The 55,895-nt window shown below is 42.6% G+C and overlaps 2 protein-coding genes across 2 annotated transcripts in view; both read left to right on the forward strand.

The window, feature by feature from the left end:
* Positions 1 to 19,174: 19,174 nt before the first annotated feature.
* Positions 19,175 to 34,671, forward strand: LOC106607907 (5-hydroxytryptamine receptor 1E). The gene is made up of 2 exons (XM_014205387.2): positions 19,175 to 19,658; positions 33,367 to 34,671. The coding sequence occupies exon 2, from the start codon at positions 33,453 to 33,455 to the stop codon at positions 34,572 to 34,574; it is 1,122 nt and encodes a 373-aa protein (XP_014060862.1). The 5' UTR covers positions 19,175 to 19,658; positions 33,367 to 33,452; the 3' UTR covers positions 34,575 to 34,671.
* Positions 34,672 to 45,727: 11,056 nt separating this feature from the next.
* Positions 45,728 to 55,895, forward strand: part of znf292b (zinc finger protein 292b) — a 24,380-nt gene continuing 14,212 nt past the window's right edge. Inside the window, exon 1 of the mRNA XM_014204946.2 lies at positions 45,728 to 45,933. Within this exon, the coding sequence (XP_014060421.1) occupies positions 45,775 to 45,933 (159 nt within the window). The 5' untranslated portion in view covers positions 45,728 to 45,774. The remainder of the gene's footprint in view (positions 45,934 to 55,895) is intronic.

The raw sequence follows: 55,895 nt of genomic DNA on the forward strand, positions 1-55,895 counted from the left end.
CAAGGGCCCACAGGGATTCAAATCTCTACTGCTGAAAAATATTTTATTAATAGAATATAACGTGTATACAGAATGTACTCAATATTGTCCATTTAAAATCTTATTTTTTCACAGGCCAAAGATGTGTGAATAATGTTTTCCACCATCGCTCCAAAAAACCTACACCACTGTGATAAAGAACTTTTCAAATTGTCAGTGTGTTATCATTCTATCAGTTTTCCAATGCATGAAAGAGAGCGACACCCGGTAAGAGGTGGATCCATAGAGTTGCTAGTAAAAGGTGGATGGAAAAACTGCCCTAGGTCCCCGGTCAGAGGGAGATGGATCAGTAGAAGACAAAGGTAAAGAATACAGGTTTATTGCCAGCCTAAACACACACCAGCATAACAGGAGGAGAGGAGTGATGTGTGAAGATAACATCTGATGTGAAGTGTGATGTGAGGTATTTTAGGCAGTGACGCAAACACACTAAAGGAGACCAGAGTAAATGTGTCCAGAGGTGGTAGTCCTTGGATGGAGAAGTCCAGAGGTGAAAGGGAGCAGCACAGAGACACAAGAGCATCCGCTCTCTCTGTGCAGCTGGAGGAGACTGAGGTCAGAGCAGCCTGAATTGGTCCAAACCAGGTAATTGGTTTGGATAATCACCAGATGTCAACCAATCAGAGATCAGTTGACCAAGGTCAGGGAGGTGAGGGAGTTCAACAGCCAGACACCTTGGCACCGGAATGAGGAGGGGTGTCATAGCGGGCAGCAGAAACCTCTTAGTTTTGAAGGAGCCACAGGGAGATTTTCCACAGCCGCCCCAAAATGTATAGAGTACATTTTTTATTAAACAAAAACTTGCTGTGGCAATTAGCTGTCTGTCTTGTGTGTCACCGCCCCATCGGGTCCGGTGTTTGTAAGGCACCTCGAAGTCGAGAATTTCCTGCCGCCCCATGTCTCTGCCCCTTCAGCAGCATAACTGGGGATATGCAGGTGGGCACACAGAGGAAGGGCTGAGCTGAAGATCTGTTGTCCAAACCAGGAGATGAGCCCACTGCAAGGTCGGGGAGGTTCCCCGACGGGATCAGTCCAGTCCCCAATGGTGGAGGCCAGGAGGGCCACATTGGCAGGAAGCTGCATCAACTCAGGAAGCAGCATGGTTCCAGGGAGCAGCATTGAGTACCCAGGGACAGTGAGCGGCGTGGCACCTCTGGACAGGAACCACATGAGCTGGCTTGGAACCCAGAACTGGACACTGGACAGGGACTGGTAAGGGCCCCTGGACCAGGGAACCGAAACATACAGCGGACTCGGATAGGGAACCTGTAGGGAAAGAAGAAAAACTAAGGAGCCCCACCACCTCTGCTGGCTTGACATCAGCAGTAGGACGTAAAGCCCCAACAGATACAGGATGAACATCTGAGGGTCGCATGGCTGGCTACTGCGCTGCTTGAGGTAACACCAGCTGGGGTGCAGGATGGAGGAAGACTTGATGCTGATCAGTCTCCGGCTCCAATGTCGGTCACTGGGCAAGGTTGAGCTCTGGCAGTTGATGGTCAGGCTGCACCACTGGCGTCTTCTTGGCTGACTGGATCACTGGGAACTGCAAGGCTCTGTTTAGTTCTGATGGCTGCATGGCTGGCTTGAGCACTGGCAACTGAAGTTGTGGAGGCTGTGATGGTGAGACCGGCTGCAGCATCAGGGATGGCAGCTGGGGCATTGATGGCAACGGCTGGATGGGATCCAACACTGGCGGCAGCTGGGCTAGCTGTAGCACTGGAGTACTTGGCTGGATGGAGCTCAGGAGCCGTGCTCTTTGTTGGCGAGGAGCTGGCTTGAATCCAGATGGCCGCTGAAATGGCTGCAGTCCTGATAGTGGCATGGCTGACTGGAAAGCCGGCTGAAGCTCTGGTGACCACGGGACAGGCTGTAGTCCTGGTGACGGTGGAACTGGATGAAGTTCCGGTGGCCACTGTGCATGCTGGGGTATAAGGGGCTCCTGGACCAGCTACACTGACACCCAAGCCCTGGGAGGATGCTGCACTGACTGGAATGAAGGATACTGAGGTGCAGGCCAAGCTGGGGGATGACACCAGTAACCAGGCTGTGAGGGTGGAGCGAGTGAGTGCTGAACAGGAGGGTCCTCCAGTCATCTGTCTCTCTCTGGGTGCTCCGTAGTGTCTATCAACGATGCCAACCGCAACCTGGAAGCAGTGGCAGAGTCTCTCGCAAGGGACACTATGTGGGTGATGGACTTCTCCAGGACGTCGAACCTATCTTGCCGGAACTGTCACTCCCTAATTTGTTTCACCTGTCCTTGTGATTGTCTCCACCCCCCTCCAGGTGTCGCCCATCTTCCCCATTATCCCCTGGGTACTTATACCTGTGTTTTCTGTCTGTCTGTTTCCAGTTCGTCTTGTTTGTTCAAGCCTACCAGCGTTTAGTCTCAGCTCCTGGTTTTCCCTAGTCTCTCTTTTTCCTCATCCTCCTGGTTTTGACCTTTGCCTGTCCTGACCCCGTACCTGCCCGCCTAACCACTGCCTGTCTCGGACCCTGAGCCTGCCTGCCATCTTGTACCTTGGCTTCTGCTCTGGATTATTGACCCCTGCCCGCCTTGACCTGTCGTTTGCCTGCCCCTGTGGTTACAATAAACTTTATTACTTCACACAGTCTGCACTTGGGTCTTACCTTGATTCCTGATAGGAACTGGACTCTGACCTCTTCTCGCTGGTGTGTGTATGGCGAGCAAGGCATGGCATGCACCCCCCACCTGGCTCGAGATTGGTCGGGGGGTACTGTGAACTGTAGCCTGCTCCTATGGTTACAGTATGTTCCCGGGACAGCCGTTCCCATCCGGCTCGAAGGACCATGAAAGAGAGCGCCACCCGGTAAGAGGTAGTAAAATGTGGTTTGAACAACTGCCCTAGGTCCCCGATTAGATGGAGATGGATCAATAGGAGACAGGGGTAAAGAACACAGGTTTGTTGCCAGCCTAAACACACACCAGCATTACAGGAGAATAGGAGTGATGTGTGAAGATAACATGTGATGTGTGGTATTTTAGGCAGTGACGCCAACCCACTAAAGGAGTCTAGAGTAAATGTGTCCAGGGGTGGTAGTCCTTGGATGGAGAAGTCCAGAGGTGAAAGAGTCCACACATCACAGATAGAAGCGCATCTGCCCTCTGTGCAGCTGGAGGAGACAGGTCAAAACAGCCTAAACTGGTCCAAACCAGGTAATTGCTTGCAGCTGATCACCAGATGGCAACCAATCAGAGGTCATTTGACCAAGGTCAGCGAGGTGAGGGAGTTCAACAGCCAGACACCTTGGCACCGGAATAAGGAAGGGGTGTCATAGTGGGCAGTAGAAAGCTCTTAGTTTTGGGGGAGCCACAGGGAGTTTTTCACACGTGTCATTCAATCAATCGGCCTTGCTGTACATGTACAGTGGTTATAAAGTACTTAAAGTCATGAGGAAACCTGAGTGGGACTTGCATCCACGACATGATATCTGTCAGTTCAACCAGTGACGGATTTAGATATAGGTGACATGGGCAGCCGCACAGGGCGGCATCTTGCCGAGAGCGGCACCCAAACACAAAAAAAATCGTAATGGTGACATTTGCGCGATCGGCTTTCTATTGCTCACTTGCACGTCACGTCAATGCAGGGGCGAAAATCTGATATCAACTTTGGAGGGGACAATTACATTAAATTTTCTCAAGAGCAATTCCTGAGGGGGACACCAAAAGTAGTGCTGTAACACATAGCCTACGTTTAATATGGTAAATGTTGTGGCAAAGAAGGGGGTCGAGTGATAAATGGCAGATATGTGAGGGCAGAACTAATAAACGGGCTCTGCCCGATCACTAAAATGGCCACCCCGATCAGAACTACAGATCAGAACTACAGATCACAATTCCCAGAAGCAAGGGGAACCCTCAGAAGGTGGAGCCGACCCACAGATAAAAGGTCAAGAAAAACCAGGAAGAGAGAGAGAGGGCGGGAAGGATCTATGAACCATAGAGAAAGAGACAATCTACATTGGCTGGATTTACCGTGTACGAGCTGGACTGTTTTGGACTTTGGTACTGTCATGTTCGAAAGAACTTTCATTCTGGGCTGACTTTGGTGACAGTTTCCCACTTAATTTGTGACAAACGCTCCTAACTTTGAAGAGGTTTGCCACAATGTATATTGAGGAACCAAAGAAATAAGGTGTTTGCTGTACTCCTAACTACCGGTACCCAAAACTACACAACTAATCACAACAGCAATACCATTGCCTTTAACAAATCTTAGTTCAGACACCAGTTTAAGTTGAGAGTGGGGGTATCCATGGCATTTTCCAATTATGTTCCTATTTTACAAGTAAAAAAAATTGAGAACCTTTCATAATGTTGCCAAACAAAGACTCAACAAACTTACCTGAGACTCCCTGTCTCTGCCAGTCTGTCCCTGCATATCTGTCCCCAACTCTGCTGTCTGTGTGCCATCTGTTGCCTGCTCTGCCTAATGACATCATTGTGAAACATTTCCATTAGAATTTAATTTCTTTCTTATGAACATTTTATCAACTAGTCTTTGAAATATTAGGCTACTAGGGTTCTTACTTTGCGTTTTGGTGTACTGAAAAATACTCTGTCTTTTTTCTGCCATTTTTCTACCTGGTTGGCTACACACACACAGTATGTAGGTTATTTACAGTAGGAGATGGGCTTCTATCATCTTATCTTCTATCATTCTATATGGGCTTCGATCTAAAAGGTAGCTAGCAAATGTGAAACGGATTGCAGTGACAAGAGTTGACAGCTGAATGAGTTCACCAACATATGCTGCAACCTTTTGTAATTTTAATCGTTTGTTTCATATTGGCTGGCTTCCAACAATAGCAGAATTTGCAAAGCTAGCGAGCACCAATTCAGTGGTGTTTGCTATAATCTTTGCTACCCGGGTTAAAAAAGGTGAAATAAAATATATAAATAAAAGTTCCCTTGCGACAATTTAGCTTTTGCAACGAGACCATTAAATATATTTAAAACAATGGTAGAAGAGTGTAGTTCTGTTCAGTTTATCGCTAACCTTATCACAGGGACTTTGAAGCACTAACTTACATGCATGCTGATCTTGGAATAAATTGACGATAGCAAAGATTCCATCTTTGACGACGCCACAAATGTAATAGGTACTAGCTAGCTTAATAATTAATATTTGCGCGCTAGCTCTGCATATTCAGCTAGTATGTGTGCGCGATTGACTGGATTAACCTCACGTCAGTTACGTGCCTTTCAGACAGTAGATACGACCTCTCTGTTACCTAGCAAGCTAAGGAACTGGCAGTGGATCAAACCATTGTGAGGCAAAGGGTGGGGGGGTTGAAATCTTTTGAAACTTAAAAACGCGCTATTAAGTGTCTATAATCAGCACAATTGCTTTCATTGTGTATTATTAATATTATTTAAATTACATAGTTATGTTTCAGTGATATATTGGGGGGGACAAATCATATTTTTTCCCAGGATGGGGGGGTCGTGTCCCCCCGTCCCCCCCGGGATTTCCGCCCTGCGTCAATGATATCATGTCACCGTGTGGGACTGTGGGTCAATTAACCTTGTTGGAGTGGGCGCCCTGATTCTAGTTTGTGAGCTAGGCATGCTACTGCCTTGGAAGGTCTCCCACTCAGAAGTACTAGATGGGGAGGGGGGCAGAGGTAGGTTGACCTCAGGTCTCCCCACCGGAAGCCCGAGGTAGGGTGAGCGGGGGAATCTATCAAATAGCTCACCTAACTTTGTACAGCACTAATGCAATTAGTAAAATCAGTTACAGTACGAAATGCTACTAAATAAACCACAATTCATTCATAATACTGAATATATATATATATATATAAGTTTCACAGACATATTGTTGCATTTTTTTCTGGTTTGTGCAAAATCGTTAAGAAAAATATCAAACCAGCTCACACTCTCAAACACGTAGATCCCCTGAACGCAGCTCACTTTCCAGCCCACTTTCCAGCTCACACTCTCAAACACATAGATCCCCTGAACGCAGCTCACTTTCCAGCCCACTTTCCAGCTCACACTCTCAAACACATAGATCCTCTGAACGCAGCTCACTTTCCAGCTCACACTCTCAAACACATAGATCCCCTGAACGCAGCTCACTTTCCAGATCCCAATCACCTGAATTCTGATCACCTGTTCACACACCTGTACAGTGGGGGGGGGGAAGTATTTGATCCCCTGCTGATTTTGTACGTTTTCCCACTGACAAAGAAATTATCAGTCTATAATTGTAATGGTAGGTTTATTTTAACAGCGAGAGACAGAATAACAACAAAAATATCCAGAAAAACGCATGTCAAAAATGTTATAAATTGATTTGCATTTAATGAGGGAAATAAGTATTTGACCCCCTCTCAATCAGAAACATTTCTGGCTCCTAGGTGTCTTTTATACAGGTAATGAGCTGAGATTAGGAGCACACTCTTAAAGGGAGTGCTCCTAACCGCAGCTTGTTACTTGTATAAAAGACACCTGTCCACAGAAGCAATCAATCAATCAGATTCCAAACTCTCCACCATGGCCAAGACCAATGAGCTCTCCAAGGATGTCAGGGACAAGATTGTAGACCTACACAAGGCTGGAATGGGCTACAAGACCATCGCCAAGCAGCTTGGTGAGAAGGTGACCACATTTGGTGCGATTATTCGCAAATGGAAGAAACACAAAAGAACTGTCAATATCCATCGGTCTGGGGCTCCATGCAAGATCTCACCTCATGGAGTTGCAATGATCATGAGAACGGTAAGGAATCAGCCCAGAACTACACGGGAGGATCTTGTCAATGATCTCAAGGCAGCTGGGACCATAGTCACCAAGAAAACAATTGGTAACACACTACGCCGTGAAGGACTGAAATGCTGCAGCGCCCGCAAGGTCCCCCTGCTCAAGAATACATATACATGCCCGTCTGAAGTTTGCCAATGAACATCTAAATGATTCAGAGGACAACTGGTGAAAGTGTTGTGGTCAGATGAGACCAAAATGGAGCTCTTTGGCATCAACTCAACTCGCCGTGTTTGGAGGAGGAGGAATGCTGCCTATGACCCCAAGAACACCATCTCCACCATCAAACATGGAGGTGGAAACATTATGCTTTGGGGGTGTTTTTCTGCTAAGGGGACAGGACAACTTCACCGCATCAAAGGGACGATGGACGGGGCCATGTACCGTCAAATCTTGGGTGAGAACCTCAGCCAGGGCATTGAAAATGGTCATGGATGGGTATTCCAGCATGACAATGACCCAAAACACACGGCCAAGGCAACAAAGGAGTGGCTCAAGAAGAAGCACATTAAGGTCCCGGAGTGGCCTAGCCAGTCTCCAGACCTTAATCCCATAGAAAATCTGTGGAGGGAGCTGAAGGTTCGAGTTGCCAAACGTCAGCTTTGAAACCTTAATGACTTGGAGAAGATCTGCAAAGAGGAGTGGGACAAAATCCCTCCTGAGATGTGTGCAAACCTGGTGGCCAACTATAAGAAACGTCTGACCTCTGTGATTGCCAACAAGGGTTTTGCCACCAAGTACTAAGTCATGTTTTGCAGAGGGGTCAAATACTTATTTCCCTCATTAAAATGCTAATAATTTTATAACATTTTTGACATGCGTTTTTCTGGATTTTTTGTTGTTGTTATTCTGTCTCTCACTGTTCAAATAAACCTACCATTTAAAATTATAGACTGATCATTTCTTTGTAAGTGGGGAAACGTACAAAATCAGCAGGGGATCAAATACTTTTTCCCCCCACTGTATGTAATTTACACACACTATTTATTCAGTTCTTTGCACCCCATCATTGTAAGCTATTGTTTGTTTTGATACACATTCTAGGCGGAGTGCTGTTTATTTCTGTATTAGTCCTCCCGTGTATCGTAGTTTTTGGCCATCCTCACTAACGATGCCTTTTTACATATTCCCTACCTGTACTTTTGCCTATCAGATTTCCTGTCATAAACCTCTTGCCTGATCTTCTGGACTACATTATTAGCCTTTTCCCTGCCTGTACTGTTACCTTTTTGGAGCCCCTGTGTATGACCTTCTGCCTGCCCTTGGACCCAGCTACCTGCCTCCTCCTGTGGTCCTTTACTAATAAACACCTGCTGCGCCCTGCGCTTGAAACCAGCACTCTGTCTCCCATCGTACTCATTACACAAGGTGAATTGGTTTAGTCTTGACTCTTGGTTGACAGTGTTGGGGGATGGGTAATGTACTGATGCTCGAGTACCAAATCAACACATTTGTTTCTATTTGTCTTAGTTACTACTTTTTTATATTTGAGTCTTATTTTTGTATATATTCATATAGTTTTAAATGTTATGATTACTTATTTGTGTTCCAAATGAATAAAATTACAGTTGGTGCAGAATGGTGCTAAAGGGGAGGGGGGTTTGTCCAGGGAGCCATACAAGCTAGAACTGCCACTGAGTTTAACACCTGACCAGGTCGCTGGTGTTGTATTAAATACATATGTATTATTAGACTTTTAGCACAGACAGTCTATCAGAAATTAATGGGGTAGCTTACAGAATTATACTGAACAAAAATATAAAAGCAACATGCAACAATGTCAATGATTTTACTGACTGAAAGTTCATATAAGTAAATCAATCATTTGAAATAAATTCATAAGGCCTTAATCTATGTACTCTATTTCACATGACTGGACAGGGGCGCAGCCATGGATGGGCTTGGGAGGGCATAGGCCCAGCCAATTAGAATGAGTTTTTCCCCACAAAAGGGCTGTGTGACAGACAGAAATAATCTCCAGTTTCACCAGATGTCCGGGTGGCTGATCTCAGATGATCCCGCAGGTAAAGAAGCCGGATGTGGAGATCCTGGCCTGGCGTAGTTACACGTGGCCTGCGGTTGTGAGGCCGGTTGGACGTACAGTGCCTTGCAAAAGTATTCATCCCCTTGGCGTTTTTCCTATTTTGTAACATTACAACCTGTAATTTAAATGGATTTTTATTTGGATTTCATGTAATGGACATACACAAAATAGTCCAAATTGGTGAAGTGAAATGAAAAAAATAACTTGTTTCATAAAATAAAAACGGAAAAGTGGTGTGTGCATACGTATTCACCCCCTTTGCTATGAAGCCCCTAAATAAGATCTGGTGCAACCAATTACCTTCAGAAGTCACATAATTAAAGTCCACCAATTTAAGTGTCACATGATCTTATATATATATATATATATATATATATATATATATATATATATATATATATATATATATACACACACCAGTTCTGAAAGGCCCCATAGTTTGCAACACCATTAAGCAAGTGGCACCATGAAGACCAAGGAGCTCTCCAAACAGGTCAGGGACAAAGTTGTGGAGAAGTACAGATCAGGGTTGGGTTATCAAAAAATCTTAAACTTTGAACATCCCACGGAGCACCATTAAATCCATTATTAAAAAATGGAAAGAATATGGCACCACAACAAACCTGCCAAGAGAGGCCCGCCCCATTAAAACTCACAGACCAGTCGAGGGCATTAATCAGAGAGGCAACAAAGAGACCAAAGATAACCCTGAAGGAGCTGCAAAGCTCCACAGCGGAGATTGGAGTATCTGTCCATAGGACCACTTTAAGCCGTACACTCCACAGAGCTGGGCTTTACGGAAGAGTGGCCAGAAAAAAATACATTACTTAAAGAAAAAAATAAGGAAACACGTTTGGTGTTCGCCAAAAGGCATGTGGGAGACTCCCCAAACATATGGAAGAAGGTACTCTGGTCAGATGAGACTAAAATGTAGCTTTTTGGCCATGAAGGAAAACGCTATGTCTGGCGCAAACCCAACACCTCTCATCACCCCGAGGACCATCCTGGTCAGAATTGAAGAAATGATGGATGGCACTAAATACAGGGAAATCCTTGAGGGAAACCTGTTTCAGTCTTCCAGATATTTGAGACTGGGACGGAGGTTCATCTTCCAGCAGGACAATGACGCTAAGCATACTGCTAAAGCAACACTCGAGTGGTTAATGGGGAAACATTTAAATGTCTTGGAATGGCCTACTCAAAGCAGACCTCAATCCAATTGAGAATCTGGTATGACTTAAAGATTGCTGTACACCAGTGGAACCCATCCAATTTGAAGGAGCTGGAGCAGTTTGGCCTTGAAGAATGTGAAAAAATCCCAGTGGCTAGGTGTGCCAAGTTTATAGAGACTTGCAGCTATAATTCCAGCAAAAGGTGACTCTACAAAGTAGGGGGGGGAGTAGTTTTGCACGTTCAAATTCTGTTTTGTCTTATTTCTTGTTAATTTCAGCAAAAATATTTTGCATCTTCAAAGTGGTAGTCATGTTGTGTAAATCAAATGACACAACCCCCCCCCCCCCCAAAATCTATTTTAATTCCAGGTTATAAGGCAACTATCATGACACTAGGCGAGACCCAAATGCAGACACAGGGGGCAGATGGTTGGAGTTCAAGATGTTTAATAAATCCAAAGGGAATAGGCAACAGAATGGTCGAGGACAGGCAAAAGGTCATAACCAGATCAGAGTCCAGGAGGTACAGAGTGGCAGGCAGGCTCGAGGTCAGGGAAAGCAGAACGGTCAGGCAGGCAGGTGCAGAGTCCAGAACAAGCAAGGGTCAAAACCAGGAGGACTAGAAAAAGGAGAAAAGGCAAAGCAGGAAACCTGGAAAAACCGCTGGTAGGCTTGGACATACAAGACGAACTGGCACAGAGAGACAGGAAACACAGGGATAAATACACTGGACCAGAGAGACAGGAATAAATACACTGGGGAAAACAAGCAACACCTGGAGGGGGTGGAGACAATAACGAGGACAGGTGAAACAGATCAGGGTGTGACAGCAACAAAATAGGAAAAATGCCAAGGGGGGTGAATACTTCCGCAAAACACTGTACTGCCATCAATTCCCTGGCAACAGCTCTGGTGGACAGTCCTGCAGTCAGCATGCCAATTACACGCTCCCTCAAAACTTGAGACATCTGTGGCAGTATGTTGTGTGGCCTTTTATTGTCCCCAGCACACCTGTGTAATAATCATGCTGTTTAATCAGCTTCTTGATATGCCACACCTGTCATGTGGATGGATTGTCTTGGCAAAGGATAAATGCTCATTAACGGGGATGTAAACATATGTGTGCAGAAAATGTTAGAGAAATAAGCTTTTTGTGCATATGGAGAACTTCTGGGATCTTTTATTTCAGCTCATGAAACCAACACTTTACATGTTGCGTTTATATTTTTGTTCAGTGTATATATATATATATATATACACTACTCATTAAAGGGTTTTTATTTTTACTATTTTCTGCATTGTAGAATAATAGTGAAGCCATAAAAACTATGAATAACACATATGGAATCATGTAGTAACCAAAAACGTGTTAACCTCTCTAGGGTCGGCGGGATGAAATCGTCCCACCTACGTAACAGCCAGTGGAATCCTGTGGCGCGTTATTCAAATACCTTAGAAATGCTATTACTTCAATTTCTCAAACATATGACTATTTTACACCATTTTAAAGACAAGACTCTCGTTAATCTAACCACACTGTCCGATTTCAAAAAGGCTTTACAACAAAAGCAAAACATTAGATTATGTCAGCAGAGTACCCAGCCAGAAATAATCAGACACCCATTTTTCAAGCTAGCATATAATGTCACATAAATCCAAACCACAGCTAAATGCAGCACTAACCTTTGATCTTCATCAGATGACACACCTAGGACATTATGTTATACAATACATGCATGTTTTGTTCAATCAAGTTCATATTTATATAAAAAACCAGCTTCAGAACTAGCAAACTTCCGGTGAATTTACTAAATATTTACTAAATTACTCACGATAAACGTTCACAAAAAGCATAACAATTATTTTAAGAATTATAGATACAAAACTCCTCTATGCACTCTATGTCCGATTTTAAAATAGCTTTTCGGTGAAAGCACATTTTGCAATATTCTCAGTAGATAGCCCGGCATCACAGGGCTAGCTATTTAGACACCCAGCAAGTTTAGCACTCACCAAAGTCAGATTTACTATAAGAAAAATGTTATTACCTTTGGTGTTCTTCGTCAGAATGCACTCCCAGGACTTCTACTTCAATAACAAATGTTGGTTTGGTTCAAAATAATCCATAGTTATATCCAAATAGCGGCGTTTTGTTCGTGCGTTCAAGACACTATCCGAATGGTAAAGAAGGGTGACGAGCACGACGCATTTCGTGACAAAAAAAATCTAAATATTCCATTACCGTACTTCGAAGCATGTCAACCGCTGTTTAAAATCAATTTTTATGCAATTTTTCTCGTAAAAAAGCGATAATATTCCGACCGGGAATCTGCGTTTAGGTAAAAAGACGAAAGAAAATAAAGCATGGGGTCGACTCGTGCACGCGCCTAAGCCCATTGTCCTCTGATCGGCCACTTGCCAAAAACGCTAATGTGTTTCAGCCTGGGGCTGGAATTACATCATTCAGCTTTTTCCCACCTTCTGAGAGCCTATGGGAGCCGTGGGAAGTGTCACGTTACAGCAAAGATCCTCAGTCTTCAATAAACAGAGTCAAGAAGCTCAAGGAATGGTCAGACAGGCCACTTCCTGTAAGGAATCTTCTCAGGTTTTTGCCTGCCATATGAGTTCTGTTATACTCACAGACACCATTCAAACAGTTTTAGAAACTTTAGGGTGTTTTCTATCTAAAGCCAATAATTATATGCATATTCTAGTTTCTGGGCAGTAGTAATAACCAGATTAAATCGGGTACGTTTTTTATCCGGCCGTGTAAATACTGCCCCCTACCCCCAACAGGTTAAACAAATAAAAAATATATTTTATATTTGAGATTCTTCAATTAGCCACCCTTTGCCTTGATGACAGTTTTGCACACTCTTGGCATTCTCTCAACCAGCTTCACCTGGAATGCTTTTCCAACAGTCTCAACCTCTCCCTGTCCGAGTCTGTAATACCAACATGTTTTAAGCAGATCACCATGGTCCCTGTGCCCAAGAACACTAAGGTAACCTGCCTAAATGACTACCGACCCGTAACACTCACGTCTGTAGCCATGAAGTGCTTTGAAAGGCTGGTCATGGCTCACATCAACACCATCATCCGAGAAACCCTTGACCCACTCCAATTTGCATACCGCCCCAACAGATCCACAGATGATGCAATCTCTATTGCACTTCACACTGCCCTTTCCCACCTGGACAAAGGGAACACCTATGTGAGAATGCTATTCATTGACTACAGCTCAGTGTTCAATGCTGAGTGCCCTCAAAGCTCATCAATAAGCTGAGGACCCTGGGACTAAACACCTCCCTCTGGAACTGTATCCTGGACTTCCTGACGGGCCGCCCCCAGGTGGTAAGTGTAGGTAACAACACATCTGCCACGCTGATCCTCAACACAGGGGCCCCTCAGGGGTGCGTGCTCAGTCCCCTCCTGTACTCCCTGTTCACTCATGACTGCACGACTCCAACACCATCATTAAATTTGCAGAAGACACAACAGTGGTAGGCCTAGGCCTGATCACCGACAACGAAGAGACAGCATATAGGGAGGAGATCAGAGACCTGGCCGTGTGGTGCCAGAACAACAACCTCTCTCTCAACGTGATCAAGACAAAGGAGATGATTGTAGACTACAGGAAGAAGAGGACTGAGCACGCCCCCATTCTCATTGACGGGACTGCAGTGAAACAGGTTGAGAGCTTCAAGTTCCTTGGTGTCCACATCACCAACAAACGAATATGGTCCAAGACAGTCTTGAAGAGGGCACGACAAAACCTATTCCCCCTCAGAAGACTGAAAAGATTTGGCATGGGTTCTCAGATCCTCAAAAGGTTCTACAGCTGCACCATCGAGAGCATCCTGACTGGCTGCATCACTTCCTGGTATGGCAACTGCTTGGCCTCCGACTGCAAGGCACTACAGAGGGTAGTGCGAACGGCCCAGTACATCACCAGGGCTTCCTGCCATCCAGGACCTCTATACCAGGTGGTGTCAGAGGAAGGCCCTAAAAACTGAGTTGACCCCAATGCTTAGTATTCTCCCACACTGAGGTATTGAATTGGTTGAGATAAAATACACTCATTTTGATATACCAGACCCAAGGTCCTCTGATTACTGCTTTCTGCTCCTTTATGTCAAAGATACAGTACCATTCATCATGCCTGCTCTCTGCATATGCTTCAGGCTGTGTGTTATCTCCCTCCACAGCAAGTGTTCATTCATACAGACTTGGCACAATTTCATTACGTTATCAACACTCCGCCAAGGCCCTTTTCATCGGCACACCTGTTCATTACATTGTACCCTAAGCCCACTGTCATGTTCACAAAAGATCACAGGGGGGCAATTTCAGCACATTCAGCACAGCACTCCATTTGTAGCAAAGCGACAGGCACTGAGGGTGTGTGTGTGTGTGTGTGTGTGTGTGTCTGGGCTTGTTTTGGGCAGCATAGGTCCCATGTGAGGTCCAGAAGTGTCAGACAGGCAGCGAAAAACACAAGCTGCTCCAATCGATAATGTTTTTTGTCCATTTGAAAGCAAAATAGAAATGGACAGAGCAGCTGATACCTGACCAACATGTTCAGCTTTCTTGGAGAGTGAGATTTAGGCACGTTAAGTAAAGCTTTGAGCCAGAGCGGCCCACAGAGCAGGAGCCTAACGATATATTTAGTTTCTGTGTGAGGCATCTTGATGTACAAGTACACCCCCTGGACAGGAGGGTGTATGTCAAATTACCTCACATAGTCTCACAACACTAGTGTGGTAGGGTAATTAGATAGCAAGTACTAATTCGAAATTTCTCAGTAGGAAGTTATCAATTGAGCCAACATCTCTGACTGTGCAAGCACTCCTGATAAAGTATAGGCCGTACACCCTATGGCAAGAGCACATTCCCCTCTCTCAGCCTTAACCAAACAGGCTTTCTGAATTCACACGCTGAACAGCTGTTACTTTAAACATACATGTAAACACATATAATTATTCATATTCTACTGAAGAGCTTCAGCAGAGGGTGTGCTTTGAGTGGCTCCAAAGTAGCAATTTGTTGTTGTTGTTGTTGTTATTATTAGTAGTTGCTTTATCGTTTACCCTTTCATGTCTGTGAAGGTATATTTTTGGTTGCAAAAATGCCTATTTATATCAGTCCCCTCACCCCCATTACAGTTATTGCACATAAAACCATTGGTAGTCAATTATTCATCTCCTCATTATAACTAATAAAAAATACATCATCCAGGATTCAATTACATCTACAATTTCAGGGTAATCTAATCATTTTGATTGCAGACTTTCTATATTGATTGTGTGCCCTTATCAAATATCATAACACATTTCTATGCAACAAGTTTATATTCTTAGGTCTACAGTACATACGGAAACAGAAGTACTGTCTGAAAACAAAGCAGATTGTAAGACATGAATATCTCCAATAACTACAAAGAAACTTGCCGTAACCTGTCACATTACAAAAGTAAACAGAGATCAATGACAATGTTGTAGTTCGTGCTCGCCTGGTCCCAGATCTGTTTGTAATTTTGCCAACTCCATTGCTCATTGTCAAACCAAACCTTTGACATGACAATGAGTGACAAGGAGTTGGCATGATAGCACAAACAGACGACTGGCACTGGCTACCTCCATATTGCATCATATAACCTACCCTTTAGCTGTAACCTAGGCCATTCATTGTTATTTATTTTATTTAACCTTTATTTAACTAGGCAGGTCAGTTGAGAACAAATTCTTATTTACAATGACGGCCTACCAAAAGGCAAAAGTCCTCCTGCGGGGACTGGGGATTAAAATAATATATATATATATATATATATATATATATGACAAAACACACATCACGACAAGAGAGACAACACAACACTACATAATGAGAGACCTAAGACAACAACATAGCAAGGCAGCAACACATGACAACACAGCATGGTAGCAACACGACATGACAACAACATGGTAGAAAAACAACATGGTAGCAGCACTAAACATGGTACAAACATTATTGGGCACAGAAAACAGCACAAAGGGCAAGAAGGTAGAGACAACAATGCATCACGCAAAGCAGCCACAACTGTCAATAAGAGTGTTCATGATTGAGTCTTTGAATGAAGAGATTGAGATAAAACTGTCCAGTTTGAGTGTTTGTTGTAGCTCGTTCCAGTCGCTAGCTGCAGCGAACTGAAAAGACGAGCGACCCAGGGATGTGTATGCTTTAGGGACCTTTAACAGAATGTGACTGGCAGAATAGATGTTGTATGTGGAGGATGAGACCTGCAGTAGATATCTCAGATAGGGGGGAGTGAGGCCTAAGATGGTTTTATAAATAAGCATCAACCAGTTGGTCTTGCTATGGGTATACAGAGATGACCAGTTTACAGAGGAGTATAGAGTGCAGTGATGTGTCCTATAAGGAGCATTGGTGGTAAATCGGATGGCCAAACAGTAAAGAACATTTTGCCACTCAAGAGCATCCTTACCTGCTGATCTATAAATTATGTCTCCATAATCTAGCATGTGTAGGATGATCATCTGAATCAGGGTTAGTTTGGCAGCTGGGGTGGAAGAGGAGTGATTACGATAGAGGAAACCAAGTCTAGATTTAACTTTAGCCTGCAGCTTTGATATGTGCTGAGAGAAGGACAGTGTAGTGCCTAGCCATACTCCCAAGAACTTGTATGAGGTGACAACCTCAAGCTCTAAACCCTCAGAAGTAGTAATCACACCTGTGGGGAGAGGGGCATTCTTCTTACCAAACCACATGACCTTTGTTTTGGAGGTGTTCAGAACAAGGTTAAGGGTAGAGAAAGCTTGTTGGACACTAAAAAAGCTTTGTTGTAGAACATTTAACACAAAATCCGTGGAGGGGCCAGCTGAGTATAAGACTGTATCATCTGCATATAAATGGATGAGAGAGCTTCCTAATGCCTGAGCTATGTTGTTAATGTCAATTGAGAAGAGCATGGGGTCTAGGATTGAGCCTTGGGGTACTCCCTTGGTGACAGGCAGTGGCTGAGACAGCAGTTTTTTTTAAAACTTTATACACTGCACTGCACTCTTTGAGAGAGATATTTAGCAAGCCAGGCCAAGACCCCCTCAGAGACACCAATACTCCTTAGCCGGCCCACAAGAATGTAATGGTCTACCATATCAAAAGCTTTGACCAAGTCAATAAAAATAGCAGCACAACATTGCTTAGAATCAATGGCAATGGTGACATCATTGAGGACCTTTAAGGTTGCAGTGACACATCCATAACCTGAGCAGAAATCAGATTGCATACCAGAGAGAATACTATAGACATCAAGAAAGCCAGTCAGTTGCCAAGAGTGTGCAAGGCTGTCATCAAGGCAAAGGGTGGCTACTTTGAAGAATCTTAAATATAAAATATATTTTGTTTTGTTTAACACTTTTTTGGCTACTACATGATTTCACATGTGTTATTTCATAGTTTTGATGTCTTCACTATTATTCTACAATGTAGAAAATAGTCAAAATAAAGAAAAACCCTTGAATGAGTAGGTGTGTCCAAACTTTGGACTGGTACTGTAAATCTGAGACACTCCATTTAGTATGATATGTTATATTTCATATGGTATGTATTAATTTGTGGATGTCCATCACCCATTTCGTAACAAATGCTACAAATTACAATTCGTATGATATGTTACGAATTTTCAAAACGCATGATATGTTATGAATTCTAGCTAGGTGGCTAACGTTAGCGAGCTGGTTAGCTAGGCTAGGGGTTAGGGTTACGTTTAGGAGTTAGGTTAAAGAGTTAAGGTTAGGGTTAGCTAAAAGGCTTAAGGTTAGGGGAATGGTTAGCTAACATGCTAAGTAGTTGCAAAGTAGCTAAAAAGTAGTAAGTAGTTGAAAAGTGGCTAATTAGCGAAATGCTAAAGTTGTCCGTGATGAGATTCAAACTTGCAACCTTTGGGTTGCTAGACGTTCGTGTTATGCGCACACCCATACACCCCGGCCTATGAAACCATACCCAACATAACATATCATACTCATTTGAGTGTCCAGATTTACATTTACTATGTTACGTCTAGTTTATGAGACCAGGCTGTTGATATAGATCTCCCTCATACATTATCAGTATGTCCTCAGAGGGTCCTCACCAATGGACCAGTAGTGTTCTCGTTCCCTAGGGGCCTGCCTGCCTGGTCCTGATATCCTTTCAGTTCTCAACTCCCATTTTCCATGGGCCTATTCATATCAGCTAAAACCTATTGAGTTGGAAACATCACTCAATGTAAATCATGCAGTATAATTGCTATATTAATTGCGGGCCGAACAGGCTCCCATTAACATCGACGGGGCTGTAGTGGAGCGGGTCGAGAGTTTTAAGTTCCTTGGTGTCCACATCGCCAACGAACTATCATGGTCCAAACACACCAAGATAGTCATGAAGACGGCACGACAACACCTTTTCCCCCTCAGGTGACTGAAAAGATTTGGAATGGGTCTCCAGATCCTCAAAAAGTTCTACAGCTGCACCATCGAGAGAATCCTGACCGGTTGCATCCCCGCCTGGTATGGTAAAGCGCTACAGAGGGTAGTGCGAACGGCCCAGTACATCACTAGGGCCAAGCTTCCTGCCATCCAGGACCTATATACTAGGCGGTGTCAGAGGAAAGCCCCCAAAATTGTCAAAGACTCCAGTCACCAGTCACATAGACTGTTTTCTCTGCTACTGCACGGCAAGCGGTACCGGTACGCCTAAGTCTAGGACCAAAAGGCTCCTTAACAGCTTCTACCACCAAGCCATAAGACTGCTGAACAATTAATCAAATGGCCAGCGGATTATTTACAATGACACCCCCCCATTAGTTTTTTACACTGCTTCTACTTGCTGTTTATTATCTCTGCATTGTCACTTCACGCCTACCTACATGTGCAAATTACCTCAACTAACATGTTCCCTGCACATTGACTCTGTATCGGTACCCCCCTGTATAGCTTCCTTATTGTTATTTTATTGTTACTTTTTTATATATTTTTTACTTTAGTTTATTTGGTAAATATTTTCTTAATTCTCTATTGAACTGTACTGTTGGTTAAGGGCTTGTAAGTAAGGTCTACACTTGTTGTATTCAGTGCATGTGAAAAAGAAAGTTTGATTTGATATTGCCTGGTGAATTTTTATGAGAACGCTCAACTGCTTCTAGCAAAAGGTGCCCCCTAGTGTTTGCGTGCGTTTCATTCAAGTGCAACTCACTGACAACCTTGATATTTGTAAGGAGACGACAACCAAAGCATCCAAGTGTCTGTAATAACTGACAGAACGATATTTTATGAGTTCTCCCGATAAACTCGCAACGTCCGGATTTAGAACAATGAGATCAGTGCACTCCTATGTGCAGAGCTAATGTTGCGGATTATTCGAAGGTTCTGCAGACCCTCAGTGGAAAATCTTCAATTCGCAAATGTAAGGACACCTGATGAACGGTTCAGCGCGGTTCAACGCCGGAAATTGCGCTCAAAAACCTACTAGCTCGTTGAGGACTACCAACGTTCAACGAGACAGATTTCTTCATTTACATCAAGAATTTGAAATGATGACGCTCCAAAAGAGTTTGGAAAAACGATATACGGTAAGCGATGCGTTGCGCACAAAACTTACCAACACTTCTTATTAATGAGCACACTATACCTTTGAAATCAGGATGTTGTAGTCAGACTGTAGTCTTATCAGTCACAGTTATCTGTATAGGTAAATGTTGCCTTTTTTGTTATCGACTACTCGATTACGTTTAGAATAGCTGCATCTGGTTTCTTTTTAAATGTTAATTGTGGCGAAATTATCAGTGAAAATTACCTGTCTATGATCCAGCAAAAAAACGAAATTAAAATAATAAGGTATATCTGACATCTTTAGATATTATCTGGCTTACTGTTTTGGAATGACTTGTTAATTAACTTCGAAGAACAAATTCATTTAGTATTTTCTCCTTCAGGGAATGTATGTTTTATTTAGGTTTATGTTTAACGGTTTTAATATAATAAAAGGGATCAAGGGTGTATCTTTCGAGAAAAACCAAAATCTAAGATGAATGTGTTTTAATTGGACGATGCTCAACAGAATGCATGGGAAATCTCTTATCGTTCATAAAATTATGATTGTCCTTTTCATTGATGCGTAGGCCAATAGCCAATCATTGAAAAATTAGGCTATAGGCTTCAGGCTGTCTAGGACATTTAAAATACATTATTTCCCATTCCTTTATTGAATCTTATGTGAATGTATGATAACGTATCCAATAGAAATCGACTGATTCGTCCATATGTTTAACATAAAGTCCCCATCCCATACTTTATCCATGAGGGCTAATGAATAAAATGTCGATTTGGAACTTAAACAGCTTCCTCCTTTAACTCGAAAAGTGAGTAAATGGAAATTGCAAAGTGGTGTATTACGGACTGAAATGACACAATGGGGAATTATGTAGGAGAGACCGTGCCAGCCATGGACTGCTGCACATCATTTTGTCAAGTTCGTAGTTCGTAATGGAGTGTGTGTGAGCGCGTACTGGTATCTGTGAGCTCCAAAGCTTGGAGTGGGGGTTGGGGGTAGGAGTCGTAGCCTCTTCCATCCTTCTTTTGAGATCACCATTAAATGCGTTTGCACTCTGTCCTATAGATGATCCAAACAAAGGTTACATGTGACAGGAAAGATAACACAAATGTGTGGATCTTTGAATAGACAGATGGCTCTGGCCCCAATAATTAAACTTTACTAGCACTGGAAAAAGCACAGGAAAGAGAATAGGCATATGGCTATGGTAATACTTTACTAGCACACCAGGAACTTTTCACTGGGGTAGCTAATACAATCTTTGTACTAATACAATCTTTCTTTGGGGTGCTAATGCTAAAAATATTCTTAAGGGTGCTTCAGCACCTTCAAGCCCGTCCCTGTGTAACAGTGTAGGTTCCGTCCCTCTTTTCGCCCCAACCTGGGCTCGACCCTTGCACACATCAACAACTGACACCCACAAAGCATCGTTACCCATCGCGCCACAAAAGCCACAGCCCTTGCAACACAAGGGGAAACCCTACTTCAAGTCTCAGAGCGAGTGACGTCACTGATTGAAACGCTATTAGCGCGCACCACCGCTAACTAACTAGCCATTTCACATCGGTTACACCTGGAGCCGCCCATGGTTACTAGATGAACACAGATACACTCTAAGATGAGGGCATTCAGGCACTGGGAGGGCTTCGTCTCTTTTCATGAATCACCCTACATTTAGAATTAGATTGTGCTTAGCCTTACATACATGATAGGAAAGTATTATGTCCTCTTTTCACATAAATCACATAATGTTGTATTTTCTGTCTGGATAATTAGGATAAATCATTAGTAACACCTACAGGTGTAGTATCTTACTTTTCTGTGTGCCTTCCTCCGGCACCATTTCGAGTACATGTCCTGGATGGGAGGGAGCACGGTCCCAGTGATTCACGGCCCGCTGGAGGGCCTTGAGGTCATGAAAGGAGCAATTCCCACGTCAGGCTGTGATGCAATCGGTCAGGACACTCTCTTGATGATGGAGTTGGTGTCATGCAAAGCCACGCAGTTGTAGGTGAACAGTGAGTACAGCTGAGGACTGAGGACACACCCCTGGGGTGCCCCTGTGTTAAGAGTCAGTGTGGAGAAGGTGTTGTTGCCAATCCTCACAGCCTGTGGTCTGCCATCAGGAAGACCAGGATTCAGTTACAGAGTGTGGTATCCAGACCCAGGGCTCTGAGCTTGGTGTCGAACTTGGAGAGAACAATAGTGTTTAATGCTGAACTGTAGTCATTGAACAGCATTCTCACATAGGTGTTCCTCTTGTCCAGATGTGTTATGGCCGTGTGAATAGCGATCAAAATGGCAACTACCGTGAATCTGTTGGAGCGGTAGGCAAATTGTAGTGGGTCCAGTGTGCCTGGCATGCTGGCATTGATGTGGGCCATGACCAGCCCTTCGAAGTACTTCATGATGATCGAGGTGAGCCCGACGGGGCAATAGTCATTTCCGCATGTCACCTTGTTTTTCGACAATTTACCTGTCTAACATCAGCTTGCTTGCACTGAGGTGGGAGGGGTGGGGTGCGTCCTTAAAAACAAAACAATTTCATGCAGCACTAATAGGACGTTTTAAGACCCACGAAAAGCAGGTCTAAACGGAAATAATATTGGTATGGATTTTTAGAGCGGAAGCACAGCCTATCCAGCTGTGATGCACAGTGCCCATAAAAGAGAGATGTGCCTTTTGTGCCGGTGAATCTCGTATTTAGAAACATAAAACAATTATTGTTTCTCCTCATTCCCGTATCACAGCAAATCCAAATAATCCAACATCCACACAAACAAACAGAGCTTGATTATGTATTCATGTCTGTAATTCTTATGCTCTACAGTTTAGGTTCTGCTATTCTGGCAGGGTGGGGATGTCTGCAATGACAAAAAACTATAACAAAAACAAGGAGATCAGGGGTATAAGTATTAGATCAATGTCTTAGTGCTGCTGTGTGGCTGATTTCCCATTATGATCAAATGTTATTACATTTTAGGAGCGGGAAGTCTTACCACCAGCCAAATTTATAACAGATAAGAGTTTAGTGCACTACTTTTGACCAGAACCCTATGGGCCGTGGTCAAAAGTAGTGCACTACAGAATATAGGGAATAGAATGCCATTTGGAATGCAACCAGAGAGTTCTAATTGAGTAAAGTGAAACTTTCAATACTCATTCATTCTCTCCCAGGGAGGGACATTACACCTCTAACAGGCATTGAAGGCAATGAATAAAAAGTCTAATCTCAAAAACATTGTTCAAAACAACTTTGACAGTGCATTTACAGTATAGTGACATTACTGCCTGGCGTTTGGAAGATAATCAAAACAGGAGTTTATATCAAAGCATTCTGAGGATTGTTATCCGGCTGGGTTGTGTTAAAAGTCCTACTCAAGTCTCTTTTTCAGCTCATTTATCACCTGATTTACTTAAAGTTCCAATACAGTGGTATTTATCTCAACATCAAATCATTTCTGGGTAACAATTAAGTACCTTACTGTGAAAGTTTTCAATTAAAATGGCTAGGACTGTCTGGGAGTAGTCTGAGTTGAGAGGGGAAAACTGAAAACCAGCTGTTATTTGCAAAGAGGTTTGGAACTATCTTTCTTGGTCTAGTTACTAAGGCCAAAACTCCATCCCACCAAAACAGACTGAGATTTCAGGCAGTCTTTTCAAACAGCTCTTACAATAAAATGGCATGATCATCATTTTCACAATTTCACAGTATTATTCCAACCTCATAGTGTGGAAATATACACTACATGGCCAAAAGTATGTGGACATGCCTTCAAATGAGTGGATTCGGCTATTTCAGCAACACCCGTTGCTGACAGGTGTATAACATTGAGCACACAGCCATGCAATCTCCATAAACAAACATTGGCAGTAGAATGGCCCGTACTGAAAAGCTCAGTGACTTTCAACGTGGCACCGTCATGGGATGCCACCTTTCCAGCAAGTCAGTTTGTCAAATTTCTGCCCTGCTAGAGCTTCCCCGGTCAACTGTAAGTGCTGTTATTGTGATGTGGAAACGTCTAGGAGCAACAACGGCTCAGCCGTGAAGTGGTAGGCCACACAAGCTCACAGAACAGGACCACCGCGTGCTGAAGTGAGTAGTGCGTAAAAATCGTCTGTCTTCGGTTGCAACACTCACTACCGAGTTCCAAACTGCCTCTGGAAGCAACGTCAGCACAAGAACTGTAAGTCGGGAACTTCATGAAATGGGTTTCTTTGGCCGAGCAGCCACACACAAGCCTAAGAGCACTGAGCGCAATGCCAAGTGTCGGCTGGAGTGGTGTTAAGCTCGCCGCCATTGAACTCTGGAGCAGTGGAAACATGTTCTCTGGAGTGATGAATCACGCTTCACCATCTGGCAGTCCAACGGATGAATCTGGGGTTGGTGGATGCCAGGAGAACGGTACCTGCCCGAATGCATAGTGCCAACTATAAAGTTTGGTGGAGGAGGAATAATTGTCTGGGTGTCACGCCCTGACCTGAGAGAGCCTTTTTATGTCTCTATTTAGGTTTGGTCAGGGTGTGATTTGGGTGGGCATTCTATGTCTGTATTTCTATGTTGGGGATTGCTTTGTTTTGGCCGGGTATGGCTCCCAATCAGGAACAGCTGTACATCGTTGTTGCTAATTGGGAGTCATACTTAGGCAGCATGTTTTTCCTTTGGGTTTTGTGGGTAGATGTTTTCTGTTTAGTGTGTTAGGATACCTGACAGGACTGTTTGGCTGTCGTCTTTTGTTTATTTGTTAAGTGTTCTCTTTTTTCAATTAAATTACGAAGATGAGCACTAACCACACTGCGCCTTGGTCTACTACTTCAGACAGCCGTTACACTGGGGCTATTTTTCATGGTTTGGGTTAGGCCCCTTAGTTCAAGGGAAGGGAAATCTTAATGCTACAGCATACAATTACATTCAAGACAACTCTGTGCTTTCAACTTTATGGCAACATTTTGGGGAAGGCCCTTTCCTGTTTCAGAATGGTCAATGCCCCGTGCACAAAGCGAGGTCCATACAGAAATGGTTTGTCGAGATAGGTCTGGAAGAACTTGACTGGCCTGCACACATCTCTGACCTTAACCCCATTGAACACTTTCGGGATGAATTGGAACGCCGACTGAGAGCCAGCCTAATTGCCCAGCATCAGTGCCTCACTAATGCTCTTGTGGCTGAATGGAAGCAAGTCCTCGTAGCAATGATCCAACATCTAGAGGAAAACCTTCCCAGAAGAGTGGAGGCTGTTATAGCAGCAAAGGGGGGACCAACTCCATATTAATGTGTAAATAAAACACAGAAAAATCACGTTTTTGACTGCATTGGGCCTTTATCAAAAGGTACATCTCAATAGGTGGTCCAAGTATCCTCATGTGACAAATGTGTGTGTAAAAATAATCACTGGAGGACGTTTTTAAAGATCCACCAAACATGCCGATTGGCTTGTGTGTTTTTAGAGAGCAATCACCGCAGCTGTTCAACCCATGTTAGTGGGGAAATGGACATCGTCAAATCAAAAACCAACATCCATGTGTTACCCCTTGTGACACATGGATGTTCCAAATTCAGTTTTAGACGAGACTAACTTTATGATCAAAATTATCCAATTTACACTTTGTAGTCAATTTTGAACTAGAGTAAATGTTTCGGACTCATACCGATGCCAATGTCGTTTTCAAAGGCAGTCACTCTTTAAAGCAGAGAAAAGACATGGAAGTGGCAGATGGGATTTCAGGACATGGACAGTACCCCCTGCTGGTTGACCATCTGTTCCTCCACAGCAAGATTTACATCACAACTTTGATATGGTGACATTAAGAAAAGTTAAACTCAAAAAGTTTAAACCAAAACATTCTGAGGATTGTTATCTGGCTGGCTGGGTTTATGTGTGTTTAAATCTGAGTTGGCCCTCAAAGCTCATCACTAAGCTAAGGACCCTGGGACTAAACACCTCCCTCTGCAACTGGATCCTGGACTTCCTGACAGGCCTCCCCCAGGTGTTAAGGGTAGTTAACAACACATCCGCCAAGCTGATCCTCAACACGAGGGGGTGTGTGCTCAGTCCCCTCCTGTACTCCCTGTTCACCCACGACTACATGGCCAGGCACGACTCCAACACCATCATTAAGTTTGCTGATGAAACAACAATGGTAGGCCTGATCACCGACAACGATGAGACAGCCTATAGGAAGGAGGTCAGAGACCTGACTGTGTGGTGCAAGGACAATAACCTCTCCCTCAACGTGATCAAGACAAAGGAGATGATTGTGGACTACAGGAAAAGGAGGACCGAGCACGCCCCCATTCTCATCGACGGGGCTGTAGTGGAGCATGTTGAGAGCTTCAAGTTCCTTGGCGTCCACATCACCGACAAACTAACATGATCCAAGCACACCAAGACAGTCGTGAAGAGGGCACGGCAAAACCTATTCCCCCTCAGGAGACTGAAAAGATTTGGCATGGGTCCTCAGATCCTGAAAAGGTTTTACAGCTGCACCATCGAGAGCATCTTGACGGGTTGCATCACTGCCTGGTACGGCAACTGCTCGGCCTCCGACCGCAAGGCACTACAGAGGGTAGTGCGCACGGCCCAGTACGGGGCCAAGCTTCCTGCCATCCAGGATCTCTATACCAGGCGGTGTCAGAGGAAGGCTGTAAAAATTGTCAAAGACTCCAGCCATCCTAGTCATAGACTGTTCTCTCTGCTACCGCACAGGAAGCGGTACCGGAGAGTCAAGTCTAGGTCCAAGAGGCTTCTAAACAGCTTCTACCCCCAAGCCATAAGACTCCTGAACAACTAATCAAATGGCTACCCAGACTATTTGCATTGCAAATGCCCTTGTTTTTAAAAGAAAAGCAATTTTTTTTTGTCCATTAAAATAACATCAAATTGATCAGAAATACAGTGTAGACATTGTTAAATGGGTGATTTTTTTATTTTTATTGAATATCTACATAGGCGTTGAGGCCCATTATCAGCAACCATCACTCCTGTGTTCCAATGGCACATTGTGTTAGCTAATCCAAGTTTATAATTTTAAAAGGCGAATTGATCATTAGAAAACCCTTTTGCAATTATGTTAGCACAGCTGAAAACGGTTGTTCTGATTTAAAGAAGCAATAAAACTAGCCTTCTTTAGACTATAATCTAGACTATAATCTGCCATTTCCACCTACATTAGTAATTTACAACATTAACAATGTCTACACTGTATTTCTAATCAATTTGATGTTATTTTAAAGGACAAAAAATTTGCTTTTCTTTCAGAAACATTTCTAAGTGACCCCAAACTTTTGAACGGTAGTGTACATAATTACCTGAAATACCTCAACACCGGTGCCCCCGCACATTGACACATTGACTCTGTACTGGTACCCCCTGTATACAGCCCCACTATTGTTATTTACTGCTGCTCTTTAATTATTTGTTATTCTTATCTCTTACTTTTTTTTTTAGGTATTTTCTTAAAACTGCATTGTTGGTTAAGGGCTTGTAAGTATGCATTTCACTGTAAGGTCTGCACCTGTTGTATTCGGCGCATGTGACAAATACAATTTTATTTTATTTCACATAGTACTGTAGACTTGTTGGACCCTGGAAATTACAAGATGCTCTCTGCCCCAACTTTGACAGTGCATTCATATGGTGACATTACTACCTGATGTTTTGATGACAAACTAAACTATTATGATCAGAAACAGGAGTTTAAACCAAAGCATTTGAAGATTGTGATCTGGGATGTGTTTAAATTAGAGCCATGGCAGTGGCATCATTGTGATTTCAGCACCATGGATAGCACTCCATATACCATGTCTGTCCCACTCTCCATCCCACCAAGATTTACATCCTGAAAGCAACTGTCAATCAATGTCTGTGTGAAAGACTAGGTGAATGTGGGGACAGAGGCCCCTGCATTGATCAATGTCCTCCTTCTTACACAGTAATATATTGTTCCTGGGGTTCCATCTTAAATGCGCACAGCTGGTTGTTATTACCTGTTCTTGCTACCTTGAGAAAATATGATGTTTCCATTCATGGTCTCGTGGTTCAGGAGTGAATTATAGGCCAATTGTTTGTCAGACATTTATTTATTTTTTGTGTTTAAGGCGGTCACATTTAATTTGTTGCTTCTCTGGGTGGGTACATCAGTTGCGTTTAAACTGGACATGAATTGTGTTCTTGACAAATAGAAGTGTCATCCCTCCATACACAGCCTTTCAGAAACTTTAAGAGTCCCAAAATACCACCTATTCTTCCTCTACCAAAGCCAAGAATAGTTTAACCAGTTTTCCCCATAAATATATGATCTCTCCCCTGTCCATTTGTATCTGTCGTGCAGAGTTGCCCCCTCGCCATGGTCCATCATATTCAGAGCCTGTTTCTGTGTCTCAAATGGCACTCTATTCCCTATGTAGTGTACTTTTGATTTGCCATTTGGGAAGCACAATGTGTCTCAACTCCCTAATGGTCAAAATGCATTCCAGAGCAGGAGGCTAGTGGGTGGAATAGAGGTGCAAGTAATATGCCTGGATGTCATAACGTATCTAATTGGATATGAAATGGAAATGGAGATACATTTGACCTCTCCCTTCACCTACAGGTGTGGGATCTTAATTTGACCAGTTTCTCACAGCAGGAAAATAATCCTGCAGCAACAGGAAATGTGGATTATAATGAATGGAAATCAATTAATTTGATACATTTTTAGTTGGGGTAAATCATGTCTGTAATTTTTAAGTGGAAAATACAAACTTTACTGCAACAGCAGGGTGATCAAATTAAGATCCTACGCCTGTATCATTTTTCCATTTCTATTTCCTGTCATCTCTTTGCTCCAGGCTGTTATTTGTTCCACTCATCAGGTACCCCTGTCTATCACTATTAATGTCCCCTTTTCCAACAGCAGGCTTAGCAAAGAGATCATTAACGTGTTTGAATGATTGAATCGGATCATTATTGGCTACAGTGTATGTTGATGATGCATTGTTCGCCCACAACTTGTGATACAGAGCCACAGGGACCTGGCAGTTTTATAATAATGCAAGATCACCATTGCAATCTCCACTCCTGAAAGGTCATCCATTTCCCTGGTGAGATGATAGCTGAGTAATAGCATCATTTGCCGACTTCCTGAGTGTGATTTGCCTGGCTCCGTACAAAATGAAGCACAGTCAGCACAGTCAGCATAGTCAGCACAGTCAGCATAGTCAGCACAGTCAGCATAGTCAGTGAGTGATTTAGATGTCGTCCATCAGTCTTCTACCTCGAATGTGCCAAAGCTGTAAAAGAAAGTGTCTACATCCCAAATGGCACCCTATTCCCTATGTAGTGCACTATTTTTGACCAAAGCCCTATGGGGAATAGGGTGCCATTTGGGACGTAGACAGTGTGTTCTATCACAACCTGGTCTCTGGGCAATTCATAGGATTTGGTAGGTAAATGTATTCCCTCCATTTAGTATGATATATTACGTTAGGTTACATTATGAATGGAATAGCGGTCATACAATATCATACGAATTGAAGGATGTATAGTATCACACGCCTTACCTAGTCGAACAATATCATACGAATTGGATGACGTAACTTATCATACGTTGGCAGAGGTATAGTAGAGGACGTATAGTTTTATACGTCTTTCTCTGAGACCAGGTTACTTGTTGCGTTGTAACAAATTTACGTTGGTGGTTAGGAGAACTAAAACCACAAAGGTTAGGAGAATTAGGTTAAGGTTAGGAAAAGGATTAGGGGAAGGGTTAGCAAAAATGCAACAGTTCTTCCCGATGCGACTCGAACACGCAACCTTTGGATTGCTAGGCAGTCACTGTATACACCCCCCACCCCCCTTTCAGCTTCTGTTTTAGCCCAGTAGACAGGTCATAGACTTGGGTTAGCATAGGTCATGTGAAAGAGATATGTGCCTTTGGAGTTTTTATTTACTTCCTTCCCAGTAGAAATGAATGGGGCATCTGAGTTCAAAGCAGAGTTATTTCAGTCACTGAAGCAGAGTTTTGCATTAGATTTGAGAGGGACTTGGTGCTCTTCAGAGGGATGACTAAATGCTTTTTTAATTCTCAATTAAATCCCATGTTTAATGACCGCCTTGCAGCAACTTTGCTTGAATCAGAGAGGGAAATACTCCAAAGGGGGAAAATGATTGTTTGGCGTATGAGAACCTTTTGATGTTTGACAGTCTCAAAGCCCCACGGATTCTATTTCAATACAAAGTGATGGGAGTGTTTGAGACATGCTTTCATTTCCCCGGGGAGGTAAAGTATAGTAAAGCAAGGGGTGTTCAAATGGCATTATATCATAACTAGGTCAATGAGAGGAAATGGGTCACTTTATTCTCTAGTACACACTACAACAACACACAGAGTGAAGGAGTGTTATGTTCAATTGAGTTATATCTTTATTGTGCCAATATGCAATTATGCATTCTCAAGAAATATGAAAAGCATTTTCAGGAAGTGGTTGCTGGTTGTTGTGTAAAGATCCTTGCGACATGGGGGTGTGCATTATCATGCTGAAACATGAGGTGATGGAGGCGGATGAATGGCACGACAATGGGCCTCAGGATCTCGTTGTATCTAATTGCCATCGATTACGATGCCGAACTGCGGTCAGGTCAAGACCCTCGTGAGGACAACGAGCACACAGATAAGCTTCCCTGAGACTGTTTTTGACAGAAATTTCTGACAGAAATTCTTTGCTTGTGCAAACCCACAGTTCATCAGCTGTCTGGGTGGCTGGTCTCAGACGATCCCGCAGGTGAAGAAGCCGGACGTGGAGGTCCTGGCCTGGTCGTTATACGTGGTCTGCGGTTTTGAGGCCAGTTGGACGTCCTGCCAAATTCCCTAAATGACGTTGGAGGCGTCTTATGGTAGAGAAATGAACATTAAATTCTCTGGCAACAGCTCTGGTGGACATTCCTGCAGTTAGCATGCCAATTGCACGCTCCCTCAAAACTTAAGACATTTGTGGCATTGTGTTGTGTGACAAAACTGCACATTTTAGAGTGGCCTTTTATTGTGCCCAGCACAAGGTGCACCTCTGTCATGATCATGCTGTTTAATCAGCTTCTTGGCAAATGAGAAATGCCCACTAACAGGGATGTAAACAAATTTGAGAGAAATAAGCTTTTTGTATTGAACATTTTTTGGATCTTTTATTTCCATGAATCATGGAACCAACACTTGTACATGTTGTGTTTATATTTTTTGTTCAGTGTATTTTGAGTCATACTTTAATAAAATATCAGGCTCCCAGGAATGTCTTTAAAGACATGGATAAAAGCAAAATGTGCTGTCTCTTTGCTCTGCTCTACCATGGTATGACAGTGGTGTGCTGAGACCTTTTTCCTCAGCGGAAATGGCCTTTCAAATGCCAGACTGAGTGGTTACATGAAAAGGCTCTGAGGGGGAGGCAGTAGGATGTATTGCACACACACCTCTGTATTCTCCCAGAGAATGCTTGACAGGTTAAGCCTGTGATGACACCTTCGGATGAGCGGAAAGCATTTTTGAAAGGTACTGTATTCTTTGAAAAGCAACTTTCAGGCCTCTGCACACCTCCGATGTTGACTAAATGGTAATACGAACTAAGGCATGTTTTACTGGTACTTCCAAAGTAAGTTAGATTATATTTTTCAAACAGAGATGTATTATGAATTCAAAGTTCTTTTTTTTCTCTCCACTCTCCTTTCCCTCTACTCCCACCAAGTGGATAGTCTTAGTAACTAGTTACATTCCGTTTTACTGGCTCATGCAAATCATTATCAGCAGGGTACAAGACTGAGGATTTTGCTTATTCTCAGTCTGAAACCCAGGCTAAATCAAATCAAGAACTAAGGCTATCTTCTGTATACCACCCATATCTTGTCACAACACAACTGATTGGCTCAAAAGCATTAAGAAGGAAATAAATTCCACAAATTAACAAGGCACACATGTTAACTGAAATGCATTCCAGGTGACTACCTCATGAAGCTGGTTGAGAGAATGCCAAGAGTGTGCAAAGTTGTCATCAAGGCAAAGGGTGGCTACTTTGAAGAATCAATATAAAATATATTTTGATTTGTTTAACACTTTTTTGGTTACTACATGATTCCATATGTGTTATGTCATAGTTTTGATGTCTTCACTATTATTCTACAATGTAGAAAATAGTCAAAATAAAGAAAAACCCTGGAATGAGTAGGTGTGTCCAAACGTTTAACTGGTACTGTACATGTCTTTAGTATTTTACAGATAGAAATATCCAAAAAGTATAAATTAACAATCTGCTCTATACAATTCCGGTCATGGTATGTCTTTCCAATATGAAACCAAAATATTTAGGCTGACTTTATGTCCAGTGTCCAGAAAAATGTATTTGCGTTACATGCAAATATGTGCATATTTAATGAGATATTGCCTCATTTGGATATTTTTAGACAATATTTCAGAAAAGTTGTAACACAAAATAGTAATATATTGCTATATATATATATATATATATATATATATATATATTCAACTGGTAAAAGTTAATTGTTATATGACTAAGGGGGAAAAATTACCCTATTAGGGTGTGGTGCCTCACCTTAAGTTCTCATTGTTATTTTACAACTGTATCAGTCTATGACCTTAGTTGCTCTGCTTCATGTTGAGTTAGACAGACAGAAGGCCAGGACTAATTTGCACATGCCTAATTCACACCATGCCCTGGCTTGGCCAACCTGTCATGTTTATATTGACTCAGCTGAGGTGTGCGTTATGAGGTGCACTAAGGGGCAGTAGTGAACCATGTCCATGCTGACAGCTACCATTGAAATGTTCTGTCTACCTGGTCTAGCTAAGGTCTGCGTCCTAAATAGCACCATATTCCCTACATAGTACCATGGGGCTCTGGTCAGAAGTGGTGCACGATGTACGGAATAGGGTGCCACTTGGGATACAGTGTCCTTCAGCAGTCTCATGCCTGCTTGCAGATATAAAGCCCGATATTTCTTCCTCTCAGAGAGGATGAGAGACATTGTATTAGATAGATAAGCCTTAGAGCGATATGCCTCTTTTAGACTTGCCCCATTGCTACATTCACTCACTGTAACATAGATTATTCTCTTTATTCTCTGTCTCAACAGTTTGCGCCTTATTAACGTTTTGTAAGAAGCAATTACTTTCTCCGATTGTATGGTATTTTATGTTGGATAGAATTGGAAATCTGGTACAGTAAAATATCTTTATATGTCAGTGAAGTAATGGAGGGTCAAATGAATGTTTTATGGAACAGCATTTAATTACAGACAAACAAAAAAAATGCTGTGATAATTAGCAGTGTGGCCTCTAATTGAGGAATTCTCCCTTCTGTTTTATAACTACTCTCTGTGTTAAGTGGCTTTTCATCTCCCAAATGACATTGCTCAATTACTGCTGTGGGCTGCACTATTTCACCTTGATTGTCAGTCATTATCCTATTTTATAGCAACCCCCAATAACCAAGGGTGGTGCCTTCGATTCGAAAGGCAGGTGAAAAATACAAATACTACTTTAATGTTTGCCAGAGCAAAGAAACTTTGTGCCTTCTATTGTGTAGCAGTTATTACAAAATATATACAATATATAATGATGTCTAGTGTACTTGTTAGAATTCTTATAAAGTATCATACTGAAAAATACATTTTCACCAAGGTCTCTGTGATAGTGTAAAATATTTGTTCTGAAATAATATTTATGCACTTTTTGGTGTGTTACAGACTGACCTTTGACCCATAGTGTGGATCATCCTATCCTTGGGAGAGATTGTATCCAGCAGAAGGGGGAGATCTGGCCCTGTCTGGAGATGGAGATGGAGAGGTACCATGGGGACAGCTCCACAGGGCCCAACATCACCAACAGCACAGGAGCCCCAGCCAGCGCTCTCCCAGCGGTGCTGGTTACAGACAGGATGGTGGTGCTGGTAGTTCTGCTGGGGCTCCTCACCCTCCTCACTGCGCTGGTCAACGGTGCCGTCATCACAGCCATCTGCACCACCAAGAAGCTCCACCTACCTGCCAACTACCTCATCTGCTCGCTGGCGTTCACTGACTTTCTGGTGGCTATCCTGGTGATGCCAGTCAGCATCCTCTACATCGCCACGGACACCTGGTCGTTGGGCCAGGTGGTGTGTGAGGCCTGGCTGAGCGTGGACATGACCTGCTGCACCTGCTCCATCCTGCACCTGTGTGTCATAGCGCTGGACCGCTACTGGGCTATCACCAAGGCCATTGAGTACGCCCGCAAGAGGTCAGCCCGCCGGGCAGCTGTCATGGTGGGCATCATCTGGGTCATCTCAGTCTTCATATCTATACCGCCCCTCTTCTGGAGACACAGGCCCGGTAGCCATGGCCCAAAACAGTGCATCATAGAGCACAACCATGTGGGCTACACCATTTACTCCACTTTTGGGGCATTTTACATCCCCATGACCCTTATTCTCATATTGTACTATAGGATTTACAATGCCGCAAAGACACTTTACCAAAAACGGGTCTCGTCGCGGCACCTGAGCAGCCAGAACTCTCTAAACCACTGCCGTGTGGCACACACCTTCTGCGTATCGGACCTGTCCACCTCAGACCCCACTCTGGAGTTTGACAGGCTCAATGTCACCATGCGTATCCCTTCATTTGAGACAGAGATGGAGGCGGCAGATGAGAGGCACCAGATCTGTACCTCCAGGGAGAGGAAGGCAGCACGTATCCTGGGCCTCATCCTTGGGGCTTTTATCCTCTGCTGGATGCCTTTCTTTCTGAAGGAGCTTCTTGTAGGCTTACAGGTCATAACTGCCTCCCCACATGTATCTGACTTCTTAACCTGGCTGGGCTACATCAACTCACTCATTAACCCTCTCCTTTACACCAGCTTTAATGAGGATTTTAAGTTGGCCTTTAAGAAACTGCTCAGACGAAAGGAGCATGCATAGGTTTGCAGGCCCAGGTTGAACGTACAGTATTGTCCCATCAGAGAATGTATTAGGGAAAGTTACATGCAGTGTGTCCATTGGCTATATGACTTGTGTGATGTTGTGCGTTTCTAAATAAAAGTCTTAAATGATCTGCTTCTTATTCTTTGCTGAAACACAAACTTTGACCAAGAATAATCATGGCTCATAAATGCATATCCATACACAAAGACATACAGTCAGGTCCAAAATGATTTGCACCCTTGATAAAGATGAGCAAAAAAGACTGTATAAAATATATAATACCAATACTGAGCTACAGTATACTGTATGCTCCAAAAAAAAATGTATTTGATCCTAATACAATTGTTCAGAAAAAAAGATTTTGTTTAACAAGAAATGTGCCTTTTTCTAAAATGTTTTATGAGATTGGAGAACACGCTGGTAGGGATCTTAGACCATCCCTCCATACAGAATCTTTCCAGATCCTTGATATCCTTCATCTGCACTTATGGACTGCCCCCTTCAATTCAAACCACAGGTGGGAGACAGTCTGGAGACATTGGAAAAATGTAGATTTTTGTGGTCAATTAACAATTTCTTTGTGGACTTTGATGTGTGCTTAGGGTTATTGTCTTGCTGGTAGATCAACTTGCTGCCAAGTTTCAGCCTCCTGGCAGAGGCAACCAGGATTTTGGCTAAAATGTCCTGGTACTGGGTAACGTTCATGATCCTGTTGACTTTAACATTAACCAATGGAAGCAAAATAGCCCCATAACATCAAAGATCCACCACTATGTTTTACTGTAGGTATGAGATACTTTTCTGCCTATGCATCCTTATTTCAACGCCAAATCCACCACTGGTGTGTGTGACTAAAGAGCTATATTTTCATGTCATCTGACCATAGCACTGGTTCCAATGTTTCAAAAGTGTTGCATATAGATTTGTTGTCATTTTATTGCTTTGAAATGTATAGGAATGAAGGATGTAGGTAATGTTGTCAGTCTGGTGTAGAAGGATTGTTCTACTCAGTTATATCACCAGCTGGCTGTTCTGTGTGCAATGAGTTTTGAATATTTGTGTTATTTACACACCAGGTAAATTTGTAGTAGTAGTGATATACAACATTTCATTATTTGACATCCGGGTGTTTGCATTTGTTGGAGGACATGAAAATAGAGTTCTTTGGCCACACACACACCAGTGGTGAGTTCCGTGTAGAAAGAAGACTGCACAGGCAGAGGACCCCATCTCCAGGCCATCAGACTGTTAAACAGTCATCACTAGCTGGCCTCCACCCAGTACCCTGCCCTGAACCTTAAACTGTCACTAGCCGGTTACCACCCGGTACTCTACCCTGCACCTTAGAGACTGCTGTCCTATGTACATTGAGTCCTTGAACACTGGTCACTTTAATAATGTTAACATACTGTTTTACCCACATTATATGTATATACTGTATTCTAGTCATGGCTCATCCTCTATATCAACTGCTGTACACACCTTTTCTATTCACACACTGTCTATACACACCATTCACATACAGTGCCTTGCAAAACTATTCAGACCCCTTGGATTTCTTCACATTTTATTGTGTTACAAAGTGGGATTAAAAGACTATTACACAAAATACTCTCATGACAAAGTAGAAAAAAAAAAAAAAAATTTTTTGGGGGGGATTAACAGAATTTACATAACTAAAATACAGTCGTTGCATAAGAATTCCGTTACCTGAATTAATACATGTTAGAAACACCTTTGACTTCGAATACAGCTGTGAGTCTTCTTGGGTAAATCTATAAGAGTTTTTCACACCTGGATTGTGCAATATTTGCCCATTATTCCTTTCAAAATTCTGCAAACTTTGTCAAGATGTTAGGGATAATGGCTAGACAGAATTTTTCAAATCTTGCCATAGATTTTCAAGCAGATTTAAGTCAAAACTGTAACTTGCTAAGCAACCCAGTGTCTGGTGTAAAGCAGACTGAAACAGGTTTTCCTCTAGGATTTTGCCTATGCTTAGCTCCATCCCGTTTCTGAAAAACTCCCCACTATTTGCCGATGTCAAGCATGCCCATACCATGATGCAGCCACCACCATTCTTGAAAATAAGGAGGCAGTTACTCAATGATGTGTTGTGTTGGATTTGCCCAAAACATACAGCTTTGCATTTAGGCCAAAGAGTTTATTCCTTTGCTGTGTTTTGTTGTTGTTGCAGTATTACTTTAGTGCCTTGTTGCATACAAGATGCATGTGTTTTTATATTTGTAATCTGTATATTTGTATTCTTCCTTTTACTATTTAATTTAGGTCATTATTGTGGAGTCACCACAATGTTGTTCATCCATCCTCTGTTTTCTAGCATCACAGACATTGAACTCTGTAGCTGTTTTAAAATCACCAATGGCCTCATGGTAACATCTCTGAGCAGTTTAATTCCTGTCCTGCAGCTCAGTTCAGAAGGACAACTGTATATTTGATGTGTTTAGGTGGTTTAATATATAATCCACAGCATAATTATTAACTTGATCATGCTTAAAGATATATTCAATGTCTGATTTGTTATTGTTACCCATCTACCAATCACTGCCCTTCTTTATGAGGCTTTTGAAAAGCCTTCTGGTCTTTGTAGTTGAATCTGTGCTTGAAATGCAATACTTGACTGAGAGACCTTACAGATGTTGTATGTATGGGGGACAGAGGAAGGGTTAGTCACTCAAAAATCATGTGATTTGTTAAGCCAAACTGTACTCCGGAACTAATTTAGACATGCCTAAACAGAGGGGATGAAAACTTATGTAACAACTATATTTTAGTTATGAATGTTTTAGTTATCAAAACAGTCATTTACCACTTTGACATTACAGAGTATTTTGTGTAGATTGTTGACAATAAAATTACAATTAAATCAATTTTAATCCCACTTTGAAAACACAATCAAATGTGAAGAAATCCAAGGGGTCTGAATACTTTTGCAAGGCACTGTACATATCGGACTCTGTTCCAGAAACTAATTTCCTACAATAAATCAAATCAAATGTGATTTGTCACATGCTTCGTAAACAACAGATGTAGGCTAACAGTGAAATGCTTACTTATGGGTCATTTTCCATCAATGCAGAATAAAGATTGTAGAATTCTCTAAATTCTCTGTCATCAGCAAACTTGATGATGGTGCTGGTGTAAGGGTGCGTGCTGGGGGCAGGGAAGTCAGGCGCAGGAGAATGAACTTGGTATAAAACGGAGCAGTTTAATAAATGCTCAAAACTCCGAAAACCAAAATGTCCAAAATAAAATAAGTGGGTACAAAACCCGTCGCACACCAGGGGCCTGTTGCACAAAAGTAGAATTAAGACATCCGGGATAAATGACTCAGCTGAGCTCAATGAAGCCAAAACATGTGCGTCCAGGCTTAATTGGTTGCACAAAGACCAAGCCAGGATGAGCAGACACGGATTCATTAAGCCAGGTGAAACCAATCCTGGATAGGTGCGCGCTCACGGCTCACTCAAATAGACCCCGCCACAGATCACAGATTAACTGATTTACCATGGCAACTAGAGCCGCGTACTTTTCCCCGTCGGAAGCACAAATCCTCATGGAGGCATACGAGGAGGTAAAATATATAATTAAGAAGAAAGGCAACACCGCCACAGTGATAAAGCAAAGAGAAAAAGCGTGGCAAAGTATTGCAGACCGCCTGAATGCGTAAGTAGTGCACAATTACACAGTCACCGCTCCGCTGAAACATCACAATTACAATTCAAATATTTAATTCACATCTCCAAAAATGCAGTTGTACTGTAATTATGAAACGGTTACATTTTTAATTGAAATGCACTGCAGATATGAGTGAAATTGTGTAAAGTAACTCCATCACACTGTATAAAGCTATGATAGATTTTTTGATATTTTTACTGAAAACAAGACAAAAATACCAAGTAATTTTTTGCAGTGTGACTCCATTAAATGTGTGTGTGTGTGTGTGTGTGTGTGTGTGTGTGTGTGTGTGTGTGTGTGTGTGTGTGTGTGTGTGTGTAGATTAAACATGAACGGGCCAAAACGGACATGGCAGCAGGTCAAAATCAAATACAAGAACATTCTGCAGAATGGTATGGTCCCTGACTAATATTTAACAAAGCACAAGCATATATTGTACCCAGAAGGTGCCTGCTCACACATTGTCTGTACTGTTTTAGCAGTGAAAAAGAATACCCACAGACAAGGCACGGGTGGTGGGTCACCAAAGGCTGACCTTACCCCAGCAGAGGACATGGCCTTGGAGCTAAATAAAGGCAGGCCCGTCTTAGAGGGGATCCCTGGGGGGAAAGAGACGAGCATAGGTTCCTCCCAAGATGCCACCCGCTTCATTCAAGGTATGTCCTTCCATCTCTACATGGGATACAACCACATTCATATTGAATCAATTTGGACTGTCTGACTTTGGTTTACCTATTGCCTTGCAGTGTCTGGCAGCACTGTGTTCCTGTTAGAGCCACCAGCACAAGCACCAGACGATGCTGATCCAGTGAGTACTCCATCAAAGGCATACTGTAGGCCTGGCATGTCTTGTCTACTAGCTTCAATATGAATCCGATTTAAATGTGATAGGGTGAAGGCCCCAGTGCAGCAGCAACAGCACATGATGGAGACGATGATGAGGAGGAGACCATCTCTCTGGATTCCAGAAGGCATGAGGTATCATGTTAAGACTGTGAAAGTACTATTTACTCTACAATGGTGAGGAGTCCTCATCAAAATCAAAAAATCGAATTTCTTTTACAGGACCCAGATGCTATACAGTGGGAAAACCAGCCTGGCAACATAGTGCGTATTAATAAAAGGACACCACATCCTGCCAAATTCCAGCTGCGCTAATTGTATTGTGTTCACAGAGCTCACAAGCTATCAGAAAGTTGTATGGCAACCACCTCCGGCGCCAAATAGAACTGGCAGACATAGACATTCAGTACAAGAAGAAAAAGATGGAAAATCTTGCACTGGAGTCCGAAATAAAAAGAGGACAATTAGGAAACTGGACCTTGAAATAAAAAACTTGAGAGGGAGGTGAGATATGCCTTCAATGTACACTGTATGCTAACTGTAACACAAATGTATTAATCATTATTTTTCTTTCCTCCCCAGCTCCAAGAAGATGACACAGCTCAAAATAAAAATTAGGTATATTCTCGTAAAGTCAAGTGAGCCATGACATATGAGCTCTTATTGTGAGCACACAGGACGGTGGCATCTTTCTAAGGTTTTTTTATTTTCCCAGCAATCAGTACAACCAAGTCATCGTTATAAGGCATCGCCCTCTTTTGCCCACCCCCCAGCACCAGGTGTGGCCACTAGCCTATATGAAGGCCCAAAATTGTGTGTTCCTTTCTGCTCTGACAATGGCATGCCCATTCGTGCGAGATGTGGTGGATGAAGAAGCACTTGTGCTGAGGAGAGCCTTCAGGCGAGAAAGGGTCTTCAGGGACCGGTTGGACCCACTGGCCTTCCCTGATGACCATCTATATGAAAGATACAGGTTTTCTGCAGATGGCATCAGGTATCTATGCAGACTACTGGGTCCCAGGATTAAGCACCGCACTGCACGGAGCCATGCACTGAGTGTGGAGCAAATGGTTTGTGTGGCCTTGCGCTTTTTTTCTAGTGGAGCCTTCCTGTACTCAGTGGGGGATGCAGAACAGCTGAACAAGGCCACAATTTGCCGCACAATAAGGAGTGTGTGTCTGGCTATCAAAGCATTAGCAGATGTCTTCATCTCCTTCCCTGGCCACAGAAGACTCTGTGACATCAAAGAGGAGTTCTATAGGATTGCAGGTAAGAGGATCTACAAATTACAGGACAACTGTTAACACATAGTAGGATACTCATTACTTTGTGTGACAGGTTTCCCCAATGTCATTGGTGCAGTGGACTGGACACACATAAGGATAAAAGCCCCCTCAGGTGCCCATGAGGCCGATTTTGTGAATAGGAAATCCTTTCACAGCATTAATGTTCAGGTGAACATAACTTTTTGATATTGTCCATTGACGAACACTCTGCATTGCCAGTGATGTGCATTGATTGGTGTAATATTCCTCATCTTATGATTTCAGATGGTCTGCAATGCTGACTGTGTGATCAGCAATGTTGTGGCAAAATGGCCTGGCTCAGTCCATGACTCCAGAATCTTTCGGGCCTCTGAAATCTATCAGTGCCTATCACAAGGTAAGCCACACAACCCCTATTTATAACCATCATGGCTGTGTCAAGAATATCACTGTGTTTATGAGGTAGTAATGATGAGATTTTGTGTTGACAGGTGAATTCTCTGGTGTGCTGCTGGGAGACAGGGGGTATGGCTGCCAGCCTTTTCTCCTGACACCTTTCACAGACCCCCAGGAAGCACAGCAGGCCTACAACCATGCCCATGCCAGGACCAGGGCCAGAGTTGAAATGACCTTTGGCCTCCTGAAGGCACGCTTTCACTGCCTTCACAAATTAAGGGTCAGCCCTGTTAGGGCATGTGATATTACTGTGGCTTGTGCTGTCCTCCACAATGTGGCCTGCCTGAGGAAGGAGAGGGCCCCCAGAGTGCCACCAGCCATGGACTGGGACAATCCGGCAATCTTCCCTGATGACGACAGTGGTCGGCTGCTGAGGGACCAATATGTGTTGAATTATTTTAGTTAGTATGTGTGCTTTCAATTTTGGTTAAATATGTCCTGCGGTGGCAGAGGAATTGGGTTTTTTTGGGGTTCGTTTTTTTACGAATTTGGCCTCTTATGATGTTTGTGCGGTATACTGTGTGTAATACAAGGCTGCAGGGAGGCTACTGCATCCATTCATTTGTCTGTTCAGTTGATGTGTATGGATTTGTCCTGCATTTATTTTAGTGTGCAGACATGCAGGGTGTGTTATATACAGACCTTTGAATGTGTATGTATCATTTTGTATAATATGCTTGGATTCTGTGCTTTCCATCTTGTAGTCACTGTGACTTCAGTTTCGAAAGGAGCTGATGGTTTACCTGCTTTGTTTTGTCCTTATTCAATAAAGGAACATAATGTTACACATTGTGTTTTTATATTCATATGGAATGTGTATTTGTTTATATGACAGAGTACTAGGGCCACACTGAAGAAAAAGGATAAAGTCATAAATTTATGAGGCTGGTTCTTTCTGCAGAAAAGCTACATATTGTTTTTACAGTTTTGATACTTATGACAATGTGATACTTAATATTCTGGCACATCAGCATGTCTTTGTTTATGAAACCATACTGAAGTACAATTTCACGAAATGCCCCACATCTGTCATTTTAACAACTGTCCTCCTTTAAAACAACCGGTTACAATATTATTACTTGTGTTTTTTTCCCCTCTGTGGCCCTAATATTCTATCATTTTATATATAGCCTTATAGTCTATGGGAAACTGTAAATTATCTAATGATAGCAACATAATCTAAAAATTATTTTTTATCCAAAATCATTGAAATTAATGATCACAAACGTTTAAATAATGACAGTGGGTCTAGTTATGTGATAACAATGTATAGTGAGCAGTGAAATAACTATTGGTTTCCATTTGTGGTGACTGCTGACTGACATTAGGGATGAGATTAAATAGATCCTGGAATTTAGCCTGGTCTGGAGCAGGCTAGCTCCACAGAATAAATCTCCATGGTAATTTATACCATAACATATCCTCCTGCCCCCTATCCATCTTTAGTGCAACCGGATTACGGATCAATTGAGCCAGGATCACCAAGATATCCTGGCTTAATCCCTTATCCTAGTTTTGTGCAACAGGCCCCAGAACATATCTTGCACAATGCTTACAAACGAACAATCACCGACAAGGACAATGAGGGGGAACAGAGGGTTAAATCCACAACATGTAATGAATGGGATTGGAACCAGGTGTGATACAAGACAAGACAAAACCAAAGGAAAATGAAAAGAGGATCAGCGATGGCTAGAAGGTCGACGACTTCGACCGCGAACGCCGCCCAAACAAGGAGAGGGACCAACTTCGGCGGAAGTCGTGACAGGCCACACAGTCGTGGGTGAACAGGTAGTACAGGAAGGGACTAAGCACACATCCCTTCGCAATTCAACGGCTCAGACACGAGAGGTATGTGGCAGGGTCTACAGTCAATCACGGACTACAAAAAGAAAACCAGCCCCGTCGCGTACCACGATGTCTTGCTCCCAGACAAACTAAACAACTTATTTGCTCGCTTTGAGGACAATACAGGGCCACTGACACGGCCCGCTACCAAAACCTGCGGGCTCTCATTCACTGCAGCTAACGTGAGTAAAACATTTAAACATGTTAACCCTCGCAAGGCTGCCGGCCCAGACGGCATCCCCAGCCGCGTCCTCAGAGCATGCGCAGACCAGCTGGCTGGTGTGTTTACGGACATATTCAATCAATCCTTATACCAGTCTGCTGTTCCCACATGCTTCAAGAGGCCCACCATTGTTCCTGTTCCCAAGAAAGATAAGGTAACTGAGCTAAATGACTCTCGCTCCGTAGCACTCACTTCCGTCATCATGAAGTGCTTTGAGAGACTAGTCAAGGACCATATCACCTCCACCCTACCTGACACCCTAGACCCACTCCAATTTGCTTACCGCCCCAATTGGTCCACAGATGACGCAATCGCAATCACACTGCACACTGCCCTAACCCATATGGACAAGAGGAATACCTATGTAAGAATGCTGTTCATCGACTACAGCTCAGCATTTAACACCATAGTACCCTCCAAACTCTAAGCTAAGCACAGGCAAAATCCTAGAGAAAAACCTGGTCCAGTCTGATTTCCAACAGACACTGGGACACACAAAAAAAATACTTTCAGCAGGATAATAACCTAAAACACAAGGCCAAATATACACTGGAGTTGCTTACCAAGATGAAATTGAAAGTTCCTGAGTGGCCTAGTTACAGTTTTGCCATAAATCGGCTTGAAAATCTATGGCAAGAATTTAAAATGGCTGTCTAGCAATGATCAACAACCAACTTGCCAGAGCTTGACAAATTTTAAAAAGAATAATGTGCAAATATTGTACAATCCAGGTGTGCAAAGCTCTTAGAGACTTACCCAGAAAGACTCACAGCTGTAATTGCTGCCAAATGTGATTCTGACATGTGTTGACTCAGGTGGTTGAATACTTACGTAATCAAGATATATTTGTGTTTTATTTTTCATATTTTGTTTTTTACAAATGTTTGAATTTTTCTTCCACTTTGACATTAGAGTATTTTGTGTAGGTCGTTGACAAAAATGACAATTAAATCAATTTTAATCCCAACTTGTAAAAAAACGAAATGTGGAAAATTTCAAGGGGTGTGAATTTTTTACTACTGTAGATTGCATTTTAGTTACACTTGTTTATACACACTGCATATTTATTGAGATACTGTATTCTTGACATAGCACACTCTAACATACCTACAGTACTGCTGTACATATCATTCTTAGTATATCTTGAGTGAATTATTCCGGTATAAATACGTATAGATTGTATTTGGATTACTGTTACAGTGCTACTTGGGTTGTTAATTGGATTCATATTTTTTATTTTATATTAATACCAAATTGTCAATAAAGTTTTTTATACATTTTGTATCAATATGACGTTACACCATTACATAACACAATTATCAACAAAAACACAACATACAATTATTGTTTTATTATCTGTGTACTTGTTTGACATTTTATTGTATTGTTAGGCGCTAGTAACATTAGCATTTCGCTGCGCCTACGCGACCAATAAACTTTGTTTGATTTGAAGTACATGGAAAACACGTGGTTTGAATTGAAGAGGGCAGTCCATAAACGCAGACGAAGGATGTCAAGGATCTGGAAAGATTCTGTATGGAGGAACGGTCTTAGATTCCTCCCAATATGTTCTCCAATCTCATAAAACATCCAAGGAAAAAGTCTCAGAAGTATTGAAGACATGGGTGCCAATCAGTTTGACCTCTATCTTTTTTAGAGAAAAATATATTACTTGTTAAACAAAATCTCTTTCTCTTTGTGTTAGGATAAAATAATATAATTTTCTAAATTTTTGGAGCATACAATATAGCTCAGGAGTATTTATTTTATACAGTCTATTTTGCTCATCTTTATCAGTGGTGCCAATAGTTTTGGACCTGACTGTACATTGACATCAATTTTAAAATAGCCATGTGAGTTAGTTGTGTTTTTATCTCAATTGGTTTTACCACACCCTCAACATTACATTTTTCCCCACTTAATTCACTGTAGGTATAACTCCATATTGGCTTCAATAGACGGTAGCCTATGTGAGTGACCAAAGACCTGTACAGGAAACTGACATTTGCACCCATCAATTGTATTTTTTCCCCTAAAGGGCCCGATAAGACTGATAGATGAGTCACTTACCTGCAGGGTGGTATGCCAATAGCATGCCAGCAGCGTACCACCCTGCATCCCACTGCTGGCTTGCTTCTGAAGCTAAGCAGTGTTGGTCCTGGTTGGTCCCTAGATGGGAGACCAGACAGTGTTGGAGGGCCAGTAGGAGGCACTCTTTCCTCAGGTCAAAAAGAAAATTAAAAACATTTACACTGCCCTGTGTAGGGTGCCATCTTTTGGATGGGAAGTTAAACGGTTGTCCTGACTCTATGTGGTCACTAAAGATCCCATGGCACTTATTGTAAGAGTAGGGGTGTTAACCCTGGTGTCCTGGCTAAATTCCCAAGCTGTCCCTCATATGGTCACCTAATCATCCCCAGCTTACAATTGGCTCATTCATCCCTCTCCCCTGTAACTATTCCCCAGGTCGTTGCTGTGAAAGAGAATGTGTTCTCAGTCGATTTACCTGGTTAAATACAAATTGTGGGACCAGCACGAAGCTTAGAAATCTGAGGGGTAATGAATACAATCACTAGTGATGTTTTGAACTGATAACCTAATCTACAAAACTCATGGTAAAGAACCAGTTCATATTTTTTTGGGCCACTTGATGTATTCAAGTTTTGTTGATTTAGAATAGTTGAGGCACATAAAAAAAAAAACATAACGGATTGCAGCCTGCTACTACCACTTAGTTTTCAATGTAGCAGTGGTAGTGTGCCCCGCCATGGACTACACTTGATTCTGCGTCAGTGCGTAAGCGATTCTGGTCACATGTTGTTTGCGTACGCGGCAGTGATACGCGACTGAGTTGGGTGTGAAGATGGCGGACGAAGAGGCCGAACAGGGCAGCGCACATACTCATAGCAGTGCAACGATTACGGCACTTCGAGAGAAATTACAAGAATTAGCAATCGCGCTGAAGAACAGTACGGAATCTCCGACTCAGTCGTCTTCTCAGTATTGCCAAGACTTTTGCCAGGTTAGTTATTTATTTCGCTGTGCGTGCTGGCCATTCCAAAATAACCCCTAGAGCCTGTCAGACATTAGCATAGCTAACGATAGTTGCCAATCAGACTAACGTTAGCGAGTTGGTTTTCATACTGTGTCGACATAATTGCATTATCATATGCGCAATTCGGTCTATCATCCTTGCTTTGTCGTGTCTAATTTACGCAGGGAATAATACAGCTGTTGGTAAAACTAAAGTATAACAATGACTGTCCGTTTTTGTAGCTACCTAGCTAGCTAGTAATGTAGCTAGTATGATAACGTTAATCAAGTAACGTCAACTAGCTAGCGACATTAGCTAGCTAACGAATTGCTTTGTTATGCTTTTATTGTAATGGGATATGCCTTGCACACCGCAGTTTTTGTTGATATGTCTCAAATAAATGTGGCGACGGTGTCCCTGCATTGCCTCGGATTATCAAAAATGTAACTGAAACTACCCAGCTTGGTAACGTTATCATTGTGCATAAATGTACGGTATGAAATCAATTTATTCATAGCGATAGTTAGGCTATTCGTTTTCTCGAACTCCCCCAACCCCTCTCCACATGACCAGTTTACCTTACTGTGAGAATGTCAACATGTCAAATGGATCCTTTTGATTTCGTGGAACACATTCTCCCGTCAAGTTTGATGCTCTACTGAAGGTGCTTCACTGGTTTCCTGGCCCTTTCATGTAACTATGGGTTTATAATAATCATTTGGTGGGTGCTTAGATTTGTCCTATTTCACAAATGTACAACTGTGTATTTATACGCACTGCGTGAATTGGAACTGTGATTTGGGCATATCCCACTCTCCCTGAGACACACTAGGAGAGTGGGGTCACGGCCAGGGTTAGCCCAACATTGGACTAAAGGAAGCCTAACGTTACTCCTTATTTCAAGGACCTTACATGTTAAGTTTAAAGGGCGAATTGGCTCAGGAAGCCAAAACAGCCAAATACTCCATCTAAACTTGAATCTATTCTCCATGATGGTACGGTTCTAGAAACATAAATCCCTCTACTTTCATATCGCATCAAAATAATTACTGGCCCAACGCTCTAAGTGCTATGCTACCTGCCGCCCTTTTTTCTGTTGTGTAAGCATGAAGCTTGCTACGGTAATCATTTGCATAGTAACAGAAACCTGAACGCAGGTCTTTACCACAGTGTTTACAATGGCAAATCAGCTAAATCGTTGTTGAATCCGCTAAACCAATACTTACATAAGATTTCTGTAATAGTGATCATTTGCATAGTAACAGAAACATGAACAGTGGTCTATAAAGTATAAACTGTTTAATTTTGTAAAGAACATTGTTCAATCAAAAAATAGCCTGGGTATTTCTAAGACTGTAGGCTACATACCTTTTTTTCAAGTGCAGTGTGTTTGATAGGTAATCACTGCCAATATAATAATATGCCATTTAGTAGACGCTTTCATCCAAAGCAACTTAGTCATGAGCAACCCCAGCGGGAGTCGAACCCACAACCCTTGGCGCTGCAAGTGTTCCCATTTTTGAATAAGATTAAAGGATAAAAGGGAACTGATTTCAACCCAAGACCTTGGTCTTTCTAATAATGTTGAAAAGAGTCATAAGATGTGACACACAGCTCCGGTCTCCCCAAATATGATGTGTTGCACTGTTACCCATAACATTTTATGGAGAGGAGAAATTAAATTGAATTCAATAATTAAATTTAACACTGCATGAGCTTTCAGTCCACCTGGGTGGGCATCAAAAAGTATGCTTTTTGAATGTCCTGAATTCTGTGGTGATTGGCTCATGATTTGCTAGTGTCAAAAGTCAAACCATTAGATTCTCCAGGAGAATTTCAACAAACGGCCTCCAACACACTCCCGACATGCTCCGAATTTTCATTCACCTACATTCGGGTCCAAAATTATTGGCACCCTTGATAAAGATCAGCAAAAAACACTATAAAATAAATTCAAATACTGAGCTATATTGTATTAAAAAAAATATATATTTTATACTAATACAATTGCTTAGAGAAAGATGTATATATTTTTCTTAAAGATGGGTGGGTCAAAATTATTGGCAGCCCTGTTTTTACCTTGCGAGGATAACAGCACTGAGCATTTTTCCGAAACATTTTATTACATTGGAGGACACATTGGGAGGGATCTTAGACCATTCCTCCGTACAGAGTCAGACCCTTGATATCCTTCGCCTGCGCTTATGGACTGCCCTCTTAAATTCAAACCACAGGTCCGGAGACTGAGATGGCAATTGCAAAATGTTGATCTTGTGGTTAATTAACCGCCAAATGTTGATTTTTGTGGTTGGTTAACCATTTCTTTGTCGATTTTGATGTGTGCTTGGGAATATTGCCTTGCTGGAAGTTCCACTTGCGGCCTAGTTTCAGCCTCCTGGCAGAGGTAAATCAGGTTTTTGGCTAAAATATCCTGTTACCGGGTGACGTTCATAATGCTGTTGACCTTAACAAGGACCCTAGGACCAGTGGGATCAAAATAGCCCCATAACCTAAAAGATCCACCACCATATTTTACAGTAGATATGGGATTATTTTCTGCACAATACAATCCTTCTTTCGATGCAAACCCCACCGCCGGTGTACATGGCCAAGGATCTCTATTTTCGTCTTCTATTTTCACCAATGCACTTGTATCTTTTGAATCGGGGACCGATGTGTATCGGTGAATCATTACATCCCTAGTACTTAAAGGGATACTTCAGGCTTTTGGCAATGAGGGCCTTTGATTAATTCGTGGATACCATTTTTATGTCTGTGTCCAGTATGAAGGAAGTTAGGGGTACTGCTAGCAGATACCCGTAGACTTCCAGCCATTGCGCTAGTTAGCATTGGCTTGCGAAAGTGCCTATAACTTCCATCAGGGCCAAAATCCCGAAGTATCCCTTTTAACTCTTCTGAGTTGGCTAATCTAAACTCACCTTAAAAGCACTGTAGCAGACCTTATTAGCATCCGGTTTCTTACTCTGTTGAAATGTGTTACTGAGTGTAGTTTTTTTAGTCTTTGATGTTGCAGCCATTGTTGCAGTAGAATATCAAGCATGGATGATTATCTGTGGCTAGAGGCAATGACTGTCCTTGTGCTGTGTGGGAGGATGTAAGGACACAGAGAGAGAACAGATGAGCAACATGGTTCTTCATCTTAACACTTAAATCATGTACATTTGAATTCAACGCAGTGTGTTTTACAAAATGACATCTGTTTTTGAAATAAGTCTCTGTTGGAGATTCGTGATAATCCAGCATTATTTTTCAAACAGCCTACATTGTTTTGCATTTTCCTTTGCTGTCTGTGTTGGAGAGCTGTTTGTTTTCCACCCTAGCACGCTCGGCTGCACTATGCACCACCACGTTGGTGAATGATCCTTGAAAGAGCATTCTCCCCAGGTGCCCAGCTGGGTTCCTAGATACACTGTGCCAATGTTGTCTGGAGAGTGGAGACATTTGAGACGCGCCGCTGCCCCTGGTCTCAGCATGGAGAGTGATGAATATGGATGATCCCACTTTGCTGTTAAGGCATCTGCATACTAGGTTCGGTTTACTCCTAGCAGAACTCGGCTAAGCCAAAGTGAATGTCTGTGCCTCGCGTACTCCCTTAAAAGACCTTTGCTTGAAAAACAAGTAAAATGCAGCAATAGTAACGTTTGTCCCTCTTGAGACACCGTAGCCAGCATACACGTCCTCAAAATAGTCTGAATTAATCTAAAATTACTCAAGAAATCTGTAATTAATTTAGACGTTTTTCCAGAAGAGGTAATTTTTAAATCGAAATAAGATGTTTGTTGCAGTATTTCTCAAGTGAAAAAAATGTGCATGAAAGTGAGTAGTCTCTCATTGAATGACAAAACACTTAATTGAAGAATCCCTACTGTTGCCCTATTACAGACGTAGGGTGTGGACTTCGGCTACCGCACTTTGGCTCGCCTCAGGAAAAATGTGTGTACTAACAGCCGAAAAAATTAAACCAACAGAAATGTCATCATTATATATGCACAAACTGTTTCGGATTTGAAGCATGCGGATGCCTTTAGTCTGGCGGAACTGTCTGACAGTGTGTGTGCTTTCTACCAGATGTCTGCCAGTGCCAGCCCAGGTCCCCCTCCTGCCTCCTTTCTCTAGGTCAAAATGGAGGGGTAAATCGGATTCTATGTATCTAGTTTACATTAGGCTTATTCCATCCATGAGCCTTTGGAACAAGGATGCAGGTCTATTACATTAAATAAAGATTGTAGCCTATAGCCTAAATAAGAACACTTGATCGTTTGATTTATTTTCATTTGTTACTTTTTCTTTTGATTTTGGTCTCATAGATGTGTGATGAGGCAAACAACCAGTTAGAATGAAATTTGGCGAGTGCATTTGATTTTCTGTTTATAGGGGCTGTGTATGGAGAGTTACACATTTTAATGTCACATGCACAACTATAGTGAAATGCCTTTCTTGATAACTCAAAACCCAACAATGCAATAATCACAATGGCAATGTAATACTAGAAAGATAGAAACACGAGGAATAAGAAATATGAAATACACAATTTAAGTAAGCATACTATATACAGGAAATACTTAAAGTCAGTTCCAATACCTTATTTACATACTGGAGTGATGGAGGTAGAAGTGTATAGGTGTAAGGTGACTAGGCAACAGGATGTAAGATAAACAGAGTAGCAGCAGCTTTCATGTGAGTGGGTGTGCAGATGTGTAAAGTCAGTATAAATGTATGTGCATATTTTGTACGGGTGTGTGTTGGAGTGACTGTGTGAGAGTGTAGGGCCCTGTGAGTGCACAGAGAGTGCAAATACTGACACAAAAGTTCAGTAAAGATACAAGATGAACTCAGTCCGTGTAGCTATTTTTTTTTAGCTACTTATCAGTTGTATTGCTTCGGGGTAGAAGCTGTCGAGCTGTCAAATAGTCTATGGCTTGGGTGGTTGGGGTATTTGACGATTTTCTGGGCCTTCGTGTCACACCGCCTGATATAGAGGTCTTGGATGGCAGGGAGCTCGGCCTTAGTAATGTACTGGGCTGTCCGCACAAACCTCTGTAGCGCCATGCGAACGACGGCGGTGCTATTGCCATACCAAGCAGTGATGCAGCCAGTCAAAATGCTCTCAATGGTACAGCTGTAGCATTTTCAACCTCCTGAGGGGGAAGAGGCACTGTCACGCCTTCATGACTGTGCGTGTGTGTTTGGACCATTTTAAGTCTTTAGTGATTTGGACACCGAGGAACTCGGATCTCTCCACTGCCGCGATGTGTACGGGGGCGTGCTCGCCCCCTGTTTCCTGTAGTCCACGATCAGCTCTTTGGTCTTGCTGACATTGAGGAGAGGTTGTTGTTCCGGCACCACACTGTCAGGTCACTGACCTCCTCCCTGTGGGCTGGCTGATCAGGAGAACAGCAGGGTAAATCCTAGTCCAGTCACAGCTTACGGTAGGCACACTGGGCAGCTCACAATTAAATTAAATACAGATGACCTCTGACCTCAGCTGTGTCTGGCAGCGATGATACAGTTGAAGTCTGAAGTTTACATGCACCTTAGCCAAATACATTTAAACTCAGTTTTTCACAATTCCTGACATTTAATCCTAGTAAAAAATTCCCTGTTTTAGGTCAGTTAGGATCACCACTTTATTTTAAGAATGTGAAATGTCAAAATAATAGTGATTTATTTCAGCTTTTATTTCTTTCATCACATTCCCAGTGGGTCAGAAGTTTACATACACTCAATTAGTATTTGGTAGCATTGCCTTTAAAATGTTTAACTTGGGTCAAACGTTTCGGTAGCCTTCCACAAGCTTCCCACAGTAAGTTGGGTGAATTTTGCCCCATTCCTCCTGACAGAGCTGGTGTAACTGAGTCAGGTTTGCCTCCTTGCTCACACACGCCTTTTCAGTTCTGCCCACAAATGTTCTATGGGATTGAGGTCAGGGCTTTGTGATGGCCACTCCAATACCTTGACTTTGTTGTCCTTAAGCCATTTTCCACAACTTTGGAAGTGTGCTTGGGGTCATTGTCCATTTGGAGGGGTCATTGTCAATTTGGAAGACCCATTTGCGACCAAGCTTTAACTTCCTGACTGATGTCTTGAGATTCTGCTTCAATATATCCACATCATTTTCCTCCCTCATGATGTCATCTTTTTTGAAGTGCACCAGTCCCTCCTGCAGCAAAGCACCCCCACAACATGATGCTGCCACCCGCGTGCTTCACGGTTGGGATGGTGTTCTTTGGCTTGCAAGCCTCCCCCTTTTTCCTCCAAACATAACGATGGTAATTATGGCCAAACAGTTCTATTTTTGTTTCATCAGACCAGAGGACATTTCTCCAAAATGTACGATCTTTGTCCCTATGTGCTGTTGCATACCGTATCCTGGCTTTATTATGGCGGTTTTGGAGTAGTGGCTTCTTCCTTGCTTAGCGGCCTTTCAGGTTATGTCGATATAGGACTCGTTTTACTGTTGATATAGATACTTTTGTACCCGTTTCCTCCAGCATCTTCACAAGGTAATTTGCTGCTTTTCTGGGATTGATTTGCACTTTTCGCACCAAAGTACGTTCATCTCTAGGAGACAGAATGCATCTCCTTCCTGAGCGGTATGACGGCTGTGTGGTCCCATGGTGTTTATACTTGCGTACTATCGTTTGTACAGATGAACATGGTACCTTCAGGCATTTGGAAATTGCTCCCAAGGATCAACCAGACTTGTGGAGGTCATAATTTTTTTCTGAGGTCTTGGCTGATTTCTTTTGATTTTTCCCATGATGTCAAGCAAAGAGGCACTGAGTTTGAAGGTAGGCCTTGAAATACATCCACAGGTACACCTCCAATTGACTCAAATTATGTCAATTAGCCTATCAGAAGCTTCTAAAGCCATGACATTTTCTGGAATTTTCCAAGCTGTTTAAAGGCACAGTATGTAAACTTTTGACCTACTGGAATGTAATTGAAATAATCTGTCTGTAAACAATTGTTGAAAAAATTGTCATGCACAAGGTAGATGTCTTAACCGACTTGCCAAAACTATAGTTTGTTAACAAAAAATGTGTGGAGTGGTTGAAAAACGAGTTTTAATGACCTAAGTGTATGTAAGCTTCTGACTTCAACTGTATGTCTCTCTCAGAACGTTTGATGTTGATGGATTATATCCCTGTGCTGACACACTTCAAATAGAACATTTTACCAGCATGTGGTGGTGGGTTGATATGCGTATCAGTGACAGTCAGTGTGGTTTTTACAGATTATCTGTTCATGTGATGTGGAGCGTTGTTTTTATCAGCTAAATATTCTAGCAGTAAAGATTAGCACAGGCTGTAGGGTTGTTTTTAATACCTTTTTATAGTTTGTGATCCAGTAACTGCTGTGTTCCACTTGAGCCTACCAGAGCCCAGGTGAATTAAAAAGCCGCTGTCATTAACACCTGTGTAGAGAGAGCAGGAGACTAGAGAGATTTTTAAGCAGCTCCTGTAGGCTATAGTGTTTAAGTACACTGCATATTTGTAACCTTTTTAGTTTTACAGGTGGCAGGATGTTGTTTTTTGAGTTGGAGGTGATCAGTCATTCTTCAGCAGTGGCGCCAACTTGCCATTGGGTGAGAATGTACAGGTGCAGTGATCTGTGAGCTGCTCTGACAGCTGGTGCTTAAAGCTAGTGAGGGAGATATGAGTCTCCAGCGTCAGAGATTTTTGCAGTTCGTTCCAGTCATTGGCAGCAGAGAACTGGAAGGAAAGACGACCAAAGGAGGAATTGGCTTTGGGGGTGACCAGTGAGATATACCTGCTGGAGTGGGTGCTGCTATGGTGACCAGTGAGCTGAGATAAGGTGGGGCTTTACCTAGCAGAGACTTGTAGATAACCTGTAGCCAGTGGGTTTGGCGACGAGTATGAAGCGAGGGCCAACCAACGAGAGCGTACAGGTCGCAATGGTGGGTAGCGTATGGGGCTTTGGTGACAAAAATGATGGCACTGTGATAGACTGCATCCAGTTTGTTGTCGCTCAATTTGGAAGTCGCTCTGGATAAGAGCGTCTGCTAAATGACTTAAATGTAAATGTTGAGTAGAGTGTTGGAGGCTATTTTATAGATGACATCACTGAAGTCGAGGATCGGCAGGATGGTCAGTTTTACGAGGGTGTGTTTGGCAGCATGAGTGAAGGATGCTTTGTTGCGATATAGGAAGCCGATTCTAGATTTAATTTTGGATTGGAGATGCTTAATGTGAGTCTGGAAGGAGAGTTTACAGTCTAACCAGACACCCAGGTATTTGTAGTTGTCCCCACGTATTCTAAGTCAGAGCCGTCCAGAGTAGTGATGCTGGACGGGTGAGCAGGTGCGGGCAGTGATCGATTGAATAGCATGCATTTAGTTTTACCTGCGTTTAAGAGCAGTTGGAGGCCACGGAAGGAGAGTTGTATGGCATTGAAGCTCGTCTGGAGGTTAGTTAACAGTGTCCAAAGAGGGGCCAGAAGTATACAGAATGGTGTCGTCTGCGTAGAGGTGGATCAGAGAATCACCAGCAGCGAGAGCAACATCATTGATGTATACAGAGAAGAGAGTCGGCCCGAGAATTGAACCCTGTGGCACACCCATAGACTGCCAGTGGTCCGGACAACAGGCCCTCCGATTTGACACACTGAACTCTATCAGAGAAGTAGTTGGTAAACCAGGCGAGGCAATCATTTGAGAAACTTCTCCCCTGCAGGTGACTGGCAGGCTTCTAATCATGTCTGCCTTGCACAAGCCTTCCTAATGAACCCCTCAATACCTTGATTTTATAACTAGTAAAGGTGCTTTTTGTAATTTGAGATATCTCAATGCACATGGAGACAATACATTTTCTCCATAAAATTGTTGATCAGTACAGACGGGAAGGGGTTCAATAAACTTACTGTTTGTTGTGGTGGTTGAGTTACAGACCTGCTGAAGCACGTTCTGATGTCTAGCAGCTATCCTCTCACCTTGTTACCTTTTATGTGTCATAGGGTCATGTTCTAGCATCTAGCTAGCCTCAGCTCTGGCCTTTATTTCCTGAAGAACAAACGAGGGAGCTCTTACTGGAGTGAACTCTCAATAACTTAACAAATCTGCAAAGGCTTTTTCCACTTGCAGGCTTTTGTTACCGAGCCGTCTGGGACAAAGTGCAGCCAACCACCCAATGCAATGGCGTTAAGTGTTTCTATGCCAAGGTGCACTGACATTCTGAATAATTCCACAATACTGAGGTATAACACACATCTAGTATAGGCTAGGCTACATGTTCCTCCATTGATGAATTTCCATGTTTTTTGTAATATTCATGGGCTACTGGTAGCAAGATGTTTTTTTTAATTTTGTGCAATTTCCATGAGATTAGGGACGTTAAACGTTCAGCCTGCTGCACAGACCCTATGAACATTAGTCTCAAGCTCCTGGTTAAATTGTGCTTAGGAGCATTTTTTTCCCTAATCTAAATGGTTTAACTTGTGAGAAATATGTGATTATTAAACAAATCGGAGTTTGCTTAATTTACTTTACTCATTATTTTGCCATATCTAATGAATGAGTGCATTCGGAAAGTATTCAGACCCCTTGACTTTTCCCACAGTTACATTACAGCATTCTGAAATTGCTTAAACAGTTTTTTTCCCTCATCAATCTACACACAATACACCATAATGACAAAGCAAAAAGTTTTAGACATTTTTGCAAATATTACAACAACAAAAAAGCGATTACACCTAGAGTATTCTTGTGTATGACGATACGATCTTGGCACACCTGTATTTGGGAAGTTTCTCCCATTCTTCTCTGCAGATCCTCTCAAGGTCTGTCAGGTTGGAAAGGAGCATTGCAGCACAGCTATTTTCAGGTTTCTCCAGAGATGTTCGATCGGGTTCAAGTCAGGGCTCAAGCTGGGCTGCTCAAGGACATTCGGAGACTTGTCCCTAAGCCACTC

The sequence above is a fragment of the Salmo salar genome, chromosome ssa06, assembly GCF_905237065.1.
Source record: "Salmo salar chromosome ssa06, Ssal_v3.1, whole genome shotgun sequence".
Lineage (NCBI taxonomy): Eukaryota > Metazoa > Chordata > Actinopteri > Salmoniformes > Salmonidae > Salmo > Salmo salar.

Excerpts from the sequence above, each read along its gene's own strand:
- LOC106607907 (XM_014205387.2), top strand. The coding sequence starts at position 33,453 with ATGGAGATGGAGAGGTACCATGGGGACAGCTCCACAGGGCCCAACATC.